Genomic DNA, 65,989 nt, shown 5'->3' on the forward strand with positions numbered 1-65,989 from the left:
GGAACTGGCCCAGCATCAGATCTGATCACATGCATAACTTCCTGAGTCCACATTCAGGATTTCATCTTGAAGTCAGACATAAAGAGAGTTTCCACAGAAATTGGCAGAAGACAAAAAGGGTCTTTGATGTCTTCAAAGTTGGCTATGGGACATTAACCTGTGGAGATGGATGGTGGCTATATAAGTGGGGCTTGGAGGTAACTCTGTAGCTGATCTTCATGGTAAAGCCAAAATGAGTTAGAGAAGAGTCATTCCTCCTAAAAAAGGAGAACCAGCCTGGTAGCACCCGCACTCACCAGCCTCAAAGAGTTCTGAACCTGTTAGATCCCAAAATTTAGGGTCTCAAGTGGGTGCCCCAAGAACCCAGACTCCAGTACAGTTGATGCAATAGCATGAGGATTTTATTATTAAAGCTTCTATATAGAAGGGCAAACTCTGCTCCTAAGAGCAAGAGCTGCATCTTACTGGAGCCCCCTAAGGGCTTTATAAAGGAAAATCCCATAAAAACCCACAAGATTACAATTCCCATACAATTTCATTCATAAGATCATGGTCTGGTTACAGAGTGATCACAGGGAGGGTACAGTCACATCAACAGGTATATTCTTCCTGAAACCTCAAGGGGGATATCAGGGCAGAAGTGGAGTTAACACACAGGTCACAGTGGTCCTTCCTGGAACACCTGCAACTATCCAAGTCACAGTTGAGCACATCTCTTAACAGAAATCTTTTTACATTGTTATATGGTTGCAGGGAGATTGAACAATGGCTGAGTCAGGTTGCCCTTGGAACTAGATTTTTTAGTTTCTCATTTCCTGGTGCTTGAAGTTTCTCTTTTCTTGAAGCTTGGAGGTGTAAGCCTGAAGGGCTAGGGTCCTTCAAACCAACAGTCAGAAATGGTGCCTATGAGAGGGCAGTGGGTGATATCTTCTGGAACTTACCAGTAATATTCTTTGCTTTGTTTCATTTTTATGACATTTTAAAAGGGGTTCCAAATTTATTTTTGTCTCTGTCTTTTTAAGAACATGCTAACAGCCCAGATCCGGCCAGTAGCCATTAGTGATCTGACTTCCAGTGTCAATGAGCACCAAGAGATGAAGAACAGCAACAAGAGAAACTGTTGAATCCACATCTTTTATTAGTGAAGGCGCTTTCTGCTGATTTAATTTGGTGGAACACTTCAATCTAATGGTTTAAAAATATGCGAGATGGTTAATTTTGATGGTCATCTTGATTGGATTAAAATATTCAGGGTATTAGTGAAAGTGTGCTTTGGGTGTGTCTGTAAGAATGTTTTCAGGCCCTGCAAGATGAATCAGTAGATAAAGGTACTTACTGCCAAACATGAGGAACCTGACTTTAGTCCTCAGAATCCATGTAGTGGAAGGAGAGAACCAACTCCAGCAAAATAGTCCTAAGAGTTCACACAAACACCATATCACACATACCCCTACTCCCACACATAAACACAAAAGAAATATTTTTTAAATAATATAATGTTAAAAAGCTTTTAAAGAAAACGTTTTCAGAGATTAATGGAGAGGGGAAGAATTCATCCTGACTTTAAGTGTCACCAGGGGCCAGGCCAGGACTGACAGGAAAGCCAGCTGGACACTGGCATTCTTTGTTTTCTTCTTTCTGTCAAATCTGTCAAAATGTGAGCAAGGAGTCACCTATGGCCACAGACAGAAGCTGGTCTCCTGCTTCCGGGTCCTCATGCCTCCCTGCCATGATGGACTATATCCCTCAAATTATGAGGCAAAATCAACACTCCCTCCATGCGGTTGCTTCTTGTCGGGTATTGGTCAAACAATAGGAAGAGTAACACACACACTATGGAATATTGAAACACCATCAGCATATGCCTTAGGACACATAATCGAGAGGCAGTAGCCTGACACCAACTGCCTTCAGATTGGGCAGGATTTTTGACCACAAAGATTTTGCATGGCCCAGCAGGGAACACATCTTGGGGCAGAGCTGAAACTTTGGGGTGCAGTCAGAAAGGCACCACGTTGTCCTTACCTTGATTTCTCTGCATACTTCCAGCAAATATTTGCAAAGTGGTTACAGAAGTCTCTTCCCAGATCTCCCCTTGCAAAGAGGACACGATAGGTCTTATTCCTAAGGTCTGGCTAATTACAACAGAGTTAAGGGTTCAGAATATACATCCACATATATCATGTCTCCTCTCTTCTTCGGTAGCTTTTTCTATGAAATGTAGTAGAAAGGATATAAAGACCAAGCTTAGATCCAAGTTATCGAAAGTAAGATGGGAGAGCAAGTAATAAGGCTGTTGATAAAGCTTGGGTTTTGAACTCTCTGTCTTGACTGGCACTTCTAATGCCCTTTCTGGGGCATCAGATGGTGAGGACTCACTCAAATGGGAGGTTAAGATGAGTAGCAGGGGCAGATGGGTGGGGCAAGTGTGCCTGTATAGTTAACTGTCTGACCTAAAGTTAAGAAGAAAGGAAATTCTTTAGATGTTGATTTCTAAATTTCTCCCATTGCAAGGGCCAGGATGTATTGAGTTAGAAGAGTGAGAAGTACAGATTCCCATGCGCCATCCAGAAAATCATTCAGTTGGTCAGAAGTTCGGTCTAGTGTGTCTATATATCTTAACATCTTCTTGGCCAATTAAGCATACATACTCAGGAAGACAAATATTACATTTTTCTCATCTGTAGAATTGTGTGTGTGTGAGAGAGAAAGACAGACAGACAGACAGAGAAGGAATACATGAAAAGGGAGGGAGAGGACTTTGGGGAGAGAAGGATGAGTATGCTGAGGATATTGAGCAAGGTACTATGCTATATATGTGTGAAAATGGCATATATAAATCTATTATTTTGCACACTAACTTAAAAATCAATTAACGTAATACTAGCTTTATCAGATCATGAGTATTCAAGCACTTGAGGGAGGCTAACTCTGAAAATGCCCTTCTGGGAAAAAGACAAAGTATGACTGTAGTTGCTGATTGGCTATGGAGATGTTCCATTGCTCTCAAACAAAAACACTTGAACATTTTCTATAAGTTTAATTATAATATTCTTGGTTTCTCTATATTCTCCATAAAATTGCTTTCTAAAGGTGGCATATGAATCACAATGTCTGTTTTTGTTTACTAATCTTGACTACTGGTATACTGGACTATTGTGGTCTCCATAAACATTTTTATACAACATTTTTTCTGTGTAAATTTACATTGTATTAGTGACTATTTTATAATCTTATAGTAAACAACAAAAAGCTTAAGAGGGGGCTGTGTATGTAAAAGCAGCTGGAAACTTTAATTCAACTCTAACTTTAACTGTAAAGAGTCTCTTTTCAAGTCAAATGTTAAGTGTGGTGGCTTTGTGCAACTAAGAAAAATAAAAAAGTGCAAAAACAGCCACAAATCCAACAAATAAATCTTCTTGGACACGTTAATCTGCTTGCCCCTTGGGTATTGTTCTTGTTAAACTTTGCCCAGTCGCTTGTACAGAAGAAGAAAAATACTTTGCATCTACATTCCTCCTTTGCTTTTGGCAGTTTAAGTCTGGCCACAGGGTGTGCATATGGTCTAGGCTTGATAATCAAAATAATCCATCCCCTGGCCAGTGGTCCCTGGTTCCAACATGGACACGTGACCCAGACTGGGAAAGTCAGTCTTTCCCTGTGACTTTTATCTATATTTTATGCGTGACAAGAGAGTTCTGTTGCTCTGGAATCCCAAGTCATGGGTTCATATAGCCTTCTTCTGCCCACAAGCAACAAACGTTTCTGAAAAGGGAAGCCAAAAGAGAACTCCCACGCTAAGACATGTGGCAGGAAAGAAGCCTGACAATGTCTGTTAGGCATCAGCACACATCGGCACACACGTCTCTGTCTCCTTGCTGATGAGCTAATTCAGGACTTGCCATCCTTTTTCGGCTGGTGGGAGGCAGATCTATATCTCTGTATAAGAGTCTTATCATCTATAGAGGACGAAAGCTATCATCGGTTTTTATATCATCGTAGACAGACGACCGCACTGCTCTGCTAAAGCAATTTGCCTTTCTCCAGAGCAAGAACAAGATATTATAGTCTGCCAGTATGAAACGATGAATTTTATATACCAAGTAAAATAAAAAAGACTGCAATTCCCCAAGTATTATTTGACCTTGCATTCGTGACGATGGGGAAAGATACAACAACTCAAACCACTGGCCCACAGAAAGGCAACGACACATACCGTTAATGTTACATCAGAAGGAACTCCCATAAAATTCTGGTATCAAATGATACTGTTATACAAACATAACGTCCGTGGCATATAAGTGAATGAAAGTGTGTGGACTAGAACATACGCGCTTCATATGGTGGAAATGATTGATATTCGGTGCATGAAGGAATTCCTGGTTCCTATGCAGCATGTAGAAGAGTTTGAAGCGCTTGCTGGCTTTTTTTGCATTCAGCTTGTCACTGGAAAGTTCTACTGTACAAGAATTTTCATGTAAGTCATTTTGTGACCCGTGGAGTAGAATGGAAAGGGACACTGGGATTGTTTTACTACTACAGCAGCTGCGTGTCCAGCAGAGATGTGTGCCTGAATGCAAATGCCTGCATTCCTTTATCATCAGGGAACTCCTCGGTTTAAATTACCCAAAGCTAACGGGAGTGAAAGTGTCAGGTCGTCAACAGTCACTGAGCAACTAAAGTCACTTGATTTCAGTGGGCCTAGACAAACAACACACTCGATTTCTGCATGTAGGTTTTATCTGCTACAAAGCAAAAACATGTTTGAGACTAATTATTATTATTATAGTAAGACATACAACATTAAATGTGTCATCTCAACCATTTCTAACTGCTGTCGAGTGCTATTAAGTAAGTTTATGTTATTGCAGCAGCAGTCTCTAGAACTTGCTCCTCTTACAATGCTGAAGCTCTATACCCAGAGAGTATTTGTACCTCCTCCCAGGAACACCTTCTTCCTGCTTCCTGTATCCCCCAGTAACACCTTCTTCCTGTTTCCTGTATCCCCACAGTAATACCTTCTTCCCGCTTCCTGTATCCCCCCAGTAACACCTTCTTCCTGCTTCCTGTATCTCCCCCCATTATACCTTCTTCCTGCTTCCTGTATCCCCCCAGTAATACCTTCTTCCTCCTGTAGCTAGAGTTTTCCTGCCTTGCCCACAGTCAGGACAAATCTTTGTCACCTGCCAGTCCCACAGCCGCTCAGACCCAACCAAGTAAATACAAAGACTTATTTTTACTTACAAACTGTATGGTCGTGGCAGGCTTCTTGCTAACTTTTCTTATATCTTGAATTAATCCATTTCCACAAATCTATACCTTGCCACGTGGCTCGTGGCTTACCAGTACTTAAATCTTCCTTGTCCTGGTGGTGACTCCAGGCAGTGACTCCTGCCTTCCTGTTCTTTTATTTCTCCTCTCTGTTAGTCCCGCCTATCCTTCCTGCCTAGCCATGGCCAATCAGTGTTTTATTTATTGACCAATCAGAGCAACTTTGACATACAGACCATCCCCCAGCACAGCCAAGTGCAGATCTTCTCAGACACCTGCACTCAGGCCCATGGTTCTAATCATCCTGTATGTGGACCTGCTGGGTAAAGCCATGAGGAACCCAAGAACGGGCTCCCACAGGACATACAGAACATCCCACAGCATCCTCCTTCCTGTATTCCCCAGTAATACCTTCTTCCTACTTCCTGTATCCCCTCAGTAATACCTTCTTCCTACTTCCTGTATACCTCTCCTAGTAATACCTTCTTACTTCCTGGTCCTATAATTTTTTATTACTGTAGCTAGTTCAGAAGTGTGAAATCATACAATACATATTTCTGTATGTATTTGGTGAGCTTAATATCAGTGTTTCATCTATGTATGCATTGTCCTTTTTTAAGGACTAAATAATATTCTGCACATATATATGGATATACAGATATGTAATAGGCTTTCTTTTAGCCACCAATCAGCTCCCAAATCATGACATGGAGACTTATTAGTTTTGAATGCTTGGACTTATCTTAGCTCTTATTTCTTGCTAGCTCTTATAACTGAAATTATCTTATTTCTCTTTCTTTCTTTTTATTTTCCTTTCTTTCTGTCTGTCTGTCTTACTTTCCTATGTCTCATATTTTGGCTAGCAGCTGCCTGGCTTCTGGCCCCAAGTATGTCCAACCCATTCTCTTTCATTCTCCTCCTTCATCTCCTCTCTTCCTAAATTTTCTCCTCCTACTTAATCTCACTGACTACCAGCCCCGCCTATCCCTCACCTGCCTAGCTATTGGCCATTCAGCTTTTTATTGGACCAATCTGGTGCCTTAGGCAGGCAAGGTGAAACAAATGCAACACATCTTTACATAATTATACAAATGCAGCATAAACAAATGAAACACATCTTTATATAGTTAAAATAATATTCATATATATATATATATATATATATATATATATATATATACAGAGTGGACAGAAATGATGGTGGGCAAGGAGCTCTTCATGTTCTGCTCTCAGGCAACACTCAGCTTCTTTGTGTTTGGCCACAGTGAACAGCAACAGCGGGCAGGTGGGAGCAACAGCCTGTGTCATCCCCTCGTGTTTATCATCTACAAAGGACTAAAGCTATCAGTGGTTTTTATACCATCCTTAGACACACCAAGCCACTGCTCTGCTAAAGCATGTTTTCCAGACTTTGGTGGCAGACCCGAGATTTAACAGTGTTAAAGCTTCAGTGTAGGTGTAGGGAGTTGAGTTCTTCAGCCAGTATCACAGCTTCCAAGTTGCTCTAGGTATCAGGAGTCCTCTGCTCTAGGTGGCAGCCCGTGTTACAGGTCATGTGCGGGTCTAGAACACAGGGATTCCTTAGGCCTTAACACTGGCCAGTGCTACAGGTTTTAGCCTAAAGTCTGAAACCCTCAGTCCTAAAGACCTGAAGGCTTTTTAAAACTTTCAAGTGGCCGTGGCCTGCAATCTCTCCTCCCTGGCTCCTTGTAGCCTTTTACTCATCTTCAGTCTCAGCTTTCCAAGCGCTCTCCATGGCCCTTCTTCCTACTCTTGAGTGGTTCAACTGCTTCCTCTTCAGCCAGCTGCCCAGTCGAGCTCCCACAAGTCTCTCTGCTAACCCCTGTCACTCCGCTATCTCTGCCACTTCTTTCTCTCTGTGCCCACACTACTGAAAGTGAGCGAGAAAAGATCACTTCGAGAGGAGCCTTTTGTCGAGCCCGATGCTACGACACCAGGGAAGGTAACACTAGAGAAAGTCCTCAGCTGACTCTTTAGAGCCCAAGCAGCCTGCTTGTATCACAGCCAACTGCAGCCGCTTGTTTTAGACCAATCACAGCCGTGTCTCTTAGAATCAGCCACAGTCATAGAGATTTAATATTTTGACCAATCACAGCTTTGCCTTTTTAGCACCACTTACGCTCATTCCCTTTAGCCACCAGGAAAGTGCTCGCTTCTGATCTAGTTGGAAATGATTGTAGACCATCGAGGTTTCAAAGGTTAGCGATACTAAGTCTGACATAAGTGATTTCTGATGGCCCTGGCTGAGGTAGTGATTTCCGGAGCTGGGGCAAACAGCTGTGATTGCTAGGTTCTTTTCTCAAGGTATCCACGGTGTTCCAGATATCTGGTCCCACCATTTGATTGACAATTCATTTGCTCAAGGTACCAAAGGCAAGATAGGAGACTCAAACTGCCCATCTTCCAATGTTCCTATTATTACAGGAAAATGAACATCAACAGAAGAGTTTGCCATACATAAACAATGCCATACATAAACAATGTACCACGAACACTAACAGGACTTTTAACAGTGCTTAACGCCTGCCCGGTCAGTACCGGGGAAAGGTAAGTTCCCCCTACCTGTCTCACAAGCACCTCTTTGAGACCTTGCATTGAATTCTTCTGAATAGGAATGCAGAGTTTGCAATATCATAAAGATGTTTTACTTTTAATTTTTAAAGGAATCTCCATTTTCCCCAATGGCTGCACTGTTTTCCATTCTTACCAACAATGCACAAGGGCCTCCACATCACATCCTCACAAATGTCTGCTCTTTTCAAAGCAGCCATCTTGATGGGTAAGAGAGGCCCATCTCATTGTGGGACAGAAACACGTTTCCCCTCATGACTAGTGATTTTGAGCACCTCTTCATGTGTTTATGGTCCATTTGTATGTCTTCTCTGGAGGATAATCCATTCATTTTGTTTGTCTTTTTTTTTTCAATCCATTTGCTGTAGTTAGTATCTAGAATGTCCTCTAAAAGCCTGTTTATTTCCATCTTGAAAATGTAGCTCCCAACTTGTGGCTCTCCAGGGAGGTGGTGGAACTTCTTTCAGGAGTTGGGACCTAGTGGAAGGTGACAGGGGGGACTATGCTCTTGAAGGAGATGCTGGACCCCCCTCCAGAGGGGTGGCAGCTTTCTCGACTGCATACTCTTGCTCCATCGTGACTCCACCTCACCAAAGGCCCAGAGAGCAATGGGTCCAAGCAACCATTGACTGAAACCTCTGAGGATCTCGATTCTGCCACCAAAGAAATTCGCAATAACCCCCTGTATTAGAAACTCCACAAGAGCAGATAGGGGGATCACACCATTCAAAGGCAGACTCGTGGCAAATTAGCACCTGAGAAATTGGGCATATCTCAGATGAGACAAGTGACCACACAGTCCCCAGCCCCAACTGCTACATCTACAGCATGGCTCCTCCACCTAAGACTCTGGGAACATGGTGGGAAGAGCTGGGAAGAAAGATTATAAGAGCCAGAGGACTAGGAAGTCTAATATGAGATTGTGTCTCCTAGAAATGGTGGGGAATTTACACCCGTGATACCTAAACAAGACCCAAACAATGGCAATATTAATAAGCATGCTAACAGGAGAGGGGGCAGTTTCATAGGGTCTTACCCTTAAAATAGTTTTTGTCTAACTTTATTAGTTCTTATCAGTGTTTTTCAGAATCTTCAAGACTTTCTAAATATAAAACCATGTCTTCGCTAACCAGTGGCAACCTTATTTGTTTCTTTTTCTGCAGTCTGGTATTTCTTTTTTCCTTCTTAATTTCTCTTACTAAAATTAGTAGTACTGTGTTAATGCAACTGTGAAGTTCAACAATTTCTGTGTGTTCCTGGCTTTAGAGACTGAACTTTGAGTTCTTTCCAACTGAGCATTATTTTTGCCGTGACTTTTCATCCTGCTTCCTTGAGGTGACTTCCTACTATTGAGAACTGGAATGTTTTCCTTGAAAAGGATGCTGACTTTGTCAAGTGCTTGCTCCTTGTCTGTTGAAATACATCATGTCCCTTTGTCCTCTGGTCTGTTAACAAGGTGCCCCCAAAGCTGACTGATTTTCATATGTTGAATCATCTTCCTATCCCAAGCATAACTCCCCTCCCCCTTTCTTGCTCAAGGTGTCTGGTCCTTTTTTTTTTTTTTTTGGTTTAGTTTTGGAGCCTGTCCGGGATCTCACTCTGTAGACCAGGCTGGCCTCAAACTCAGAGAGATTTGCCTGCCTCTGCCTCCTGAGTGCTGGGATTAAAGGCGTGCGCCACCACCGCCTGGCGGTGTGTGGTCCATTTAATGAGTTGCTGAACTCAGTTTTCTAGGAAACACCCGAAGGATTTTGAATATATGTGCGTGGGAGAAATGGGTGCTAGTTTCCTCCCAACGAGAACCTGTCTGGCTTTGTATCTGGGTAAAGCTAGCCCTCTGAAGTGAGTTTGGGGGTGCCTCTTCCTCTTCTGTTCATTGGAAGAATTTGAGAAAAATGATGTTCATCCTTTCAATGTTTGATGGGTTTTCCTGTGAAACCAGCTAGTCCTAACATTTGTTTATCGGCAAGTCTCACTGCTTTCCAGATACAAGTGTTTTGGAAGTTTGTATTTCTTCATAATTTAACCTTTATTTTATTTTATTTTATTTTATTTTTATTTTTTGGTTTTTCGAGACAGGGTTTCTCTGTATAGCTTTGCGCCTTTCCTGGAACTCACTTGGTAGCCCAGGCTGGCCTCGAACTCACAGAGATCCACCTGGCTCTGCCTCCGAGTGCTGGGATTAAAGGCGTGCGCCGCCGCGCCGCCGCCGCCGCCGCCGCCGCCGCGCCCGGCTAACCTTTATAGGTTGTGTATTTTCAGAAATTTCTCAACTTTCTCAGAGTTATAGAATTCACTAGTACATAACTGATTTTAAATAATCATTCTTTAAAGATTTTATTTATGTGTATGAATGCTTTGGCTGTCTGTGTGAAGATACACCATGGATGTGCCTGATGCTTACAGAGGCCAGAAGGAGGAATCAGATCCCCTGAACTGAGTTACAGATGGTTGTGAGTCTCCATGTGGGTACTTGGAATTGAACTGGGTGCTCTACAAGAGCATCCAGAGCTCTTTATCACTGAGCCCCAGAACATAACTGTTTGTAGTTATCCTTCATAGGCCTTATTTCTGGGACATCAGCTCTAATGTACTTTTTCCATTTCTAATTTTAGTGCACTCTCTTCTCTCTCTGTCTCTCTGTCTCTGTCTCTCTCCCTCCTCCCTCCCTCTCTATCTCTCTCTCCTGTCCTTTAGAAGGTTTTTTGTTGTTGTTTTACATTTTAATAAAAGCAATTTACTTTTTTGAGCTTTCTGTTATGTTTATTCTACAATCTGTCTCCTTGATCTCTCTCCTAAACTCTTCACCCCTCCTTCTGCCTACTTAGGTTTAGTTTGTTCTTTGTCTAGTTCTTTGAGGTGTGGAGTCAGGTGGTTGACTGTCACATCTCCTTCTAGGACCTCCCTTTTACTACGCCTCTCCTTCTGCTCCATACACTAGACCTGCTGGGGCTCCTCTTTGTCTCAGATAGTTTGAAAATCCCCTGCGTACGCCTCTTTGACCACCAGTTCTTTTAGAGGACACTGTTTAACTTCTACATGGCATGAGATGTTTTTCCCTTCTGCTATTGATTTCTAGTTTCGTTTTACTCCATTGTGCAGAAATGGGTTTTCAAAAAAAGGCTTGCTAATAACAGTAAAGGATATTTCTATGAATTCAAATGCTTGCTCAAGTCATTATATGTTAACAGCATAGTCAATATCTACTGTAATGTAAAGCTATCACTTCAAGGGTAGAACACTATGAGCTATTTAGATCTGAGGATTTCTTTTAAAAGAATGAATAAGAAGAAGTAAATGACTTAAAACTCAAGAGTTTTCCACCAACATCTTATAGCTTTTCTTTTAAATTCAGTATAAAATTTGAACTGCCAGGCGGTGGTGGTACATGCCTTTAATCCCAGCACTCGGGAGGAAGAGGCAGGAGGATCTCTGTGAGTTCGAGGCCAGCCTGGGCTACCAAGTGAGTTCCAGGAAAGGCACAAAGCTACACAGAGAAACCCTGTCTCGAAAAAAAACAAACAAAAAAACCCAAAAAACAAACAAACAAAACTTTAAAAATTTGAGCTATACTACATTGATTAATTGATTGATTGACTGATACAGGGTCTTATAGCCCAGGCTGTCCTCAAACTTGCTATGTAGCCAAGGATGACTTTACACTCCTGACCTCACTGCTGCCATCTCCTGAATGCTGGACTACATGCACGTGCCACCATGGCCAGCTTATGTGGTGCTTCTGATCAGAACAGGACCTCATGCCTATTCGTCAAGCAACCTCCCAGCTGAGCCATTTCCTCAGGTCACACTAGATTTGTTTTTGAAAAACACCCAAATATTCTAACAAAATATGAAAAATACCATCTAAAGAAAAATTTAAGCAAACCCCACTGTGGTACAGGATCCCTTACTGCTGTGAGTATTGATTCCTCGGAATGTGACCAGGGCTCCTGAAGAACAATTGAACTGAGTTTTAATTTCAATAATGACATGTGACTATGTCTATCCTGTGATACAGCATATAACTGCAGAGAAGAGAAGTAGTAGTCATTCAGGGATGACTAAAGTTAGAGGATGCGGGTTGTTAGGTGAGAACTGGGTCTGTCAAAGGCCTGTTGTGAGTGATTTAAGAAACTCGTTGCATTTGAAGAAACAGAGTAAGGAGACTAGAAACACAAATACACCAAAACTCCGAATGAAGGAATTTGAGCATGTGTGTGAAGATGAAAACGTAACAACTAATGACATGATGTTTGGAAGAGCAACAAGGTTTCTGTCGAAGCTCCCTAGGGGGAGAATGAGAACCTATCAGGAGCTCAATACAAGAGTAAATTTTGAGGGCTTGGGAGATGCTTAGTTAGTAAAGTGCATGTTTTGCAAGCGTGGACCTGAGTCAATTCCTCAGAATCCTTGTTTTAATGGTGTAGTGATATATGCTTACAATTCCAGTGATGGTAAAGCAGAGATTGGAACATAACCATATTGAAAGCAGAAAATGGAAGACACTTGACAAACACACAAGGTTGCCTTTACACACACACACACACACACACACACACACACACACACACACACGAAAAGGAAAGGACAAGACCCAGAGGACCTGAGATTAGTTCTAGTCTAACATCAGGCAGCTTACACCTGCCTGTAATTCCAGCTCCAGGGGACTAACACTCTCTCTGGCTTCCTTGGCACTTGCGATTATATGTATACCCCGCCCCCCCCACACACACACAATTAAAAATAAAATCAATCTGAAAGAAAGAAAATTTGATTTTTGTATTTTTATTGTGAGTTGTTTCGAGTCTAGTCCAAAGATGTATGACCGGACCATTTGCTAATGTAATAACATTGTAGTTTTAACTTCTTTTCACTCACAAATACAACCCAACTTGGAAATTATCCTTAATAAAATATACCAAAGTCTTGAGAAGTAGATAACTGTGTTTTCTGTCAAGGGAAAGTCTCTAGGGCGAAGCTTATGAAGTCTTCTGAGGTCCCTGCAAGGGCTCCCATATCACACTTCTTGGGTCAGCTAGGGTCAGAATCGAAGCTGGTTTTACTCGGGGAGTTTGCAGGATTTGGGCCGTGGCTGCAGAGTTACAGTGGAGTCGACAACTGCTCATCAGATTGTAAGGAAGTTTTCTCAGCAAGAAGACGGCTATTTGTGGTCCTGAAAAATTTCTCTTCTATGCATTACATTTTTCTCTGATCAGACCACTTAAGCTATGTGTTTCTGGGCTGCACCTTCCTTTAAAGTTAGGATAATGTTGGCTGGATGGGTAGCTCAATGGTTAAGAGCACTTTCCACTCTTTCAGAGGACCAGAGTTCAGTTCCCAGCACCACATCAGGACAGTCACAACCTGTAAATCCAGCCCACAGGATCTGAAGCCCTCTCTCTGGCCTTGCAGGCATCTTGCACACACCTGACATTACTAACAGACATACTTCACCAATACACAATACATAAATAATAAAAAGACACTTTAAAAAATAAGAAATGGATAATGATGATTTAAGCTTAGAAGTGGAAACAAGCCTTTCAATGTGCATGCTCTTCACAGCCTCATGATACACAATGCCCAAAAGACAAAAACAAGCTAAATGCTCATCAACAAATAAACAGATAAACAAAGTGCAATACATATATAGAAAGAAATGATATTAACTTTAAAAAGGAGGGCATTCACATATATTTGATATGGGTGAACCTTAAAGACATTGTGTCAAGTAAAATAATACAGACATGAATTCACATGAATTTTATTATTTCATTTATATGAGATGTCTAAAACAGTCAAATTCATAGAAGAAAATATAGCTGTAGACGCCAGGGGCTATGGGTTAGGGAAGTGTTGAGTGGTTCTTTAATAAATAGGTTTGCTATTTCTATTTGGGATGAAGAAAACTGTTCAAAATGGATTAAAATGATGGTGGTGTGACATAGGACTTCATTTAGCACCACTGAGTTGTAGGATTAAAAATGGTTTGAATGGTAAATTTCATGTTATGTACATTTAACTAAAATTCTCAATATTCATTTCTTCATCAATTTGATTGCATTGTCTGTGCAGTACATATGAGATCTGAGAGAGCAGGAGTAGGAGGGCTAGAGATGTTTCTGCACCTTCAGACCTCTAGCAAATGTAGGTTAAGAACATAGCAATTGACCTGCAATCACGTTGTCAGGTGGATGGGTGTTCTCACTGCAATATGCAATGGTCATGTCCCAAGCATCAATAATTCCCACATTAAGGTCCCTGAAAATGTGCCTTAAAATAAGATTCTGAATGTTGCCATGGAAGTCACTGAATATCTCTTGCATTTTCACTTACTTCTCTGGTATTTTCGGTCTTAATTATCACCTTGGTCTCCGGGCTTCGTAAGAACAGTCTCTCTATGGCTCTTTTTGACATTGATGACCTACGGATGAAAATGTTGATGGGAAAGGGTCTGAAGTGTTGGCCCAAAGTAATAACAATTGCTGTGCGACTGTCTCCTGCCACCTGGTCAATTTCCCGTGGGATATAGTTGTCATCTTTCAAAGAGTACAACGTTTGAGTAACAAAGGGATGGCTGTGTTTTTTCCACTGTATCAAAATATGTTGATTAATATCCAGAAGAACATGAGTTTGAAATAACCCAGTTCCATGCAGGTCAAAAAATGTCAGGCTGTTGGGAAACAAAATCAAACAAATCTCTTAATAAAAAGAAATAGCATAATTTGAAAATGCACACAATCTGTAAGACTCTGACCATGATTACTTCTAACTGAACAATGGTACTATTTACAAGGCAGAGAATTTTTATCAGATGCCTTAAACCTCCATAAGATTTTGAAATTTGTATCAGAGTATATGAATAGAAAGATAGAGCTAGTGTCTATGATTAAATAACTAAATAATAACTTTTTATTAAAAACTTAAAGCCTGGGGCTAGAGAGATGGCTTAGCAGTTAAAAGCACTGGCTGTTCTTCCAGAAGACCCAGATTAGATTCCCAACACCGACATAGTCACTTCTAACCAACTGGAACTCGAGTTCCAGGGGATCTGATGACCTCTTCTGGCCTCACATGGCACTGCATTCATATGGTACACAGACTATATATGCAGGCAAAACATCCATAGATGTAAGAAAAGAATTAATAAACCTTTTGTAAAAAAAAAAAAAACAAAAAAAAAAAACAGCTTAAAGCCAGAAGTTTGGCATATTGACAGTAGTAATAAAATAAATATCAGAGAAGAACAAAGAATTCTAATTATTATTATTTAAACGCCCAACAGTTGACTATAATTTCAAATTGAAAATAAAACATACTTTTTGCAGCTTTTTGTAGGTAGTACACCCATTGGCGCAGTGTGGAATCACCCATGAGGTAAATCAGTTTTCTTGTCAAGCAATTATTTATCTCTTGCATCTGACTGAACTCATTCTGTGCAAAATGTTGAAAATCCACCTTCCTTTGAAAATATAGCCATGGGGAAAGGAGCCTTCATTCAATTTGACACTTCTTTTTCTTGATTTCATTCCCTAGCATAAATAATAAAAATCCAGACTCAATAATTTTTATTATCAGAAAATACTTGAAATATTGCAAATACTTCCTCATCCTCTTCTCATCTTTTTCTTCCATCTTTGTTTATTCTCTATAGCGCCTCCCTTTCTTCTACAAATATTTATTTAACAAAATCATGTTCAAGGGATGGATAAAAAGTTCTCACAGGGTAGATGCTCTTAGAGCAGGGATCCTTTTCTCTTGAGCCTTCGCAGTGTTTCCCTGGATCTACTTGTCCCAGAGCCATTTAGAGGTGAGACAGTAAACCGAAGTTGGGAAGAAACTGTAGACAGAGCTCAGGTCCAGATGAATATTTCAACAATTACATTGGCCTTGGTGAAACTTCAAGTCTCCTTATTCTCAAGCTGTTAACTCATGAAAGAACTTAAACACACTTGGGAAATAAGAGGCCTACACTGTTTGTGCCAAAATTATGTTTTCTGGTTAATAATAATAAAACTTGAAATATTCCACTGTGCCTAAGACTGAACATAACATTCTCACTGTGGTCTGCTGTCTGCTGAAAAACAACAGGACCATGATTGCCTTGTTCTGAACACTCCACTATTGACACATCCTGGCTGTCTTCATCAACTCATACTGAATGTTCCACCCGGGTAGGTGCACTAGTTAGCTTTAACTGTCCATTTGACACAGAGTGAAATAACTTCTTCTAGAGGACTAGGTTCAATTCCTAGTGCCCACATGGCAGCTCACAACTGTCTGTAACTCCAGTTACAGGTGATCTGACACCCTCACACAGACACACATGCAGATGAGACACCAATGCACATAAAAAAAAATAAATCTTAAAATAAATATATTTATAATAAAATCTTTTTCATGCATAAATCCCTTCTTTAAAACCCAAGGTAGCTCATTTGTACCAAGAAATGAGAGCTCAAAATGTTTAAGGTAGAAATATGGCTCAAAGTAATGAAGTTGTTTAAAATAGCAAGTTGCGAATACAGTGCCAAGAGCACACTGAACTTACTGCTACATGGCGAGACTGTGATGGCCAAATTCTTTATCACTTCAACTGCCATGTTGGACCTTCAAGAAATAAGAAAATAAGTTATCCTAACATCTATCCAGATCTTTAAGAATGAGTATCTGGTTTAGATGGAGTGAAGCACTCTTAATTCTTTGCAAGTGGTTGTTGTTGTGATTGTGATACATTTAAGATGTTCTGATGAAAAAAATGGGTCAATATTTTAGAAAATGGTTTCTCTACTCATGGTGGGGAAATCTGCAGATCCATGGTGTCACTTTTCATCTATTTGCAAATCAACCAAATCTATCTGTCTGTCTGTCTACTCAGCTCCAATTTTAGCTCTCAAGCATGACCAACTTGATGCTTCATGAATCCCAAGATAGAATGTGGCCAAATACATACAGACCACAACACCATGTCACAGTATTCCAGGGTTGGGCACTCATGTATGACTGTCTAATGCCATCTCTGTTCCTTACTTTCCACTGCAGTAATTCAGGGCCTTACAAACTTTTTCTGGCATAGTGCTTCTCCAGTTGAAGAGCCTCACTCTCAGAATTTCTGATTCACTTGTTCCAGGTCAAGTTCAAGAACTTGGCTTTTTTCAGTTGTTGGGTGAAGCTGAAGCTACTGATGCAAGGACATCACTTTGACAACACTAACCCGGTTATTATATTACCTTTCTAGTCCTTTTGTTGAGCCAGCCTATTATACAAAACCTTTATATGACTTTTCCTCGATGGTCTATAGAATAAAGACCAGGCACCTACAGCCTTCTAAACATATCTACCTCTCTGGCTTCTTCCTCACCCCCTTTTCACCTTCCAAGTCCACTGGGAGTCTCCTTTCCATGGACTGATATCTCCTTGAGAGTAGGAATGAGGTCACTCTTCTTTGCTCTAATATTCCGAATGTCTAGCCTAGTAAGCACCATCTCCAGGTATACAATTCAACGGTGACTGTATCTCATGAAATCAAATTCATTTTATAAAGAATGGTGGAAGGTAGGATTCTCCAGAGCGGAGCTGGGGGAAGGGTAGGAAGTGCAGAGAACCAGCACTGCAGAAAGTTCCCAGAAAGCACAGGGATCATTTTCCAGCACTCAAGGATTGCTCACATCCCGGGAAAGGAGTCTTTGGGCCAAGTGAGAAGAATGGATAGTACAGCTTAGCATGTATTATCCTTCAGCTAGCCAAGTAAGGTTGAATATAGTAAGAGAACAAGACCTGGCCACTTGTCAGTTTGGTTCCAAAGGCCAAATTTTATAGTGTCTTAAATATGTGTTGCTTGCATAAATGTACTCATTTTGATGTATCTTTTAAAATAATTATGTGTGGAAGCATTGCATTTTAGAAAACTGCCTATAATATTACATATACATTTGCCAGTCACTTGGGGACTTTGGATTTTCTGAGACATAACCAGGAGACTATGCCAAGATGGGTCTTCCTTTGAGGCTTAACGAAGTCTACCTTAAGAAAGATTGAGATGTAGCCAGTGAGAAAGGCAGAAATGACACACAAATGATCCTTTCTCCGAGAGTAAGAGATGATTCTGAGATAGTCAAGACAAGAATACTCTTCCTATGTCCTCATGATCATTTTTCTTTTTTCTTTTCTCTTTGTAACTCTAATTTTGTTTTATGTGTGTGCATGTTTTGCCTACATGTATATCTGTGTCCATGAAGGCCAGAAAAATAACTTGGATCCCTGGATCTGGAGTTCTAGATGATTGTGAGCCACCATGTGGGTGCTGAAACATGAATCCAGATCTCTGAAGAGCATTAAGTGCTCTTAACTGCTAAGCCATACACCAGCTCCATTAATGATCATTGTTTTTTTCAAATTAAAAAAAAAAATTGATAAGGCCCAGTCTCTTTTTAGCTGAGCCAGAAGATAAATGTGTGGATTGTCCCATGCATTTTTTGGGGGTGGGGGGGAAAACAAGTGACAGTGGGAAAGGGGAGAAAGAGAGTCTTGTGGGAGAAAGAGTTGTCGCATTTGAACTTGAATTTCGGGACTCTGTTCTGTCCAGTTTGCTCTCCTGGACACATATCATGAAAACAAGCCTTCCAACAGTGGTAGTTCCCGGACTGTGGACCTGAAGGCTCTTAAAATGAGTCATCAGTTCAGCCTGGAAACTATTAATCTGGTTTAATGGACACAAAATTCAAGTTTCTGAGAAAAAAATTATTCTATCATTTTCAGGTTACATTTCACTTGTTATTGCATTCAGCACAGTCACTGAGATCCTCTTTTTTTGTTTTGTTTGTTTTTTTCGAAACAGGGTTTCTCTGTGTAGCTTTGCGCCTTTCCTGGAACATACTTGGTAGACCAGGCTGGCCTCAAACTCACAGAGATCCACCTGGCTCTGCCTCCCGAGTGCTGTCTTAATGTCACTGAACTAAGCCTGTGGCCTCAGTGGCTCCTGCCCACAGATGAATTCTGAGGCTCTGGCCTGCCTTACTACCAGGACCTGAAGTCCCCAGCATGCTCTTGCCTGGGCCCCTCCTCTCTTGAGAATAGTATTTTCCCTTTGCTCACATGGTTTTGGCCCTTACTTTGTTTGGGTTGCTGCTCTAGACAGCTCTCACTTTATTACTTACTAGTAAAATTTTATTTGGAAAAGACAACCTCTTTGGCAAAATAATAAGATAAAGGGGTTTTTATTTTCAGATCTTGATTAGGAGAAAACAAGAAGTGAAGTTGGAGAAGGATTGAAGGGGAAACATGATCATGAAGACATGGTGGGGGAGATAGGTCTGACCCGATTATTATTTTAAAGTAATGTCAATGTCATATTTGAATCATTACTAGGGATTCCTGCTACATATTTACTTACTTGTCCATTGTCTTTTGCTTATGAGACTGACCACTCTCTAGAACTCTGTGTAGAAAGTGCTCTTTATAGACTGACTGAACAAATGGATGCATGGATATAGAAAACACATTCTCACAATTCTTCTTCTCAGAACATGAACAGTACAATGGCATGTTGGGAAAGAACAGCATGCAGTTGGAACAAAGGACTAGCCCTTCTGGCTATGACACAGAACACTTCCTGGAAACAATAGCAAGTAATACAGGGCTTGGGAATGCAAATTGTGAAATAAATGTTCAGCTTGATTGACAGAGAGGAAAACAGCATGAAGAGTGTAAACAGGTTAGAGACCTAATTCACCTTTAGAGCTGTGTGGCCATAGCAATGATTCAAGCAAAGAAGCATTGACATGTATTAATATTATATATGTACTTTAGAAACATGAGTGAGGACACAAGAGCAGCCCCTGAGATCACTGACAGAGTCTAATTAAAGTCTGATGAGAGCTCATCCTAGAGACACCCATCCAACAGTGACAGACAGAAATGAGTGGGTTCAGGAGACAGTTCAGAGGTACAATTTATAGGATTTGATGATTGATTCGATTAAAGTGTAAAGTAAACGAGAAAATGATCCTACTCATTTAATTAATAGTATGTGGGACAGTATTTCATGAATACATTATAGGCAATACTGGTGCATAAAAAAGAGTTACTGAATCTGGAATTACCTTGCACCATGGAAAACAAGATGTATATACTTGTGCAAGGCACTTCACTGCTGTGTTTCCTTTCAGCCAGGGGTCCAGAGGTCACCCAGGATGGCTGCTGGGCTACCTCTGGAGGATGGACCTAATTATGACTTAGTCCACACTGACATGACAGTTTGGTTAGTCAGATTTAATATATTCAACAGTTTGGTCAGATCCAAAGTCTACCTTTTGGTAGCCCTTAATGAATTTGAAGTCATGTTTACCTCTGGAAAAGTAGGTGTTCCTTAATGCTGAGGTAGGAGACATTACTATTCTTGGTTTTCATGTGGGTCAGGGCTCGCAGGGAACATTTGGAGGCTTCAAGCAGTAGAAGGCTTCGTTATCCGAGCATCCAGATATTGACACTGCTCGGCATCTGTGTTTAAGGTCAGGCCACATTTAGTGAAAACAGGGGAGGTGCCATTAAGAAACTGGCCAGTGAAGATGATTCTATCATAGCCTTGGTTCCTTGCTCTCCAGAGAGCTGACACCCTTCACTGGGATGCATGAGAAGAATAGACAGGGAGACCGGGCCTCCCAGAACAGAGTGAAGCTGATCAGGTAGGTGCCATTGTTGAAGTCTGTCACCTTTCCAGAAGCTCCTGCCTTCAGGGCTGGGGAGAATATCCTGTTCTCAGGAAGTCCCACCATACTCCTTCCTGCGACAAAGTGGTCCTTGGCTACCAGCAGGACGTGCAGCCGGTCACCTACGCAGTATTTGCCACGAGGGTTGAGGATGGTGGCCGTGCTCTCTTTGGCGCTGGTGGTGGTGCTGAGGTTGGCAAAGGGTCTGGGTGGGATCTGCCGGTTTAACTTCTCCAGGATGTCCATGACATCAGCTCCACCTCTGCCGTTGGGGCTGATGTGTTCGGAAGCCCTTCGGAGTGCAAAAACTCCTTGAAGATGTGCCATTGTCTCAGAGTGATGGGGTTGTTAAAGCGAAACAAAAACTGAAGTATTGAAAGGACACATTTACTAACAGCAGTTAAGAAAGCTTGCTTTCAATATAAATTAGTATGACCTATTTTTATACCTTTCAGTGTGATGAAATTACTGTTAGAAATCAATTCTAATTCGCTTTCAGTTAGAGAATGAGAGGAATCGATTTCCACATAGTGTGGACCACTGCTGCCAGCAGATGCTTGTCTTTTGGAATCATTGGCTTGAAATTAAGTAGGTATAATAAATATGTATTTCATTGTTAAATATAAATTTTTTCACCTTACTATCCTTCATCTATCTTTTCTTCATGAAAATCAATCTCCTATATTGTACAAAATCTAGAAAACAAAGCAAATATGTCAAATTATATTCTCCCTAAATTTTATTTTACAGTACTGTATGTTTTATGGTCTCTCTCTTATCTCTCATTTGTATTTTTTTACTAAGTTGCAATTGCACCAAATATATAGTCTTAACACTTTTTTTGCAACTGTATTATACACTATAACTAACTTTAAAGCTTGCTAAATAATTTCTGTGATCTTTATTTTTATTGAGTTTGTTCTATCCCATCAAGAAAACACCATGGGCCATGGGCCCTATGATATTAGATAGCCATAATATATTTACTTTTTATCATTGTATATAATGCTTAGATATTTCCCAGTTTTTCATGTATAGAATTACCTTTTTATAGTAGGTTCCTGGGAATGAAATTACACAATCACACATTACTGAAGTAAGTACCAACCAGTCAAAGAAGGTGACATTTTTGACTGCCAAATATGTTCTTTCTTTTTCTGAGACAGGGTTTCTCTGTGTAGCCTTGGCTATCCTGGAACTCACTCTGTAGACTGGGCTGACCTCAAACTCTACTCCTAGGTTCTGGGATTAAAGGCATGAGCCACCATGCATGGCTGCCAGATATGTCCAAAAGTAAAATTTTAAATTGTCACCAGCAACATATAAAACTAACCTTCATGCTACACCTGTCTCATTGGTCATTACAGCAGACAAATTAGAAGAGTAATAGCTAATGACCTTTCTCTAGAATGCCAAGAGAAAGATTTAATTGAATGAAGTATTTACTTACCAGTCAATAAATGCCACTGTAAGCATCTGAATGATGAAATAATGGAAAGAAACTGTAACCCCCAATTTCAGATCCTTTCAGGTCTTGGGAGTCTTGCTTGCCTACAGAGGTATGCGTTTACCCAACAGGCTCCTGTGATAGCAGGTTGGAATGGCACAGAGGGCCAGGGTCAGCAAGCTACTGTGTTTGTCCACTGGGTCATTTGAGTTTTGCTTTTTAGCAGCCTCAGCATGCTATTTCATCGGTTTTCAAAGTTTTCTGGTACAAAAGTAATTATGGAACAGTAACTGTATGGCATCATATATGTCACAGAATCAGTTAGCCGCCCAATTGAAAGAACCATGCAGACTCCATCTTTGTTTAATGACTTTGAATGACTGCATGCTCAGCCAGAGAAGGGAGTTATCCTCACATATCTCAGAAGACTAAATCTCTCTCTCCAAATCTATTGGTTTAAATATTTTTGGCTAATTGTGGAGTATTGTCAGCAAAACTACTTGAAGATTTAACAGATGAAGTTGGGATTTTGGTACTGTAAAAAAATTATACTTATTCTAATATCTGTGTTTCAAATTTATTTTTTATGAACACTGTTTACTGATATATTTTCTCTTTAATTGTCTATTTTCACATCTAACTTTTTTCATTTAAGTTTTAGTTTTTTTATTTCAGTTGCTATCAGATTGTCATATGATAGCCATTTTAATTTGTAGTCCCTTCAGGGTTGGGTTTTTTTGGGGGGAGCTTTGACATTTTTAAATTTAGTATAATTGTGTGTGTATGAGGAGTAGTCGAGGCACAGTGCATGTGGAGGTAGAAGACAGCTTCGCGGAGTCAGTTCTTCATTTTCTTTTTAAGTCTAGTTCAGGGATTGAACTCAGGTGTTCAGTTGGTGCAGCGAGCACTTTGCTCACTATCTTGCCAATGGCAGTCTTCTCAGTCTCTCAGTTCAAGAAACTATTATTCTTTTCTAAAAATTGCTTGACATTTTAAGACAATTTAATGTTCATATTTGAAGCTTGAACAATTGATTGGTTTCTAGCATTTGAGTGTTTCCTTCATACTTTCATTTTCTAAATATTAAATTCTATTTTTAAATATTTTATTCTTTTGGCCATTCACATTTTGTCATGTGTATTAAAAAGTATGTCTTTGGGGCAGCAAGATGGCTCAGCAGATAAAGGCACTTGCTGCAGTTGAGGACTGAGTTCGAAACCAGAATCCATTGTGGAAGGGAAGACTGTCCCCACAAGCTGACTCTAACCTCCATATGCATCTGTGGCATGCACAAGCACACTGAATTTTAAAGGCAAAAAAGCAATTTTTACAGTATGTTTACCAAATAGGTTCACTCTACTGGTCATTCTGATGAAGATGATGTGCTATTTTAATTTATCTTAATAATAATGGAGTTGATTATTGCTAATATATTACAAAGAAAGATACAAAAATGTTTACAACAATTTTCTCAGGAAACCAAATGTACAGAATTAACAAACATGTGGACTTACGTAGTAGAATATTATTTTAAGGTGTGTTATTTTGTTTATGTTGCATTTCTTTAACTCTGTGAAGCTGTATTACTGTGCTGTGTAAAACACCTGTTGGTCTAATAAAGAATGGCAATAGCAAGGCAGGAGAAAGGACAGGTAGGGCTGGCAGGCAGAGACTATATATAGAAGGAGAAAATAGGGGAAAGATCTAAGATCTAGCAGCCAGAGGAGGAAGATGACTCCAGAAGCCAGCCACCTAACTACACACACAGCAAGCACAAAGTAAGAGATTTACGAAGTTAGAGAAAGGAAAGTCAGAGGCAAAAGACGGACGGGATAAGTTAAGTTAAGGAAAGCTGGCTAGAACTAAGCCAAGAGAGGCCAGGCATTCATAATTAAAATAAGCCTCCATGTGTGATTTATTTGGGAGCTGAGTGGCACCTCCCCAAAAGAGCTAGCAACACAACAACAGACATACTTATAGGAGAGAATTTAGCAAATATGCAAAGACACCATGGGAAAAAGAGATTGCAATAAATTTTCCGAGACAGTTCAGAATGGTTTCATAGAGAGAAAAGATGGGGACTGATTACTTAAAGCTTACTGAGGTAGCAAAAACATTTAAAAAAAAAAAAAGAATTTATTTATTTATTTATTTATTTATTTTTTATTTATTTATTTTGATTTTTTGAGACAGGGTTTCTCTGTGTAGCTTTGTGCTTTCCTGGAACTCACTTTGCAGACCAGGCTGGCTCAAACTCACAGAGATCGCCTGCCTCTGCCTGCCTGAGTGCTGGGATTAAAGGCATGCGCCACAACCGCCAGCGAATTTATTATTTTTAATTGGCAAAGGGTATGTGTATGTTGATAATGTATAATGTGGTGTTTTTGATATATGTGTATGTTGAGAGATAATTAAATCAAGCTAACTAACATACCCATCATCTCACATTAATCTTTTTGTGTGTGAGAGAACATTTAAAATCTTTAACAATTTCAGTTGCACGATATATTATTGTTAGCTAGTCCCTGCTAGACACTGACTCCTGGAATGTATTTGTGTAGATACTTTGTACCCTATGACAACATCCCTCATCTCCATTAGCGTCGGGGTTGTAGCCCCTGCTCATAGCTATTCTACTTTTTGATCTAAGTTCAGTTTTTAAAAATTGGACTACAGTGAGATAAGGTAGCGTTTTGTCTCTCTGGATCTGGCTTGTTTCACTTAGCATGTCTTCCATTTTTAACGTGTGTGTGTGTGTGTGTGTGTGTGTGTGTGTGTGAGAGAGAGAGAGAGAGAGAGAGAGAGACAGAGACAGAGACAGAGAAGAGACAGAGAGACAGAGAGACAGAGAGTATGATTTTGTCCATTCATTCCTTAGTGGATATTTGGGCTGATGGATGCTTACGTTGACCTTGTATGTTATGAAATTACTGAAAGTGTCAATAATGAATCACATAATAATTCTATTTTTTAATTTTGAAAGATTTATTTTATTTTAATTATGTGTGTGTGGGCATGAGTACAGGTGCTCTTAGATGCCTGAAGAGTATTGAATCCTTTAGAGCCTGATTATGAACTATCTAGTGTGAGTGGTGGGAACCTCGCTCAGGTCTCTGCAAGAACAGCAAATACCTTAACCATTACTCATCTTTCAGCCTATTTTAAGTGTTTAAGGAATCTTCATAATGTTTCCCATAATGCATGAGCTAGCACATATTCTCACAAACAGTGCACAAGGTTCCTTTTGTGCCTCATTCTCACTATAACTATTTTCAGTCTTTTGTATATAACGGGCAGTCTAACAGATACAAGGCCGTGTTTATACAGTTTTATTTGATGTCTCTCTGACGATTAGTTGTGTTGAAGGTTTATATGCATGTCGGTCATTCATATTTCTTCCTTTGAAGATATCTATTCCAGCTCTCTATGCATTTTCTTTTTTTTTTTTGTTTTTTTTCAAGACAGGGTTTCTCTGTGTAGCTTTGCGCCTTTCCTGGAACTCACTTGGTAGCAGGCTGCTGAACTCACAGAGATCCGCCTGCCTCTGCTCCAAGTGCTGGATTAAAGGCGTGAGCCACACCGCCGGCTTCTATGCATTTTTTAATAGCATGGTTTATTTCCTGCCATGGAAGTTTGAGTTCTTACACATGTAGTTATGAACGCTTTTGTCCAATGTACACCTTGCAAATATTTTTCCACTGTGTACACTCCTGCTGCAACTCGGTGGATTGTTTCCTTGGCTGCATAGGTTTCAGATACAATCCCATTTGTCTAACTTTGCTCTTATTTCATATCTTTGAGTTCTATCAAAATCTAGCTAATAAAATGTTAAGAATTACTGTTTGCTTCTAGTGTTCTATAACTTCAAATCTTACTTTTCAGTCTTTGCTTCATTTTGCATGAATTTTGTGCACGATGTTGAAAAGGGGCCATTGACATTCTTATGCATAGATTTCCAGCTTTCCACACAATTTGTTAGACTGTACTTCTTCTACTGTAATGTTTTGGCATTTTTTATAAAAGACAATTGGCAATAAATGCATGGATTTGTTTCTGGCTCCCTATTCTATTTTGATGACTATATTTTGTGGTAGATTTTGAGAACAGATGCTTAAATATTTCACCTTTGTTATTTTAGATGGTTAGGGATTTTAATGATACTTTAAATTTTATAGATTTTTATATGTCTATTAGAATATCTTTGGAATTCTGATAGATATTGCATTGACTCTGTACATGGTTTTGGGTCATATAGAAACTTTAACATTCATTCTAATCTATGAACACACTCTATTTTTCTCACGGTACCTTCTTCAGTTTCTTTCATTCATGTTTTACAGTTTTCAGTGTACTGGTCTTTTATCTATGTAGTTTAATATATCCTTAAATATGTTACTGTTTGGATGCTTGTACACATGAGATTGTTGCCTTGATTTCTTTACTGGATAGTTTGTGGTTCATACATAGCAATGTTGCTGGTTCTTGTATGTTGATTTGTACCTTGGTTTCAAAGATCCTAAATTGTTTCATGCCCCTACAATACATCTGACTTAATATGACCAGTCACTATGTAACCCTCCACATCTCTGTATCTTCTCAACCTGGTTTCTATCAGTTAACCATTTTTTTAAGGACTTGGCTCCAATCTTCATCACCAAAGGTTCTGATATTCTCCAGGTAAACGGTTAGTATCCATGGCTGTAGATCTTCAGTGCTACATGTCTTTGTGTCTGACCTCTTTCAGACCTATAGCAATACTCCTATTGAAAATCTATTTCTATTCTCTACCCTAACTTAAATACAACTCTACATTTTCCTTTCTATTTTATACTTCCTTCGATTGTACATTTCCTTAAGATTTTGAATCTATTCAAGTATCTCTATTACATTTGTTTATTTGGGAGGTGGGCGTGTGCCATAGCACATACTTGGAGGTCAGAGGTCAACTTTTGAGACTCAGTTCCCTCTCCCTCCATATGAGTCCTGAGAGCTCACAGTGTCAGGTTTGACAGCAAGCACTCTACACCAACTGCTCCAAGCCATGGTCCTCCAGTATCTCCAACATGTGAACACCTAAGTCTCCTTTAAATGCTGTCCTATTCTTCTGCTCACTCCACCCGACAAGTTAAGTGTCTTGAGAGTTCTCGCTATCCAGCGCCATCACCCATTATTTGACTTAGTGCTCACTTTTGACCTCATTATTAACTACACTTTGTTCTCACTCTACAGCTCACCCATGACAATGTCTCAGATTTCCACAAATTCAGCTGTCACTAGAGTCTAATGCTTAATAAATAATTTTTTAAAAAGCATGCATTTCTCACAGCAGACTTGTGTATTCAATTGTATATCAAAGGAACATCTTTACTCAGGTGACTCTGAAAGACCCTAAGGCAAACATTCACATTTAAATTTATCTCTTGTCCTCCAATATCTTTCCTCCTACTTTACCTCAATAAATGATATCACCATCCATGAACTTGTACAAACCTCATATATAGTGCTTGATTAGCCCCAAATCTTCACTTCCCACAGTTAATCAAATTTGCTATCAATTCGTTAATTGCTCAATGAGCTGGCCTTTTTGAAGCTATGGCCCATTAAAAGATAATGAATGCTGTGCCTTCAAAGCTAATCCTTCCTTTTCTTTCCCCCCAACTAAACCATATTAGAACCACTTACAGTGCACCAGCTAGAGTCATCGAGTCACTATAACTCATGTGTGTGTGTGTGTGTGTGTGTGTGTGCGTGCGCGCGCGCGCGCGCGCTCAGCGTGCTCACATGTGTCTGTGGGTATAAATATTCTGTACATGTTCAACGTATGCATACATATGTAGACGCAAATGAAGGGCAGAAGGTAATGTCAAGGGTCTTCCTCAGTGGCTCTTCACCTTAGTCTTTGAACCAGTCTCTTCCTCCTGAAACACACAGATTCAGCTACACTGGCTAACCAGAAAGCTCCAGGCATCCTCCTGCTTCTTCAGCTCTGGGATGACAGTGCATGTTGCTACACCCTCCTGCTTTTTTTTTTTTTTTTTTTTTAATGAGTTTTAAGGAACAAACTCAGGTCCTCATGCGTGCATGGTAAGCACTTTACAATCATATCATCTCCCTAGCCCTCTGACACTGTAAGGAAGCTTTGAACTAAGCATAACCAACACATGTTCATATCCACTCTCTTTCCTTTATGAACACATGATCTATGACTTTACACTGACCTTGCTCAGAAATGTGCCAGCCTTGCCTGTTCTTTCCACAGAAATATATATATGGTTCCACATTAAATCCTCATGCTTATTTTTTTTTGAGAGAGGGTGTTGCTTTGCAATAGCCTGGTGCTCTCCTTATCTGTGGCAAACAAATCTTTATTGCCTCTCTTTCTTCATATCTTTATACTCACCAACATGCAAACCCACTGCCTTTGACTACAAAATTAATGACCCAGATAGGATCATTTGCTTGAAGGAGGTCCTGAGCTTTTGCTATTCAGTTCCTGTTAGGAGGGGCCAGTGGCTAATGGCACTTTATCCCAGGCATGTTCTCCACCTTGCTGGAAGCAGATTCTGAGTCTATAAGGAAATCCCTGTCTTAGAGATTATTCACTATCTTTGCAACTTCTACATTCCAGAAAATTCCTTAGCCACTCTGAAAACTTTTGTTCAGAAGTTTCCTTAGACCAGCAAGTAGTGTTGGAAGCATTAATCTATTAGTGAAGCCGTGATAACAGACTGGAGAAGGACTAGGTGGGTAAAACATGTGCAAGGGTTCTTAGCGGGTCTAGGAGAACTGAGAGAAACCTCTCTCCCACAAGGGTCTGCTCTGAGACACCTGGCACAGGAAGCCTCAGAGCAGATCTGGGAAAGCAAAAGGGATCTGTCCTGGTTGTTGACCACTGAAGTTTTGGGAGACTGAAAGACACTGCCATCCTTTAGACCTGACAAGGTGAAGGGCACCGAGGAGATCATGGCAGTTTTAATTTTTTTACTTTTTATGTTTAAGAACACCAGAGGCAGAGGCATAATTTTACAGTTTAAATATTCTGAAGTCCTTTGACAGTGGATCCAATTCAAACTGAAGCCAAGTAAAGAGTTGTAAAGCTTATATGTTCTGATAACCTAATTTTCAGCGTGAATGTGGGAGGCCTCCCTCTTGGGGAGCCCATGCCCTCACTGGGGTTGTGATGCTCCTCTTTCTAGTAAGTCCTGCTTCATACTGACTCATCCCAAAACTCTTTTCTGCTGTGAAGTCAAGAATTCTGACTTTGACGAGAGGTTTCTGAAAAGAACCAGTCTGTAGGAGGCAGTAGGCTGGGGCTCCCGCTCCCGCTCCTGCTCCCCGCTCCCGCTCCCGCTCCCGCTCCCGCTCCCAGCATCTTTACCAGTGACCAGCACAAGCGCTAACTCTAACGCATGGTCGCATGGACTCGAGGTCCTTTGACTCCCTCACCACTCTGCTCTGCTCTGCACTTTGGGTTTGCATTTATTTGTTCTGCTTGTTTTGTTTCTGAAACTAGGACTCCTGGAGAGCTACCAAAAAAAACTGTAGTGGGGTGGAGAAAACCCAGAGTGAGTGAAGTCCTGGTAGAATGTGTGTGTTGACAGGGACTTAGCTGGCCTGCAGAGGACTCTAAAACTAATTGTTAAAGCCATCATCCATATGGCCAAGCGCAAGATGGATGGCAAAGATTTCCTTGGGAGTCTGAGTCTGAGTGTTTATGAATGATTAGTGTATACCAAGACTAGCAACCACAGCTTCCTCCTCCTGGATGTTTGCAGCCTGAGAACTGGCCTACACAGATCTCCACCAAGACTAGCTAACCCTTTCCCGTGCGGTGCCTAACAAACATGCCGAGGTTTCAGGATGCCGTGTTAGCAATAGCAGTAGAACAGTGGTGTGGAGGCAGTTGGAGAGACCCACCTGATCCCAGCTTCGTTGTGTGGTGTCTACATGTCTGTCCTTCCTTCATTCCCACACCACCCTAGCCAGGTTTCCAGGACCCAAGCCACATGGAATGTGGCAAGGACTGATCGCTAACATTATAAGCGATTCTCTTGCATACATGATTGATAGCTTCCAAGAATTTGTCAAGGTGTGTCCAGCTCTGGGTGGTACCCAGGCCAGTGACCGTAATCAGGCAGCACCTTCTAGAATTCAAAACACTGTGGGAGCAGCTGCTCTGTGTATGACCTTCTCTAGCCTCTCTCTTGACCTTGAAAGCTTCCTCCTTGCTTTCCCAGTTCTGGCCTCTTCCTGGATACCACATTTTCATTCCCCTATTGGTTGCATTGTGGACCCAAGTAAAGGTCAATACCTTTCCTAAAGGCAGTTTCTAAGGCCTGCTTCAAATGGACTCAGATCCCTAACAAATAATTCATCAGAATCTGTTCTCCAAACCGCTGTCTTGTTTCACCGACCTTAGACATTTAAGGTACAGTGCTCATGCTTCTGTCTGTCAGCTTCCTGTGCTTTCATCAGAGTGTCAGTTAAATATTATTAAAGTGTTTTCTCAGTTCTGTAATGAAACTAAAGTTAAGAAAGGCAAAGGGAACCATAGAATTAAAAACAAATATATACAAAGTTATAGGTATGAAATATATTTTTATGTAAAAAAATGCATTTAGATAAAAGAATTTGAGGTGGTTAACTAGTTTTGTTCCAAAGCAAAGGATTGTTCCAAAAGGAAACAGAAGGAATTAAGAACAAAACCAGAAATCTCAAGCATACTGCAGAAGGTCCAAAAAAGTTGCCAAAAAAGATACATGAAAGCTAAAATTTAAAGTATAATTGTGTGTATAACTAAATTGCTATAAATAAGTGTTATTTTAAAAAGCTGCAAGTTGGGTTTACGATACTTAATACATTTCATCAGTCAGTTCACTCGGGCCCCGAGAAAAAGGAACAAAAGCAAGCGGTGAGATCCCCACATACTCTCAGGCAGTTGACTTTTCATTTTGCCTTTTGGCATTTGCAACATAGAGATTAAAATCAAAACAGTCCAGACGGCCCACAGCAAATGATTACAGGCAAGAGAAGAATGCCAGTCACCAGGCTTGGCCCTGGGGAGAAGCACATGTCCCTAGGCAAGTAAGAACTAGACTCAACAAAGAGAGGACACAGAAGCAGGGAGGAGTCTAAAGGACGGATGTTTGCCACAGCTGTGGGAAAACAAGAGATCTAGAAAATAACTGTCCTTGGCGGGGGAGGGGGGGAGAGAAAGAGAGAGAAAGCCTTGATCCCTCTGAAAGTGGGAGGAGGGAAACCATTGTAAGGGAGGATGTCCTGCCCTCCAAAAGCAGGTCATCCACTCCAAGGCCAGCTGCCCTCGAAGTCTGAAGTTTTCCTAGAAAAGCTCACTCAAGCAGCTACAGACCACCACAGAGGTTCCTTGGGTAACTCTTGACATGGCAGACGAGAATGCTAATTTTCTCTCACTGCCGAGGCTTACAAAATGAATCTTTGTAATAATAAATATTGATGTCTATACTTCAAAGCCAAAGATTATTGTCAGCCCCAGGACTTCGGAATTGCTGTGCGTGTGACAGAGGTCCCAGCTGAACTCTCTAACTGAGATACTGGGGTTAAAACGGTATCAGGCACAGTAGTGCTCCAAGGCTTCAGAAACAGTCCCAATAACTCCTCCAAAATTCAATGTTCCTCTTACACGGAAACAGAAGGAATGGGTGGCAATGCAAGGCTGCAGACTGACCAAAAAACGGCTGGGAGACTCAGCGCTACACGAGATTCTATCATCCTACACAGATTATTAAGGACTTTATGACTTGTGGCACCCAAAAATAGACATTAGCTGTTCTAGTCACTTGTGTTCTGGGGAATAAAAATGAGTATAAAGTCCATGATCTAAAAAGTCTAACAGACTTGTCTGCTCTGTCCCTCTAATTAGCCAGGAGAAGGAACAAGCCACTGCCTTTCCTTAACGAAGGACACAGGAAGGTACATCCTGCGAACAGAGAAACAATTAGAATTTACGCAGACACTTGCCATGCATAGATAAATACCTTCCAGTGTCTGCTGATATGGTCTCAGGATGGATGGGAAATTTGACAAGGCCAGATTTTTCTAGAATAAAACTCTCCCTTCTAAGTCTCCACAGCCTCAGCAATCCTGAGGAAGACCACTAGATCTATGAACTGCTAAAAGTTTGAAATTTTTCTTCCAAAAGAGAAAAAGACATTTACTTTTAACTACAGAATTTATAACTACATAATTATAATCTTCAGTGGTCATAAATTATTTGTTAGTTGCTTTATTTTTTGTTTCTGTTTTTTCATTGTTCAGCATGGTTGTATAATAAATATACTTGATGATTACAATTCATACATCTTCCTCCATCCAGTCTGATACTGGTTTTCTACTTGAAATTGCACTTTTGTGCTTTGCACAAGCTCGATATATAACTATCAGTGTGAATGTTAGTGGTTTTTTTTTGCTGTTGTTGTTGTTTTCAATTAATTTTATTTTATTATATTTTTTCATGCAATATATTTTGATCATGTTCTTTCCACTCTTTCAGCTGTGTGCTCCACTTCCGTGCCCACTCAACTTCATGTTCTTTCTCTTCTGTTGAGAAGGGGAAGTGGAACAGTCCCACCCCTAACCAGAGCTATTGCAATTGATATCTGCTGGAAAGAAAAATCCGTTTTTCTCAGTGAGTGTATTGTATATATAACCACATTCAGGCAGGTCTCATGCTACAGCAGTTGAAACGACATGAAACAGACTCCAGTCTTTGTTGTTGTTTTGTTTTTTGTTGTTGTTCTTTTGTTTTGGTATTTTTTTATCTTACTGGATTTGGGGGCATTTTTGGTTTTGTTTTTAGTTTGTTTATTTTCATTTTCACTTTTGTTTGGGTTTTTGTTTTGTTTACACAAGGATCTCAGTCTTTAATTCAAAACCCAGTGCCGATTCAGTATTCTGGCAGTCTCATGAGGAACTCTGGGTCCTACTAAGTAGAAATGCTATGTACATACACCTGACACTAAAGCATAACTACTACACATTACAGAGTGCTTCGTAGGGAGGGCAATGTGCTAATAACATGCTAAGCACAAAGCCTCCTAATCATTTGTGGAGACATTCCTGCTGCTCTGGACCCCTCCCTGCTCTCTTTTGCCAGGAGCTAACAGAAGGAGAGCCTCAATGTCTCCTGTCTCAGGAGGAGATTGACCGATAGACTAGGCAATTACTACGTTTGCCCAAAGTTCAATTCATTATGAAAAAAGAAAACTCCATACAACCAGCTCAGGTTTAAAGAAGACACAGCTAACCTAACAAAATCATGAGTATATCACTGATGAAATAGCATTCTGATGGGACCACCAGTATGGTACAACCCTTCAAAGAAAGGCATTAAGACAGATGTTTGCTGCTGGGATGTGGTCTGCATAGTCATGCCTCAGCTTAGGCTGCATGGAAGTTCTTACACCCAGATGTAAAAGTTAAGCTGACAATAAAACACATAGCCATTCTAGAGCACATTACCTCTGCTCAGAATGGTCTCCTGCAGGACAAGACCCCACCCTATAAACTCAGAGACTGGATTTACTTTAAAATCTGAAGGAAGAGGGTCCCTTTTGCCTCAGATTAACACAATTTGATAGTGTCCTATTTTATCTACTAACTACTTAATCCAGAGCCAAGATGGAATAGGAGCCAAAGGATTCAAGTGAGCCCAAATGCCTTCTCCTGTTGACTGGGGTCACGGCTCACACTGAAGCTTTTAAAAAGTCAAATAGGTAGAGAGGAGAAGAAAAGATTCTCCTCTCTGCCACTTTTTCCTCTGTTTACTTATACAGTTTTAAATCTTTGGTGTGTGTGTGTGTGTGTGTGTGTGTGCATGTACATCACACACGCAAGTGTACAGAGATCAATAACAACTTGAAGTCGGTCCTCCCTCTGCCTTATTTTGAGACAGGGTCTCTCTTACTGTGCCCTGCCCACAAGATTACAGGCATGCACTACTGCAACGCCAGCTCTATGCAGGTTCTGGAGCTTCAGAGTCAGTCCTACGCTTACACCACAAGCCCTCTGCCCACTGGTCCTCTCCCACCCCCTGTTTGTAGAGTGTTAACCTCCGGCCTGCTGATGCTCTTTCGTGTCTTACCAGAAGCATAACATGCTCAGTGCTGCTGCACTGTAACTAATAAGTTTTAACGTGCCAACTGTAAAAAAGATAAAGCAACAAGTAACTCTTTTTGTCTTCCTTTTTTCATTGACTATCTCTCAACTCAAGTATGATGGCTTTTCTTGGTTGTCAACTTGACTACATCTGGAATTAACTAAAATCCAATGGCTAGGCATACCCTTGAGGAATTTTTTTCTTAATTAAATTCTTTGAAGTGGGAAGACCCACTTTTAATCAGAATCTTTGAGGTGGAAAGATAGACCTTTAATCCAGATCTTCTGATCCAGGCCACACCTTCTGATGGCAGCTTATATAAAGGACATGGAAGAAGGAAGCTTGCTCTATTTGCCTCTTTGTCCTGCTCTGGTAGCAAGTCCATTCTTTCACTGGAATTAGAGCCTATTTATTCATGATTCTAGTGTATACTGAAGACCAGCTGAGACATCTAGCCTCATGGACTAAACAACTACTAGATTCTTGGACCTTCCATTGTAGATAGCCATTGTTGGACTAGCTGGACCACAGTCTGTAAACCATTTCTAATAAATCCTGTAGATAGGTAGATAGATGATAGATAGATAGATAGATAGATAGATAGATAGATAGATAGATAGATAGATAAAGTTCTGTTTCTCTAGAGAACCTGGCTAACCCTCCAAGGTACCATTTTGTTGTTTTGTTTTGAGATAAGGCTTTACTATGTACCACAATCTGGTCCCAAATTCACTATGTAGTTGTGGTGGTTTGAAAGAAAATGGTCCCCAAAGGGAGTGGTACTACTAGGAGGTGTGACTTTGTTGGAGTAGATATGGCCTTGTTGGAGGAAGTGTGTCACTGTGGGGCAGGTTTGAGTTCTCCTATGCTCAAGCTACTCCCAGTGTCACACAATTCACTTCCTGTTGCCTTCTGATCAAGTGTATCCAGCACCATGTCTACCTGCACACTGCCATGCTCCCTGCCATGATGATAATGGACTGAACCTCTGAACTGTAAACCACCACCTCAATTAACTGTTTTTTTTTTTTTAATAAGAGCTACCATGGTCATGGTGTCTCTTCACCTCAATAGAAACCCTAAGACAAAAGTTGGTACCAGAAATTGGGGTATTGCTGTAATAGGCCTGACCATGTTTTTGTTTGAGGAAATAGGACTTTGGTAGTTTGGGTTAGGAAAGCAGTGGAATGCTTTAAGCACTGCTTAAATGACCATACTAGTGTGGTGATAAGAGTTATTTGAACTGTCAGGGGCTGGCTCAAGAGGTTTCACCAGCGAAGAATTTTAGTATGTTGCCTAGAGGTCATTTTTGCTATATTTTGGTGAGGAATGTGGCTGCTTTTTGTCCTTGTCTCTAGAGTCTACTTGAGGCTAAAGTAATGAGATTTGGATTAATTCCATTGACAGAGGAAATTTCAAGATAGCTTAGTATAGTCTCTGTGATGCGGATACTAGTGGTAACTCTAATGAAGATATATAATGAAAAGGAGCAAGCTGAACAAGGAAAATACAAAACATACAATTTGAGGAGAAAAGGAGTGCCAGGACATGGAATGGAGCTAAGTCCTGTGTTCAAGGAGATAAACAGATTAAGAAATGGGATAAGGAGTGGTGGTGACCTCAGGGCAAGATCCAACCCAACTAAGTTTCCAACTTGTGAAAAGGAACTAAAGAAAAGCTTAGAGCTGAGTGTGGTGATACACTCCTTTAATCCTAGCACTTGGAAGACAGAAACAAGTAGATCTCTGAGTTTGAGACCAGCATATTCTACAAATACAATTTCAGGACAGCCAAGCTTAGGCAGTGAAGGAAACCACAAAAAAACAGGAAGTGGTGAAGATGTAATTGAATGAGGCCACATACAAGCCCCAGCAATAAGCAGAACTTGGCAGCTTTGGCCACATGATTCTGGCTTTAAGGGTAGAAGAAATTGGTTTTAGATAATCCTCTGTGAGTAAAAAATGTAGGACCAGGCATGTTCAGGAGTGTCCCTGAATGGAGCCTAGAGAGGCCATTTCATGGAACTGTGAAGTTGAAGCCTGATTGCCTTGGAGAATCAAGATGTTAGAGATAGATTCATGGGATATCTGCTGAGGGAGTTGCTAACAGGAAGTGACCAGACCAAGAGAAAGAAGTATGTTGCAATCAACAAAGTTGAAAAGGTTGGAGATCTAAGATTGTTGACATCAACATGGAGATGCAGTGTTTGAATATTTGCCCAGCTGATTTTCAGTCTGCTTTGTACAGTATTTCCTCACTATGCTCCCTTCCCTACATTTTGGAATAGTAATATATCTTGTGCCAATATATGTTGGGTATTTGATCTGCTTAGTGATTTAATTTTACAGGAATACAGTTAAAAGATTGCCATGAGTCTCAGAGAGACTTTGACTTTGAAACAATTTTGAGACTGTTGTAATGATAGGACTTTTGAATTGACTGAATGTATTTTTTGCATTATGATATGGCTACAGCCTTTGAGGGCCGGGCATGGAATGTGGTGTTTGAAAGAAATGGTCCAAAGTAGTGGCACTATTAGAAGTGTGCTTTATTGGAGTAGGTGTGTCTTGTTGAGTGTTTCCCTGTGGGGTGGGCTTTGAGTTCTCCTATGCTCAAAGCTACTCCCAGTGTCACAATTCATTTCCTTTGCTTCCGATCAGATGTATCCAGCACCATGTCTACCTGCACACTGCCATGCTCCCTGCCATGATGATAATGGACTGAACTCTGAACTGTAAACACCACCTCAATTAATGATTTTCCTTTATAGAGTTCCATTGTCCGAACTGACCTATCTGCTGTATGGATGGCAAACACCCTAATAGTCATGTCAGAAACCCCATCTAAGATGAGGAATCTGATGCAGAGATCCACGGCTAGCCCTGGTAGAGCGCCAAGGTCTAATTAGCAAGAAAGAGGAGTTTATATGACGAGAATTGTTGAAACCAAGGTTGATAAAGCACAGGACAAATAGCCAAACGAATGGAAACACATGAACTATAACCAAAGACTGAGTGCCTCAACTGGATCAGGCCCTCTATAGGTGAGACAGTTGATTGCTTATCTGTTTGGGAGGCATCTAGCAGTGGGACCGGTCCTGTGCTCAGTGCATGAGTTGGCTGTTTGAAACCTGGACTTATGCAGGGATGCTTGCTTGCCTGGAGGAGGGGACTGACCTGCCTGGACTGAGTCTACAGGCGGATCTCAGTCCTGGGAGCTTTGCCCTGAGGAGGTGGAATGGGGGTGGCTGGGGAAGGAGAGGGGAAGAAGGGGGAGAACAAGGAATCTGTGGCATATGTAGAACTGAATGTATTGTAAATAAAATAAAGGAAAAAAAAGAGTTGCCATTGTCATGGTGTCTTCGCAGCATTAGAAACTCTAACTAGGACATAGCCAAGCTTGCTCTCAGATTTATATGTAGCCTAAATAGTCTCAAGGCATGATCTTACTTCAGCTCCAGAGTACTGGAATCGCAGGTTTGTTTCCATATCACTCGTTACTAGAAGTACACTAGACTCTCTGCTTACAAAGAAAGAGTCCTCCTTCAAAAAAGGCTGTATGCACTTCAGAGCTGTTTATTTCATTTCAGCTAGAAGACCTTGGAGATGCTTATGAGAAATCAGCTAGGGTCTCTAAGTCAATCTGACTCTTTCTTAAAGGCAATTATGGAGTAAAGATGGTTTATTACAATGTTAAATGGGCAAGCCCAGAAGTGTTTGTGTCCACCATCTTTCTTTTTGAGCACAAGATCTAGGACTGTACATGAGCATGCTCAGGACTTTACATCTTAAACTGGGCAATCCAAGAATATGCCTGCTTCTTCACAGACTTTTCTGTATGAGAAAGTATAAGCTCTCCTAATAAGATCCTCGAATGTCCATCATTCAGAGAGAACATTGCTTTGCAAATGGTGTCAGCACCTCCTTGCTTGCAGCAGGTATATCTTTCTCCATTCTCTTATGACTGGGTTGTACTTTGGATTCTGAAATGCAAGATGTGAGCCATGACATCTAATTACAAATTCTGTCTAAATTGGTTGACTTTTCTCCCTCCTCATTGTTAACACCCTCTCTCAAGTCATTGTTGCTTCTCACCTAGTCAGATCACTGAAAAAACCTTTCTTTACTTTGTTACTGACAAGTTATTTACTGAGCGTCTGATACGTGTCTGGCACGGGTTATAGCAACAAGTAAGTACATACCCAATCTTTGTTGTCCTAGAGGTTATACAGGGTAGGTGAAGGTGGACAGCCATCAATGGATGTCATGGTAAATTCTGCAGTACGGTAGCAAGTGCAAAGTACTATAAAAAAGAAGTCAAGCAGAGCAAGGAACTGCAGAGCGGTGGAGTGGAGGCTGTGTTGGTGTCAAGAGATACCCTCTGAGCAGTCAGATGAAGATGATTAGGAGAGGAGAAATGGAAGTCAAATAAGACTCAGAAAGGAAAAATCCAAGCAACGATGAGGACTATACAAAGAACAGTAATTCCTCCGTGATGAGGGAAAGGACTGAAACCCATACAGTTGGATTACAGCCGCACAGCTATAGGAAGAGCTCATCTGAGACAATGCAATGGAAAGCAGTAAAAAAAAAAAAGCACAAATCACCTGCACTAAAGAAGCAGTACCCGCATGTGTACATTTATTGTGCAAGGGAGTGGTGTAGAACAGAGATTCTTCTTACACTGCCTTGCTAGGTAGTATACTTTTAACATCTGCTTCTTGCATTTTCAGAGTAGCATCCAAGTGAAGCACTCTGGCCCCCTGGGAGACTATGTAATAGGAAACAATTCTTACCTTTGTGTGGTCTTTTGAAGTCATGAAGACAACCCAGAAACAAAGATAAAGAGCACCATCAGGAGCAGTTTCCGAGCTGGAGCATTTGGAAACAAAGCGAGCAGTGTCCTAGAATGAGGACACAATCATCACACATTAAATAAGGACTGACCTGGATGCCTCTGAGAGCTTTCCTTGCTCCTCCTCAGTTAATACCAGAGTGGGCTCACACTCTCTGGGATTTTACCAAGTCATCATGAAATCAAAGAGGGAGTCTTTCCGTGAGGCAAGGAACCAAACAGGTGAAGAGACTGCACGCTTCTGACTCGGGAGATGTCTGGGCTATGTGAACCGGTCTGGAAGCTTTGCTCATTTTCAGGTCAGCAATCATTTACACGCAGAACCTCCTCTCTTGACATTCCTTCATACTCATGCTGATCTGATAGGTGTCTTTCTCCAAGGTCAGCAACAAATAGATCTCTCATTCAGTTCAAAGATGTTCAATTGTTAAGGCAGCTTCCTTCCACCTCAAATTTTATTTTTATTTTGTATTAGTTTAGTTTATTGATGTTGATTGATTGATTGACTTTTTTTCAAGACAAGGTTCTCTGTGTAGTCCTGGTTGTCCTGGAACTCACTCTGTAGACTAGGCTGGACTTGAACTTACAGAGATCCTCATGCCTTTGCCTTCCTAGTGCTGGGATTAAAGGCTTGTGCCTCACTGCCTGGCTAGGTTTTACCTTTTTATGTCACAGTAGTTGAACAACAATTTCCCCCAAAGCGTAAAAGTTTCTGAAAAGCTCAGTGTTAAGGTGTCCAAAGTTTTTATCTTACCTTTTTATTTTCATCCAGAATCCTAAAAGTATGAGAGAAAGTGCTAACTTCTGACGGTGTTCCTCAAACATTTTATTATAAGAGTCACAGAAGGGAAAGATCTCAACTCAGCACATCTCCACATATGTACACATACTATTCACATAGCGCTAACACAAATCAACATTTATCCTTGCTATACATGAAGCAGTAATATTTCCTAGCTGTTCCGCTTGATTCCATGACATTCTTTTCCACTTCAAGGTAAGTTCATGCCCATATCACATGATTTGGCAATCCCCTGCCGCGAAGCCCCCGCTAGTCTGCAGTCCATCCACTTGCCCCCATAGTCAAGCCAAACAAGAAGATTGGAAAAAACACACCTATGGCTGAGCACCCTCCTCATGGTCTCATGGTCTCCTTCGACATTTAGAGCTATCCAGAGTGGCTCCTCGGTCCACGGGCTCTTTATATTTCTTTCAGCGTTGGAGTTTCTATATAAAGCTTCAGTGATCAAAGGCTGACATTCGATTTGTAGGCACAGTGCCATCAGGGATTGCCAGTCTTTAGTGACCTGTTCACCACAATGGGAGGAAACTCTGAGGTTTGCTTTTAAGAGGTCATGATGGCAGGTATGGGCTGTTAGTTCTCCTTCTCTTCCAGCCAGGCTTTGCATGCTTATGGCAGACTGTGCTTCCCTCACTCAGGTGTTATTCAGCTGCCCAGTCTGTCTGTAGTCCCTCACCTCCACATAGCAAAGGTGTCTGGAACATTGGAAAGAAGAAAAAGCAAGTCTTTTTCTGCCTAAGACTTACGTGCCTGGTTCTTGGCAGTATTTCAAGAGCTTGTAAATTTCGTCTCCGTTATTCTAAACTATCATTGATATCAAATACTCCAACAATTTCAGTAAAATCGGAGACCACAAGGAGAGCAGCCACAGATCTCAATCCGGCTGTAGCCTGCATGGTGTAAGAGGGACTGTGAGGACAGAGGTGACATGACCCCAGAGATGCCAGGCAGCTACAGAGAGCTACCTGTCAGCGGACAGTCCATCACCACAGGACACAGGACCTAATATATATACACACTTTGCTCTTCAGAAGGTCATCTGTAGACAGATTTTTCTTTGGGCCACCAGCTCACAAAAAAAAAAAAAATGACACAGAGTCTCATTGCTAATTATAGAAGCTTGCCTATAGCTTAGGCGTGTCCCACTGGCTCTTATAATTTAAATCAGCCCATTTCTGTTCATCTGTGTGTTGCCCACTGACTCATGGCTTTTACCTCCCTACTGCACATCTTGCTCCCTCTGTGTCTGGCTGGTTGCTGGGGTCCAGCCTCGGCTTGAGTTCAGGTCCTGAGGCAGGAAGGGTGTCAGTGCAAGAAAACCTCTGACCACCAAGTGGGTTGCACCCAAGTAGCCCCCAATAGCTCAGGCTCTCTTTATTTATACTTAAACAGAGATTTCTTTTTTTAACCAGGGTTATATGAACAGCTTTTACTATTGGCTTCTGTTTTTTACTTTTAAGAAATGTATCATAATTTAAGGAATACATCCTGATCATTATGAAAATCCCCATTGTTCCCCTGTATGCTTCCCCAAATACACCTTCCCACCCCCCACATAACCTTATCCTAGACACAGAGTTCAGCATTTTTTGCAGGCTTGACTAAGTATCGACCAGACACATCCTGCTCTGCAGCACTTACATCAGCTGGCAGCTACTGTGTTACAAAGTTAAAAAAGTAATAACAGGAACAATGCTTTAAGGACAACAATATTCAAACCAAGACAGTTCTTTCACGTCTGTGAGATATATTTTATACAGTTCCTTTTCCTATAAGAGGGTCCCATATCTCAATCTCTCTGTAAAGGGAGACCTTGATAAAGCACTTTTCCCATCTCACTATATATACCATACTTCTTCTACCAATATAAGCTTCTATATATGATAAAGATGGATCTATCCATCCCACATTTTACATTGTATTTTTTCCTCTTGGAGCATACCAGATCCAACCAATGATTCTATGCTTGGTGTCCAGGGAACTTACTCTCAACAATTGGCTTTATATGTGCATTCCTAAGGCTTTTCCCCTATTCTGTGTATGCATGACTTATTCTCCTTTCCAGAAACTGTGAGATATGGTTAATGTTCCAAGTGTTGCTTTCTAATATGTACCTAACTATCTCTATTGAGTCAGAAAAGTTCCAGGATTAGAAGTTGTAGTTACTGATTCCAGGCAAGAGATTTGAGAAGCTTTACCCCCTGTTTAAATCTTAGTGGAAAATATTTGAGAAAGAGCAGAATATCTAGGGAAAATTGCAGCTATTGCATGTGTGACTAACAGAATAAAACTAAAAAACACCCAAAGAATCACCAGTATAATGAGAGAGAAAAAAACCTACAAACTGCACAAATTTTGCAAATTTTCTATGCTGTCTTTGGACTACTGGTCCTTGCCAAGTGAGAGTCTATTTCCACAGGTGCCTTGCCCTAAGAAATCCATTGGATAGGTAGTCATATGCTGATCTGAGACTAGGCTGCATGGCTCCCAACAGCTGGTGACCCCACCTTTCTTTCTCTCTGAGTCTTCTCTGTCCCCAGAAGTGCCACCTAACCTCTTCCTGCCTAGGTATTGGTCATTTAGCTCTTTATTAAACTGATCACAGTGACACATTTCACACATTGTAAAGGAATATTCTGCAACATTTTCCCCTCTTTGTCTAAATAAAAAGGAAAGCTTTTAACTCTACCATTAATAAAAGTATATACAATAAGAACAATTATCAGGAATTGTCTAAATAAAAAGGGAAGGTTTTAACTTTAATGAAGTAAAACTATATACAATAAGAATAATTTTCAAGTAAGATTTACATTTACAATGTCCAATCCATATGTACTTGGCAAATTTGGAGAAAGTACCATATTATATATCCTATCTTAGTAAGTCCAAAATTTTATACCATTTTTATCACAGCTTGCATTATCAGTCAAACAGATTTTTTTAGACCTTAAAACATTTTCTTAGATAAACAACTTAAGCTTTTACATCTCTTAACCTTATACATTTTTACATCTGTTTTGTAAGTTTCTATTCTGAATTTGGTAACAAGAAAAACTCTAACTATAACTGTTTCATCTCCAACCCATCAGAGCCCGAGAAGAATATAATATTACCTGAGTAAACGGGGGTACAGACCAAACAATTCCAAAACTATAGAAATGATAGAAACAGCAGGATGCCTAGACAATCACCCAAGGTTCCTCTGTAACATTGGGACAACCATCTTCAGCCTATGGGCCTAAAATAGCTGACAGACTTTTCTGTAAAGCAGAATTTTGAATGACTGCCCTACCTTGTCTTGGCAAAATTTGGCAGTTGTCTTCTTTTGTGTTCCGATTGTCCAGTTTGGACAGCATTCTGTCAGCGGTTGAGGCAAGGACAATTTCTTTGCCCATTGATAACCTTGCTACAAATGAAAGCAAACTCCATATGGAGTTCATTGGTGCCCATTATCCTTTTTTTGAAATAAATCGGTGCTGCCAAAAGCAGATGTTCTCACTGTCATGAAAAGCCTTATGTCATTAAAACATTTTAAGTGCCATATTCTGTAGGTCTTTGAAGTGTTTAAGACCACTTGTCTCCATAAAATATATCTCTGTTTGACCTTGAAAACATACTTAATATGACTACAAGTTTGATAAATAGGTGACTAAACTATTAACCTGCATTTCTTGTCATCCTAAATAGATTGTAATAATAAATGTTTAAGGAGTAAAAATTTATATTACATTGTTAAATGAGTTGCATAGTACAAAATCTTAAACAAGATAAAAAACGTATGTATAAGTATGTTTCTAACAAAAAATAACCTTACATTTGTATCAATATACAAAATTCCATACAATATAAAATATTTGAGACTAGTGGTTGTTCAAAGTAGACTCAACAATCTACCCTTTTATTCCATCATTTCTATATTATATCCCCCTTTTCCTTCAGAAAGAGATTCCTGACTCTAATCTCCTTGTTTCGCTTTTTTCCTGGCCATGACTAGTAACAACTTGTGACCAACCTCCAAATGATGACATACATCCATAACCATTGAACAACCAAAAATCACCCACCCACCTCTTGGGAATGTAGGTGTCATGTTCTCTAGACTGTTTCCTGTTGTCTGGTCGTGATGGCATCTTTGGGGACCCTGAGAAAATTAGGATAATGGTCAAGTCCTGGGAGAGCTAGCTGTAACATTTGTTGTCCAGTCTCTGTGCAATGGAAAAGCACAAGGCTTATCTTCAGTCCTGGCTAGAATAGTCAATGAGGCTGGACCACCTCAGCCAGCAGCCTTGAAGCTGTTTTGGATGTAGAACTCTCAGGAAACTGCAACAGAGGCACTCTTAGAGGCTAGATCACCTGGGCCACCCATTTTCACTGGTGTTTGGTCCCTTTGCTCTGAAAACATAGAAACTTTCATACCTATCTGCTTTAACGTAAGTATGGACTGTGCATTGTACACAAGCCAGCCAAAGATGATTTTTTGTTTTGTTTTATGTTTGAGCAGGTAAAATATATGTCATCAGTCTTGTAGTTTTTATAGGTTTATTTCTTTATGTCGATTAGCCAGGATTTTCAGGGAGTCTTCCCTGATCAAACCTGATCTCTATCAACCTTGAAGGAATCCACAGTCTTTCATTTTCTTTAGAAACAAAAGCATAACCTCTTCCCCAAAGCAATACATTTTCTGACTTTCATTTTCAAGTTAAAGAATTCCTAAAGTATCTAGGCTGGTTTCATTCAGCAGTCCCTCTTACAATCCCATGTCTCTTAGCAGTTGTCATTTGCTCACCAGTAATCAAAAAAATGAAGTCAACAAGACACCATATAGGATCCAGACTCCCTATGTATTTTTCATCTTTATGTGGCTTATTTTTTTATATTATTTTATCCTCTCTTTAAAGACTTTATTTTATTATTTATAAACTATTTTTATGACTACCTATACCCAATTTGTTTTCTTTTTTAAGCCTATGCACATTTTTTAAAATATACTGTAACCTGAGAGTTTTTTCCATCTAGATAGGTCTTTACTGAGCACCTGCAGTATTCTCTCCACATGATGACAGATCTTAAACTGCATCTCAGCTGCCATGTGGCTTAGCTTGCATGGTGCTAGCAGTTGGTTCCAGCCCATAGGCAGCAACCAGTAGCCATGCCTCTGTAAGCTGCTGAGCACCTGCCTGCCCAACAGACTGCTGGACTAGGAAGCTATATACTTCTCCTTATCCAGAATTTCTCATAACTTTCTCAGGCCCTATGTTTAGATATTCAAGCCCCGTGTTGGGTACCATATGTAGACAAATTTTTCTTTGGGTCATCAGCTCACAAAAAAAGACACAGAGATTTATTGTTAATTACAAAAGCTAAGCTTACAGCTTAGGCTTGTCCCACTAGCTCGTATAATTTAAATTAACCATTTCTGTTCATCTGTGTGTTGCCATGTAACTCATGGCTTTTACCTCTCCTCTTACATGTTTTGTTCTCCCACCTTTCTTTCTCTCTGTTCCCAGAAGTCCTGCTAACTTCTTCCTGCTAGCTATTGGCCATTTAGCTCTTTATTAAACCAATCACAGTAACACATCTTCACACAGTATAAAGGAATATTCTACAACAGTAATCCATATCCAAATCTCCTTGTGTAAAGATATATATCTAGATACAGATATGTACATGCATGTATGTATTTAACCTATATGTATAGATATATATGCATATAGCATTTGTTTATTTGCATCTATGCCAATTCTTCCAAGCATGTGATCACATAACTGTGTATACATCATGGCTATGATCACAGCACACTGGAAATATGCACAGATGTTCAGAAGATAATTTGATGAGATGAAGAAAATCCATCAATCCTCCCCACCCTATGAGGACAAGCTGCTCACCATGTTCTCATCAACTTTCACATGCTGTATGAAATATGAGAACTACATCCATATACCACATAATGCCATTCCAGTCAATGGCCAGCTTCTAATGATGGTCTCATAAGATTTTACCATCTGACAATGCCATACCTGTCTTAATTTGTGTAAGTACATGCTATGAAGTTCACACAGCAGCAGAATCACCTGGCTTCATGCTTCTCAGAACACCACTCTGTGGTTAAGTGAAGTATAACTATATGATAGTGGACCCAGGGCTCTTTTTGCAAACTTCACTACAGTACATTTGACAAAGATTTACATTGTACAAGGTGATGTCATGATACATATATACATGATTAAATAAGCATTAAAATAAAATTAAGACATTCTCATACTTCATTTCATTGATGCGATAAGAGCATTTAAGTGTAGTGGTAGCCATTCCAGCTTGGATCTGGAAGTTCCAACCCCCACTGAGATTCTGGCAACTGTCACGCCTACGAGGCGTGGCGAGGGGAGGTGCCTGGGGACCCGAGAGCTGGATGGGCCAGCACTCTCTCTGTGCGCTCTCTCAGTGCCGGGACACTGAACGGTGAAGGTGGACTATGCAGAGCTCCGGAGAACACGCTGGACTGCGTTACACCTTCCCCAGACCCTGCGACCTACCATTACTTAATTTGTGAGTTACGCCATTAAATAAATATCCTTTTAACTATGTGGAGTTGCCAAAATAATTTCTCCAATATTTAAGACCTATTCTCATGGGCTCAGGCTTCACAGTATTCATAGTACATTACTTGGCCAGCATTCAGAAAGACCTGGCTTCAATCCCTATACTGAAAGAAAATTATAGATCTGTGTTAGTAAGCTCAAGTGTACAATATGTCATTATTAACTATAGTCACAATGTTGTACAGTAGGTCTCTAGAATTCATTCATCCTGTCTTATTGAAATTCTGTATCCTCTGACTACCATCAACTCCCAGCAAACACCATCCTCTTCTTTACTTCCATGAATTTGACATTTTTGGAATCCACATATAGATAAAGTAGGTAGTCTGTCTTTCTGGGCTTAGCCCACTCCACTCAGCACATTGTCTTCCAGGTTCACTCAAGTTATTGCAAATGATATGATTTTCTTCCTTTTGAAGGGTAAACATGAATTACCATATGTATATAACAATTTATTAATTCATTGGCAGGCACTTATGTGAATTCCACATCTTAGCTCTCTTGAATAGTGCTACAGTGAACATGAGAAGGCAGGTGTCTCCTTGGCATACTAACCATCTTTGAACACATAGCAAGCAACAGAATTGCTAGGTCATAAAGTAGCTGCTTTTCATTTTTTGAGGAACTGTCACACTGCTTTCCTATCAGTGGTTGCACAGAATTCTCCTTCCTCACTGACTGCAACAGTTATCTTCTGTCTTTCTTACAGAGGCCATTGTGACAGTGTCAATGTTTAGTCATACCTTTTCATTAGTTTTTGACATTATTTCTTATCTAATATTTGGCAGATTTCAGCAATGAAGCCATAGAGTCCTAGGCTTTTCCTTGCTGAGATATTTTATTTGTTTTTTATGTATATGAGTATTTTGTCTGTGTTTATATCTGTGTTCTGCATGTGTACAGTGCTCACAGAGGCCAGGAGAGAGGATCAGGTCCCTGGAACCAGAGTTACAAATGGGTATGGGTCACTATGTGGGTATTGGGAATCGAACCAGGGTCTCTGAAGGAGCAGCCACTGTTATTAACCTCTGAGCCATCCCTAGCCCTGCTGGGAGGTATTTGAATGCTTTTTAAAAAGCCCCATGCCTAGTGCAGCTTTATTCAGACGTTCTACTGTTTTGTGATTTGGTTTTGGTAGTTGGTGTGTTTCCAGAACTTTGTCCATTTCTTAGACAATGTCAAACTTGCTGACATACAATTGTTCACAGTAATCTCTCCTATGGTTTATCTATTTTATCTGTTGAAATGTCTCTTTTTCTTTTATGATTAATTAAATTATGATTATTGAATACATCTCCTTTCTCTGCATTTCACTATTACCTGCCTCTGTAATCAGTCTGTTCAGGATGGCTGGTCAAGCTTAAGCTGTTGGAACTACCCAGGCTCTGACCCTAAGATCGTCAGTGGCATTAGTATGTTAGCTTTCACCAGCAGGAACAGAAAGCAGATTGACAAGAGAAGTCCATTCCTCTCCTTCAGCCTGAAGTCTCGCTATAATGCTCTTAGGGACAGATTATAATGAAAAAAAAAAAAGCAAACAAAATAAAACAGATAAAGTCCCACAGTCCCTGCTCCAAAATCACAAAGGCAGAAGATAGCTTGGCATGAAGGGGAATAGTTTAATAACAAGCATGCTATCTATCTACTTGGGGTTACTCAGGATTTGTTTGTTGTTTATATGTGCAGTTCTGTAGATTGAACTTAGAGCCTTGCATGTACTAGGAAAGAATTCAATCACCAAGTTACACTACTCTGCCCACCCTATCCCCACCCTATCATCATTTCTTTGGAGGGGGCATATGTAGGCAATACATGTGCATGTGCGTGTGTGTGTGTGTGTGTGTGTGTGTGTGTATGCATATGTGTGGAGGCCTAAGGTTCACATTGAGTGTCTTCCTCGGGTGTTCTCCACTTTATTTATTGAGGCTGAATCTCTCAGTATAAACCAGAGCTCACCAATTTGGTTAATCTAGCTACCCAGCTTGCCCTGAGGTTCCTGGCTGCTGCTCCCCGGAGTGTGGGGATTACAGGCAACTGCCATGCCTACATAGTTTTTCATGGGTTCTGGGGATCAAATTTCAGCCCTTATGCTTACACAGCATGTGCACTATCCACTGGATCATCTCCCCAGCCCTCAGCTGTCATTTCTAAGACATTTTCCAGAATCCCCTACTGTCTGATTCAGGCTGGGGATTTTTTTTTTTTTTGCTTGCCCAGAACCTATCTTAATTTTCATTGTATCACCACAGTTTTGTGTGTTCATCTATTCTTGTATATGTATATCTAAAGCAAGAACTGTATCTTTTATTTTTATATCCTCTGTGTATCTCCATTTGTGTAATTTGATGGTTTCAAACATTATCTCACAGTGTGTGTGGTTAAGAATTAGGGATTGGCTTGGGTGAAGAGCTCTGCCTCAGTGTTGCTCATGAGGTTCCTGCCAAGCTGAAGGTGGCCTCTTCTCTCAGCCTTGGCTGGTGCAAGGAGACCTGTTACTAAAACGACATTCTCATATGGCTGATGTCAGAAGTCAGGGTTGTTGGCTGTATGTTAGCAAGAGGTGTCAGTTCCTCATGATGGTATGGACCCCTCCACAGGCTATGCGAACATCTTCACGATGCCATCACAGGCTTCCTCCAAGTGAACAATCCAAGAACAAAGCCAGGGGATACTGCAGTTCTCTCTAGGACTGACCCTCACGCTTCAGCCCATCAGGTGACACTGGTTAGAAGCTTACTCAAAAGGAGAGAGATTCAACTGTAAAGGAGTTCAGAGAACTTATAAACAGTTCATTTGTAGCATGCTTTAATTAAGAACCGAACTGCTATTTGGCAGTGTACTATATCAGAATTAAACTTCAAAATCATTGTTTTAGAAGAAATGTGTCCAGTTATTAAATATAACTATATTATAAAACTCTGCTTTATATGTGCTGTGTTACTTTTGTGGGTTTTTAAAAATTTTTAATGTAAGAATAACTTAGAAAGTTCAGAAAGATTTCTTCAGGTTCCTAAAAGGAAAACCCTCCCCAACACTCTCTGTCAGTCACAATCTAGCATCATGCAAATAGTCTTTGATATTTAAATACGTCACTGAACCATATGGTCATCAGAGCACATGTAGAATAGAGTAATACCAGGCATGTAATAAATGCTCAATAAAATTGTATTGGAAGTTAAAGAATAAAGGAATATATTATAAGGATGAAGGCTCAGCTGTTATCACTCTTTCTAAAGACTCTTAGTAATGGGGTGACCTGTGTGGGGTGTGTAGGGTTGTGTCTTATGTACCAGTGTTTCATATAGAGGTGAAAGGTAGTGTCTGTACTTTGTTTCTCTTGCCAATTATGATTTAAATAAGATTTTAGTTCCACCTGAGTCTTAATACAATAAAACATAAATATAGTAAGAGTATTTCAAGGTAAGTTGATGTTATCCTAAATTCATATGGAATTTTTGGATGCATATACCAGCAATGTTAGTCTTCAAGACCACTTCTGTGGTGATATTGTGTTCCCCAATATATCATGCACCCTAATAAATTTACCTGGGGTCAGAGAACAGAACAGCCACTAGATAGACATAGAGGCCAGGAAATAGTGACACACATGCCTTTAATCGTAGCCTTCTGGAGGCAGAGATCCATCCGGATCTCTGTGAGTTCAAAGCCACACTGGAAACATCCAGGCATGGTGAATCACGCCTTTAATCCCAGGAAGTGATGGCAGAAAGCTGATAGGTATATAAGGCATGAGGACCAGGAACTTAGGCCTGGTTAAGCTTTCAGGCTTTCAAGAAGCAGTTCAGCTGAGATTCAATTGGATGAGGACTCAGAGGCTTCCAATCTGAGGAAACAGGAATAGCTGAGGAATTGGCAAGGTGAGGAAGCTGTGGCTTGTTCTGCTTCTCTGATCTTCCAGCACACCCAATACCTGGTTCTGGTTTGTTTTTTATTAATTAGACTTTTTAAGATTCATGCTACACACTTCAGAAACTAACTGCTTGGACCATGGCTGAGTTTTCAGCTCACGAAACCCAACAGCAAAGTTGTCCTATGAGACCCTTGTTATAGTCCAAATACTGATACAGGCTTTTATTGGTGATGTTCTCTTAACAGAGTAAGGTCTTGGCTGCTGGTGGTAGGCTTTTAGAAATGACTGGCTCATAAGGGCTCTGATCTCATCCATGGGCTGAACTATGAGCCAATCCATTGTTTGGTGGCATCATCAAGACAAGGAGCCTAGTTGGATGAATGGGTCACAGGGGACTTGCCTGGAAGGGTGTCTCTTGTCACTAGAGTTTGGAGAGCTCACTCCTGCTCCCCCTCATTCACAGTCTCCCCATCCCCACATAGCTGTGTGGAGTGATCCACATATGCTGCCCCTACTCTGAAGCCCTTTCCTCTTGGCATATTGTAAAAACAACAGAGCCAGACAAACATGGAGTGAAGCCATGAGCTGAAATAAGCTTTTCTCCTTTGAAGTTGATTTCCTTCCTCAGATTATCAGTCCCAAAACTTAAAAGTTGACTGACACAGCTGAATAATATTTTTAAAAGAGGTGCAGTACAGTGGACTTCAGTTGTACTGTTTTAGCATTTTGTGGGGGCGGGGAGGGGAGAAGGACAGGGAGACCTTTTCCTTGAAGCTTCACAGATGATAACCTTCTGAAGCGAATCAGTCTCATCTGTAGGTCTGTATTTTGGTAATGATTAAATTGAATTACCCGAGAAGAAGAAGAAGGAAAATCCCCGCTTGAAAAATAAGAGCAATTACAGAGATAGGGGACTTTAGCTGTTGATGGGGAACAAAAGAAACACAGCTCAGTTTAGCAAGAAACATTGTACGGGTGAGGATGGTTCTGTGTCCAGAGAAATGACATTGTGTAAAAGAATGAGTCTACTGTAAGAGAGTCAAGATATATAGGCTGAAAAAAACCAGGTGGGGCTGGAGGATGGCTCAGTGAATAAAGGCACTTTCTACCAAGACTTCAGACCTGATTTTTGGTCCCTGGAACCCATATAATGGAAAAGAGAACCTTGTTTGCTTTCTCCTATGATCTACATATGCTGTCGTGACACTAACACACACACACACACACACACACACACACACACACACACACACACACACACATAAAATTGAGGGCAGAGTGGAGAAATATGTCAAGACCTAGAGAAGAAGAAAGGTCCCATGGAAAGAGTGGAATGGCTACCTGAAGAGGTGGAGAGAATTTCAGAAGTCTGGAAAATGTGCTCTAGAGCCAAAGATTTAAAAGGCTGAGTGGTCCCTCCTAAGATGTAGGGTAGTGTGTCTGAGGCACAGGCCTTCGAATGAGTTCCTCTCCCCACCCTGTCCTTTACTCAGTCTCCGGTTTGTAAAGTAAAAGTCATAGTGTTGGCATGCAGGTTTGTCACATCCATAAATTTTTTTTCACACAAGCCAAGGTCGAAGTACATAGTAGGAATTCAATAAACAGTAATTTGGGCTGATTCAGGCCTCTCTCCAACGGGGAATTTCCCAGCCTGACTCTTCCTCTGAGTTCCTGGATTTTGACCTCTACTCCATCTCTGGACATTCGCCACCTACACACTATGTCTAAGTGTCTCCAGTTTTAAACTCTTCTAAGCTACTGCCCTGTCTCCCACCTACGCCAACTCTAGCAGTCGGTCCTGGCTCTTCATGTCCCGTCCTCCCTAATACTTGATGTCACCTACGTGGGCTTCAGAGAAGCTGCAGAAGTCATTCTGAAAGTACACACCACTTTCAGATCCTCAAATTTCCTGAGCCTTCCACTTTTAAATAGACTTTTAAATTTTATTGATTTATTTATTTGTCTGTTTGTTTGTCTTATGTATGTGGGTGTTTAGCTTGCATTTATGTCTATGCGCCACTTGTGTGCCTGGTGCCTTTGGAAGCCTAGAGAGGACATTGAAGCCCGGAACTAGAGTTACAGGTGGTTGTGAGCCACCATGTTGGTGCTGGGAATTGAATCCGAATCTTCTGGAGGAACAGCCAGTGCGGTTAGCCACTGAGCCATCTCCCCAGCTCTGTGATTTTCATTTTTAACAGCAATACATCAAGTACTGCCTTAATCAGTACTTGACAAAGCATACCTGCTGGAAGGATGAAAACCACAAGCATGTTGAACTCTGGACAATTTCTGCATAGACATCACTGTTAACTGATTAAGGATAAGCAATTGAAGACACTGTTAGCGGAAACTGGCATTTCGATTCTTGTGGGTTTTAATTTTCAGCTCCGTGTACTGATTTTGTGTGCATGTGGAGGTGAGAGGAGAGTTTGTGGGAGTCGGTTCTCTCCTTCCACTATGGGGGTCCCAGGGATCAAACTCAGGTCATCGAGCTGGTCAGCCGGCACCTTCCCCCGCTGAGCCATTTCCCTGACCCTGTTCTGTCTTTTGAGATGGGATCTCATGGATCCAGGCTGGTCACACATGCTGTGTGGTGAAGGCTGGCCTCTTGATCCGTCTTCCTCTGCCTCCTCAGTGCTGGGGTTACAAGTATGCACAGTCATGTTTGGTCAAACTGCTCATCACATAATTGGACACGAGAATATTTTAGAGATATGCAAATTATTTTTAAATTTTACCACAAATTGACATTTTCTGTATCTTCCAAGATGATGTCATGATCATAAAAAAAGAATAATAGTAGCAAAGCTATTCTGTGTTTCTATTATGACACCTTTGTTTGGCAGACAATAGATAGATGATGTCAGGAGTTGAAGTGCACACATAGTCATGTGGGTGCCATTTAAGGAATTTGTGCTTCTAGAAACCTTTTCCTCCGTGTTTTCAGAATAGACTCACGGGGAGCAGGTGTGGAAAATGGCACTGTATCCACGTTTATTTGTTTTTGTCAAATAATTGAGGTGCAATTTATAGGAAGTAAGTTTTGACACTTCATTATAGTTTCATGGTTTTTTGACAAGCATGTAGCCACCACCAGTTAAAGATATAGAACAGTCCGTCACCCATCACTCTGTGACAAACCCTTGTCCTTACCTCCAGCTCCTGGCAACCCCCTCACTGATTTTTCTATTTTAGTTCATGTTCTTTTCCTTAGCATCTAGTGACTGAGATCCCCACTGTTCATTACCTGTGTATCTTTTTACTGCATATTATTTCTTCCTCAGGGTGTGTCCCAGTCATTTACCCATTTGGAGGAATCTGGAATTGTCTACTGTTTGAGGCAATTGCATATATACAAATATAACTTGTAGCAGGAATCTTAAAAGTTCTTATTAATAAAATCAAACCCGAGGCAAGTTATTGGGGTCCATGCTGGTAGATCAGAGAGACAGAACAAGCCACAGCTATCTCACCTTGCCAATTCCTCAGCTGTCCTGTTTCCTCAGACTGGAAGCTTCTGTGTCCTCATCCCGAATGAATCTCAGCTAAACTGTGTTGCTCCATAGCCTGAAAGCTTAACCAGCCAAATGCTTAACCAGCCAAATGCCTCTAGTTTCTGGTCTTCACGCCTTATATATCTTTCTACTTTCTACCACCACTCCCTGGGATTAAAGGCTGGCTTTCTGGGATTAAAGGCGTGTCACCATGCTTGGCTGTTTCCAATGTGGCCTTGAACTCACAGAGATCCAGAGGGATTTCTATCTCTGGAATGCTAGGATTAAAGGTGTGAGTGCCACCATTTTCTAGCCTTTGTATCTAGTGGCTGTCTGTTCTCTGACCCCAGATAAATTTATTAAGGTACACAATATTTTGGAGAACACAATACCACCACAATAACTCCTGTAGCATTCATGTACAGGGTTTTTATCTGAACGAAAATGTGTATTGCTCTGACTGTGACTACTGTGTGACAAGTCTATTTTAACACCATTTACACTGCAAGAAACTCAAAATGGTTCTCAAAGTCTCTGCACCCATTTTCATATTTGTGCTCTCTCTGTCTCTCTGTCTCTGTCTGTCTGTCTCTCTCTCTCTCTCTCTGTCTCTCTCTGTCTCTCTCTCTGTCTGTCTCTCTCTGTCTCTCTCTCTCTCTCTCTCTCTCTCTCTCTCTCTCTCTCTTCTCTCTCTCTCTCTCTCTCTCTCTCTCTCTCTCTCTGTCTCTCTCTCTCTCACACACAGCACTTCCCCTGCTCTTGACTCTCTGAGACAGACTCTCCATATGCACTCCAGGCTGGCTTCACACCCACCATCTTCCTGCCTCTGCCTCCTGGGAGCTGAGATTAAAGGTTTATGTCAGCATGCAGAGTGGGAGCTTGTGTTCTAATAGGTATACAATCTCACTGTGACTCCCCTAATGAAAGGAGATACTGAGAATCCTTTGAAATCAGTTTTGTAACGTACTGAATAACAGTTTCCATTACTGCATTTTATACATGTATGTGCACACATTAACCCTTCAACTAACTCTCTTGTCCCTTTCTGAAACTGCTCTCCTTCCATGCCACAGTTTTCCTTCTGTTTGGGGTGGGGTGTGTGTGTGTGTGTGTGTGTGTGTGTTGTGTGTGTGTGTGTATGAGAGAAAACATGTAATGATTTTCCTTCTTTTTATTCTCCTTTTATTCCCTCTCTCATCTTTGGATCTTTTTCTCTCTCCTCACAGTCCTCCTTCCATCTTGATATTCTCATTGTTATGTGTATCATATATATTATGTATATCTTCTTTGATGAAATTTTTAAATATCTCCATTTCCCAAACTTGGGTCATTTCATTATTGTTGAGTGTTTGGGAGTTTACACATCTTCAAGTCTTGGAGAAAATACTGTGTGTGTTCTTGGCAGTAAATTTAAAAAGTGAATTTTAATTGGTTTCTATTTTTGAAACAGGGTCTGGGTATACCAGCCTGGCCTTGAACTTTCTATGTATGGCCTTGAACTTCCAATACTCCTGTTGCTATCTCCCAAGTACTGGAATGCATCATCACTCCCACTTTATGCAGTGCTGGGGCTTGAACCCTGAACTTCATGCATGCTAGTCAAGCTTTCCACCAACTGAGTTACAGTCCCAACCCCCAAGCTTTTACCTCTGTTAAGGTCCAAGTTATCAACTTTTTTTTATACTAATATGTCATATCAAAGAAATTGTTGCAGTATCCAATATCACATAGATTTTCTTCCAGACTTGCTACTAGATTTTTTTTTATTTTGCATTTAAGTTTACGATTTCTTTTTGTGTGTGTGTGTGGGGGGGTTGAGACAGGGTTTCTCTGTGTAGCTTTGTGCCTGTCCTGGAACTCACTCTGTAGCTTAGGCTGGCCTTGAACTTACAGAGATCTGCCTGGCCCTGCCTCCCGAGTGCTGGGATTAAAGGCATGAGCCACCACCACCTGGCTTAGTATATGATATGTTTAGAGTTAATTATTTTCTGTGAGTAAACATGGGTCAAGGTTAATTTATTTTACATTTAGATTTTCCAGCATATTTTCTTTTTTTTTGCATATTTTCTTGAAAAGACAAATTTTCTCCATTAAACTGTTTCTACTGTTATCAAGAATCTGTTGACCATACACATGTGCACGAGTATCTATTCATTTTATCGGTTCATGTCTGTCTCTCCACCGATACCATACTGTCCTAGTTACTATAGCTCTATGGAAAGTCCTGAGATCAGGTGTTGTGAGCCTTACAGCAGGTCCCTGAAGGGCCTCAGCCAATCAACATTGTTCAAATCTTGCTCGATTCTAGGACAACATGCATCCAGAATACCATGTCCTGAGTCAATGAAAGGTATGAACAATTCAAGATATGTCCTCGTCCCTTCTAGAATCAAGTTATACTCAATGACCCAACTGGCCCTAAGAAATAAAACCCAGGGTGAAGGGCTTTGGAGGTCCCTCAGCTGTGATGTGACAGGGGCATGTGCATGCCCATGACAAGGCTCAAGCAGCTTTCCAAAGTCTAAGGTGAGTGGTTTATTGCAGATCCTGGACTCACTGTTTATTGCAGATCCTGGGCCCACTGCCTCTCTGGGAGACAAAAGTCACTTTGTCTGGCTTGGTGCCCATCTTCTGTCTCAGTACCCTGAGGGCAGAGACCTTTGCAGAGTCTACCAACCTTGTTCTTTTTGTCTCAAAACTGGCCCTTCGACTTTCCTTACCTTTCCCCCCAGTCTCAGAATCAGGTTATTTATTTCTATAACAAAGCACCTTGCTGGGTTTTGAATTGGATTTATTGAGTCTGTAGGTTAATCCAGGCAGAACTGAGGTCACACTAACATTGAACCTCCCCAGTCATAAGCACCATAAGCATGCCCCATTTATTTATGCCTCCTGTGATAACTTTAGCCAGGATTTGCTCATTAGTGTGTGGCATACAGAGCTTGCGTGTTTTATTGATTTTTGCCATGCAGAAATTGCTGCTACTCTGAATCATTGTGTACTTTTAACATCAATTTTGTGGGAGCCCGTTCTGGGTTCCTCGTGGCTTTACCCAGCAGGTCCAAATAGAAGATGATCAGGACCACGGGCCTGAGTGCAGGTGTCTGAGATGGTCTGCACTTGGCTGTGCTGGGGAGGAGGTCTTTTGCTCCACCCCTTGGCGTCTCTATAAAAAACCCTGGACCAGAGACAGTTGGGGCCCGTTGGAATAGGTTCCAGGCCCTCTCGAGGCTATCCTTTATTTTCTATCTGTTTATCTCCACAAGATTCTCTGCTATAAATCCTTCTATCTAATATTTCCTGCTGATCGCACTCAAGAAACTCTAGGAAGCTGTGGGGGTGGTGGGTAAACGCCCCACACAATTTTAAATCAATGATTGGTAAAACAGAAGTAAAACTTTATAGTAACTTTGACCCTATAGTCTTGTTGACATTAACTAGTTCCGGTAGTTTTGGGTTTTATTGTGTTTGGTTGTCTTTATTTTTTAATGACTTCTTTGGGGTTTTAGGTAAACAATGATGTTGTCTGTGAAGAAAAACAACTGTTTCTCTTTTCCCTCAGTTTGCCTTTTAGTTCCTCTCATTTTTAAAGTTTTTTTTAATTCTTATCTTATATATTACATCCCAACGACAGTTTCTCCTCCCTCCACTCCTCCCAACCATCCCCCAACCTCCTCTCTCCCCAGATCCACTCCTCTTCCATTTCTCTTCAGAAAAGGGCAGGTCCCAGGGATATCAACCAAACATGGCATGTCAAGTTGCAATAAGACTGGACACTTCCCCTCATAGTAAGGTTGGATAAGGCTACCAGTGGAGAAAAAGGTCCAAAAGCAGGCAAACGAGTCAGAGACAGTCCCTGCTCCAACTGTTAGGAGCCCCACAAGAACAAATGCTACTCAACCACAACGTATATGCAGGAACCTACCTCAGACCCATACATGCTACCTGATTGTTGGTTCAATCTCTGTGAGCCCCCATGAGCCTGGTTAGTTGATTCTGGGCTTTTCTTGGGGTGCCCTTGCCCCTCTGGCTCCTACAGTCCTTCCTCCCCCTCTTCCGCAGGACTCCCGAGCTCCATCTAATGTTTGGCTGTGGGTCTCTGCATCTGCTCCTTATTATTTCATTAATAGACTCTGAACAGATATTGACTAAAAGTCAAAGCAACCATGAATCAGGAAGATTGGCACCTGATATGTGCCATCAAAGATGACTCCTCACTCTCCAATCATCCCTCACTCCTACCAGCAAATTTAGGGAAAACTGGCAACATCAAGTCAGCAGTGCAAATGCACCCAAGGTGTGGTCACTTGATGCGTTCGAAGAAGCTTGATTACCATGTTGGGTGGAACCTGTCACAGGTCCTCCACTACACATCCCTCTCGTTAGGATCTCAGAACCAAGCCCATTAAAGAACACCTGTCATGGACCGTCCCCCACTGAAGCACCTGTGCTTTCCCTTCTACACAGAGGTTTCCTCTGCTGGCCCTCTCGGTCCACACAAAGCCTCTCCTCTCTCCAGTATTGTGTCAAAAAGAAACTCAGGACACATTAACTGTGGTGCCTATTAGCACACACAAAGCGCATGCTGGCCTCCGGTGTCCTGTGATATTTTGTTCATGTTCTGACAAATAAAGCTTGCTTGGAGTCAGAGGGCGGAGCTAGCCACTAGTTAACCATAGCGGTCTGGAGGTCTGTACAGAGAGGAGACAGGAAGTGGTAGGGCAGTGGAGACCGGATCTCGGCCCTTTGGGATGGAGGAATGAGAGAGAGGTAGGAAGTGACTGTGGCTGCTCCCTGCTTGCTGACTGTGGTTTTTACTCTGGCTGACTCCCTGGTTTTTATTGATAAAGATTAATTAGATTAATGCATTAGTCCCGCTCACTCACACCTGTGGCTCTTCTCAGCTATTCTCACCCCCCACACACACACACACTCTCCTCTCCAACCTTCACCCCTTCCCCCATCTTCTCATTCCTATATAAAGCTGCCATTTCTGCTATGCGCTCTCTTCCCCCCCCCCACTTTCTCTCTCTTGGTCCTCTCTTTTGTCTTCCTCTCTTTCTCCTCCTCACTCTCCCCCCACTCTCTCTCATCTACGGCATGGCTAGATTTGGTCTACTAATTTCTTTTCCTGCTCTGGACTCTTCCAGATACCCCTGGCTGTGTATTCCCTCATATCTAAAATTAAAAACCTTCCCCTCAACCATACCTTAGGGCAGTCATGTCCTCACTTTACAGATCCAGCAGGCCTTCAGCACAGAACCAGGCTCGTGTTTATGTATCTGTTTCCTTATGGACGTCTGCAGGTGGAAAGATCTTTCTGTACAAGCTGTTATCACATCCCTCCAAACCCAGCATTAGGACGTGTCCATTTGTCTCAACCCAAACCAGTTTCCTGCCTCTCCCCAGCCTGGTTTCCTGTAAGTCTTTAAATCAACTAGCGCTCTTTCCCTCTCCATCTCCCCAGTCACAGTGAGTGTTTATAAGTGCCTGGGAGTCACAGTGCTTGCTCCCCCTCCCCCCCTGCCCCCTGTCCTCCTAGCATAAATACCAAAGGGTACTGGGAGGGCCTGGTGCTTTTCTCCTCAAACCAGCCCTTCACCACAGCAAAAGGCTTTCTCCCATCTCTGGCCCAACCGCAGGTGCGCCCGAGTGCTCAGTGGAGGTGGCTCAGAAGAGGCTGTAGGTGAGTTCCATATCTTCATCGGCAAAGTCTCACAAGTACCTTACATCTCGCTTGTCTTGGTGGCAGCTGGCAGCGTCTCTCTGCCTCAGTCTTCCTGTTCCCATAATTCTCTTCTCTCGCTGCCAGCCGCTGCCAGGATGACAAGCAGATGTTAAGATACCAGTATGCCACAAGCCACATGGCAACTTATAGATTAATAGAAATGGGTTGATTTAAGATATAAGAACAGTTAGCAAGAAGCCTGCCACGGCCATGCAGTTTATAAGAAATATAAGTCTCTGTGTGTTTACTTGATTGGGTCTGAGCAGCTGCGGGACTGGTGGGTGAGAGAGTTTGTCCTGACCGTGGGGCCAGGAAGGACCAGGAAAACTCTAGCTACACACAAAAACTACCAGCCTGTGGGTTATCCAGATGTTTTACATTACTATGGGGGTGGGGATGCATGGGGCAATTCATAGCCCTTTAGGGGCTCATTTCAAATCAAACTGTGTGTTAGAAAGACAGGATTCCTAGGCAGAAAATAATTTTTATTCTTCTCTCATACATTACATCAGACCCAGGTTTCCCCTCTCTCCACTGCTTCCAGTTCCTCCTCCCACCTCCCCTCTCCCCCGGATCCACCCCTCCCCTGTTTCTCTTCAGAACAAACAAGCAACAACAAAAACAAAAACAAAAAGAGCACGCCTCTCAGGGATATCAATCAAACATGGCATAACAAGTTACAATAAGACTAGACACAAACTCTCATATCAGGATAGACAGGGCAACCAGTAGGAGGGAAAGGATCCCAAGCACAAGCAAAGAGTCAGAGACAGCCCCCACTCCTACTGTTAGGAGTCCGACAAGAACACCAAGCTATACAACCATAACATAAATGCAGAGGACTTAGCTCTTACCTATATGAGCTCCATCATTGTTGCTTCTGTTTCTGTGAGCCCCTGTGAGCCCTGCTTAGTTGATTCTGTGGGTTTTCTTGTGGTAAACTTGACCCTTCTGGCTCCTGGAATCCTTACCACCCACTCGCCTCCCACATCTCATCCCCACCCCCGCCCCTCTTCTGTGGGGATCCCCTGGCTCCACCTAGTGTTTTGACTGTGGGTCTCTGCATCTGCTTCCATCAGTTGCTAGATGAAGCCTCTCTGATGACAATTGGGCTAGGCATTGGTCTATTAGTATAGTAGAATATCATTAGGAATCATTTCATTGACTTTTTTTTTTTTTCCAGTTGTGGTGTTTTGTTCTATCTGGGTCTCTAGACTGTCTGCCTCTGGTTCCTAGCCACCCAGGCAGTGTCAGGCATGGGCTTGGGCTCCCTCTCATGGTGTGGGCCTCAAGTTGGACCAGTCATTGGTTGGTGACTCCAAATTCTGAGCTACCATTTCCCAGCACATCTTGCAGGTGGGACAGATTGTAGGTCAAATGTTTTGTGGTTGGGTTGATGTTCCAGTCCCTCTGTTGGAAGCCTTGCCTGGTTACAGCAGATAGCCTGTTTGGTGCCCCCCATTACTGGAGACTTTACTAGGGTCACCCTCGTAGTTTCCAAGGAATTTCCACTACACTAGGTTTCTCCATCACCCCTCAAGCACCTCCGAAGTCCAGTAGTCTCTCCCAAGTACTCTCTACTTCCATCCCTGCCCCAACACACACACCTTTGATCCACCTACTCCCATCCCCACCATCTCCAGGAATCTCAAATGAGAAATACTTAAGGCAATGTTCAACATCCTTAGCCATTAGAGAAATGCAAATCAAAACAACAGAGATTCCATCTTACACCTGTCAGAATGGCTAAGATCAAAAACACAAGTAACAGTTCGTGCTGGCAAGGATGTGGAGCAAGGGGAACACTCCTCCATTGCTGGTGGTGGTGCAAGCTTGTACAGCCACTTTGGAAATAAATATGGCAGCTCCTCAGAAAATTGGGAATTGATTCACCTTAAGACCCAACTATATCACTCCTGGGTATATACCCAAAGGATAATCATCCTACCACAAGGACAATTGCTCAACTATTTTCATAGAAGCTTTATTCATAATGTTCAGAAACTGGAAATAGCCTAGATATCCCTCAACCAAGGAATGGATAAAAAAAAATGTGGTACATTTACACAATGGCATATTACTCAACTGTTGAAAACAGTGACATCATGACATTTGCAGGCAAATGGATAGAACTAGAAAAAAAATCATCCTGAGTGAGATAAACCAGATCAGAAGACAAAACATGGTATATACTCACTTATAAGTGACTATTAGCTGTAAAGTAAAGAATAACTATGCTACAATCCTCAGACCCAGAGAGGCTAGGTCACAAGGAGAGATAAAGGGGGGTGCATGGATCTCCCTGTAAAGGGAAATAGAAGAGACTTTACAGAAAACAAAACTTTAAAGGAAATATGTATTGGGACTGGAGAAAGGGCTCAGAGGTGGAAAGCAGTTGCTGTTCTTGCAAGAGGGCCCTGGTTCATTTTCTAACACCCACATTGCAGCTTACAACTGTCTGTAACTCTAGTTCCAGGGGAACCAATACTCTCTTCTAGCCTCTGTGGGTACCAGGTACACACATGGTACACATGTGTACATGTAGGCAAACACTCATACACTTAAAAACAATCTAAAAGGAAAAGAAAGCATATGTTCTTGAAGCTAGCCCATTCTATAGAATAGTCTACAGCTAAGACTGTCATTGCGATCTGCTCTACTTTTGTCTGAGAACAAGATTTAAATGAGAAAAAAAATTGCTCAGCTGTAAATTTGGGGACAGGGATTGACTTGTAAATGGGACCTTATATTTATCACAGTTGGTAGAAAGATACAGTGGACGCTAAGGAAGAGGTCTTGAATGTTCTGTTGATTTGGTACATGGAACTCTTGTGACCTGTGGTCTCCCACCCCAAAACAGTGTTCTTAAATGTATGAATTAAAATATGTAGGATTACAAAAGGAAGTAATTACATTGAAGTAGAGTTTTCAAACTATTTTACTTACGGCCATGGAACGTATGTGTGGTGGTATTGTGTTCCCCAAAATATTGTGTACCTTAATAAACTTATCTGGGGTCAGAGAACAGAAAAGCCACTAGTTAGGCAGTGATAGCACACGCCTTTATCCTAGCATTCCAGAGGCAGAAATCCATCTGGGATCTCTGAGTTCAAGGCCACATTGGAAACAGCCAGGCATGGTGACTCACGCCTTTAATCCCAGGAAGCAAGCCTTTAATCCTAGGAGTGATGGTAGAAAGCAGAAAGGGTATATAAGGCTTGAGGACCAGAAAACTAGAGGCATTTGGCTGGTTAAGCATTTGGCTGGTTAAGCATGTGGCTGGTTAAGCATTCAGGCTTTTAAGCAGCAGTTCAGCTGAGAGCTATTGGGATGAGGACACAGAAGCTTTCAGTCTGAGGAAACAGGACCAGCTGAGGAATTGGCAAGGTGAGATAGCTGTGGCTTGTTCTGTCTCTTTGATCTACCAGCATTGACCCCGATAACTGGCCTCGGTTTGATAAGTACTTTTAAGATTCCTGCTACACGTATGCCTTTGCTATTTAAAATGTTGCATAGTAATGTCTAGTGGTGCGTCTAATTACTGTGATTTCAAATAGTGGTGAGAGTAAACGGCTTTTGGGGGCAGGGCAGATCAAGACAAGGTCTCACTCTGAAGCCCATGCCAGTCTTGAATTCATGGAAAGCTTCCCCTGCTCAGCTTCCTGAGTTACAGGCATGTACAACCACAGCCAGCTGTAATCTGAAACAGTTGCAACATGATAGAAAGTACTGTGGTTTCTTTTGTGGGTGGGGCGGATCTTGCATATGGGTGTGAAGTTACACCAGCATCTATACACACATATGTATGTATGTGGGAGATACATTTGCACGCACAGTTATGCCATCACACGAACACACGTTAATCCAACGTGTGTGTGTGTGTTGTGTGTGTGTGTGTGTGTGTTGTGTGTAGATGCTTATGTGTGTACAGTTTCACCAGCATGTGTGTATGTTGCATCCAGGAGAAGATCGGAGGAGGATGCCAGTGCCCTACTCTACACTATCACTGTCTTATTCCCATGAGACAGAGTATGTCACCTAAGCTTGCGCCAGGCAACACATCCCGGCCAACCTCCTGTCTCTGTACCCACAGTGTTGGGGTTACAGGTACAGCCATCCCTGGATTTTTTTTTTTTTTTTTAATGTGGATACTGAAGATTCAAAGTCGGGTCCTCATGCTTGCTCAGCAAATGCTCTTAACTGCCGAGCCATCCACCCAGCCTCCAGTTCTCATGTCTCTTTCAGGTAATAGACCTCCAGGTGAGAACCCAGTGAGGCCTCTGGAATCGGAGGACTTGAACAACTTTCCAAACACTGTCCCCACCTTCTCTGTGGGGTTTATGTTCCCAGACATCTAGGGAGTGTCTGAAACCAGGACAAGTATCTACTCCTTCTATCCCAGCAGCCCCTGGCACCATGCTTCTTCCTACGAGTTTTAGATTTTATGATCGTGGACAGCAATACCCATTCCGAGAAGACTACTTTGAATTTGGAAACCATTTCCTGGGCCACATGCAGTACAATACTCTCTGTGCAGTGTCATGCTCACACTCAGAGGGGAATCCTGGACCAGTGAGATGGCCCTGTGGGTAAAAGCACTTGCTGAACAAGCCTGGCGAGCTGAGTTTGATCCGTGGAATCTGCAGTGGAAGGGAGTGAACAGGCACTGAAACGTCGTCCTCTGCCCACCACACGAATGTCTTGGCACACATGCACCTGCCCTCACACACATGGGTAATAATAACAAATAAAAGTGATTCTTTAAAAAAAAAAAGTCTCAGCACTTGGAAAGCAAAAACAGGTTGATTTCTATGTACTCAAGGCCAGCCTCCTCTGTAATGTGAGTTCCAGGCCTGCCAGGGCCATACAGTGAGACCCCATCTCAAAAAAGGTGGGGGAGGGGATGGAGAGATGGATTGGTAGGTAAACATGCATGCTGCTCTTACAGAGGACCAGAGTTTGAATCCTGGCACCCACCTCAGGCATTTTAGAGCCACCTATAACTCCAGATCCAGGGGGATTTCATGTCTCTGGCCTCCACAGACACGCATATATCACACATAAACATACACGCATATATTAGCAAATAAATACTTTTTTAAAAGAAGAAGAAAAGGGAGGGATGAAGCCAATGCTCTGCAATACATCGTGCTGCTAAGCTTGGACACTTGACAAGTTAGTTATAATCAGTATATTTATGTCTCATGATATTTTCAGTTTGCAATGGGTTTGTTGAGATGTAAATCCACCATAAGCTAAAGAACATCTATTTGTTTTCATGTGCATGCATTCATACCCATATTAAAGTCTGTTTTGTAAACCAGACACAGTAAGATACCAACCAAAACAGCTAATGATCAATTGGACACTACTAACAATATATTATTATTACACTGCTAACAATATATTACAATCAAAATTATGTAAATGTGATCTCTCTCTTACTACCTCAATATATCTTACTGTATCATACTTGTGATGATGTGGATGACACAATACTGCTGTTAGCTGTAGGTAATGAGGAAGCTGGAAGCTGACCCATTGATGGGGGTGGGGAAGGCCACGCTCTGTGTAGCAGAACATGTATTTCAACTAAGGTCATCTCATCAAAGCTGGTGGCCAGTGTGGGCTGTGTCTTTATCTGTGTGGTAGGCAGGCGCCTCAGGCTAGAAACGCTTAGGATAAAGAGCCAAGGAGTGTATACTGGAAGCTAATGTCGATCTACTGTCCAGCTTCAAATGCCGCCTCTGCAGGTACGTACACTGCCACCTTCACCGAGCGCGGTTTGGTCTCCGAGGTCTTTGTGCCTTACACCTGCTCCATCTCCTCCTCCTCCTACTCACTGAAGCACATCCTTCAAGAGTTGCAGAAATTGTCCCTCTAACTCACAAATACATGAGCTGTGCCTTATTTAGGAAAGCTGGAGTCCTGAGCTTTCTAGAAGCAGGTAGAAAAAATCAGACAAGAACCCTGCCAACACCAAAGGAATGGAATTGGAATGGAATATGAACAGTAAATACTTTGAAAATCTTTTTAAAGCTGCCTTATGGGGCTAGAGAACACTTGAGGCCCCAAGAAGAACTGTACATTTCTTATTGCCTATAACACAAAACTGTTAAGTTTACTGGGAAAATAAAAGTGCCATATGCAGATGGACATTGCCACTTCCATGGACAGTCCTGCCCAGGGGCTTGGCCCAGTAAATCTGTTTATAATATTTTCTTAGGATTCCTTTTCATCTCTAAATCTTAAATTGTTAAATCAAGAATGAGAGATTTTACAGTTTAAAAATCTCTTCCTCTAAACACTTTTATAAATTTGAAAGTTATAAATCCAGTCAGTTTGTCAACCTGTGAGTCTTTAGAAACCCACTTGTTGAGAATTCATGTTCACAACCAGTAAAACAGTGCAGAATAGTACATGTGATGTTTTCAATAAGAATAGACCAGAGGCTCATATAGGTGTGGCCTTGTTGGTATGGTTAT

The 65,989-nt window shown here is 41.3% G+C and overlaps 1 long non-coding RNA gene and 1 pseudogene across 1 annotated transcript; both read right to left on the bottom strand.

Moving 5' to 3' along the window:
• Positions 1-14,001: 14,001 nt before the first annotated feature.
• On the bottom strand, positions 14,002-39,832 carry LOC114691220 (annotated as a pseudogene).
• A 27-nt stretch (positions 39,833-39,859) lies between these two features.
• Positions 39,860-60,481, bottom strand: LOC119086134. Its single transcript, XR_005090609.1, has 3 exons — positions 60,359-60,481; positions 58,986-59,076; positions 39,860-40,504 (listed from the first exon to the last, which is right to left on the bottom strand). It is a non-coding gene; the product is annotated as an uncharacterized LOC119086134 (long non-coding RNA).
• Between the last annotated feature and the right edge of the window lie 5,508 nt (positions 60,482-65,989).

The sequence above is a fragment of the Peromyscus leucopus genome, unplaced genomic scaffold (assembly GCF_004664715.2).
Source record: "Peromyscus leucopus breed LL Stock unplaced genomic scaffold, UCI_PerLeu_2.1 scaffold_168, whole genome shotgun sequence".
Classification (NCBI taxonomy): Eukaryota; Metazoa; Chordata; class Mammalia; order Rodentia; family Cricetidae; genus Peromyscus; species Peromyscus leucopus.